The sequence below is a fragment of the Spermophilus citellus genome (assembly GCF_964194105.1).
Source record: "Spermophilus citellus genome assembly, chromosome: 1".
Lineage (NCBI taxonomy): Eukaryota > Metazoa > Chordata > Mammalia > Rodentia > Sciuridae > Spermophilus > Spermophilus citellus.
Window position 1 is genome coordinate 82,584,320 of NC_138182.1, and position 72,089 is coordinate 82,656,408.

At 33.4% G+C, this 72,089-nt stretch overlaps 1 protein-coding gene across 1 annotated transcript; it reads right to left on the minus strand.

Annotated features, from left to right (window-relative positions):
- Positions 1–1,314: 1,314 nt before the first annotated feature.
- NDFIP2 (Nedd4 family interacting protein 2) lies at positions 1,315–59,678 on the minus strand. The gene is made up of 8 exons (XM_081301818.1): positions 59,320–59,678; positions 28,821–28,986; positions 22,549–22,682; positions 17,000–17,093; positions 12,841–12,965; positions 8,928–8,994; positions 6,541–6,646; positions 1,315–4,579 (listed from the first exon to the last, which is right to left on the minus strand). The coding sequence occupies exons 1-7, from the start codon at positions 59,638–59,640 to the stop codon at positions 6,543–6,545; spliced, it is 1,011 nt and encodes a 336-aa protein (XP_081157944.1). The 5' UTR covers positions 59,641–59,678; the 3' UTR covers positions 1,315–4,579; positions 6,541–6,542.
- Between the last annotated feature and the right edge of the window lie 12,411 nt (positions 59,679–72,089).

Genomic DNA, 72,089 nt, shown 5'->3' on the forward strand with positions numbered 1-72,089 from the left:
GCCCGGGGGTCAGTGCGGGCTCATCCGGCAGGATTCCACAGAATTGCAGCCACTTTTCTCCCTGCTTGCTAATTAATCACTTCTCTGCGGCGCCCCGCCTTCTGTAGCCGCGGCGAAGGCCAGGCGAATCAGTCAGCCCAGATCCCCGGGGTCGCACAATTGGCTATTGGGATCCCTGGCACTCTATCGTTTTGATTTTTTCTGCTTGCCCCTCCCCCAGTGCTGGCTAGACAGGTTTCGTTTTGGCTGCTGATGGGAGGGGGAGTTGAAGGTCAGGTGTCTCTAGTTTTCCCCTAGTCTTTATGCGGGCTCACTCTGATACTCCCTCCCCCGGAAAGCCTAGGAGAGGTTTTATGCGGATTCCCCGATGTATGGGGGATGGGCTGAGTGACACAGACCTGTTTTATTGTTGCAGTCTGTCAGAGAGTGGCAGTGGATACTTCAGCTCTCCAAGACGGTGGCCGCTGATTGCCTTGGTGGAGTTTCCGTTGTGGGGGACGGGACTGTATCGCTTCCTTCCCAGTCTGAAATCCCGTACTCAGCCCGGGGGTCAGTGCGGGCTTGGCCGGCGGGGTTCCACCGAATGGCAGCCACTTTCCTCCCTGCTTGCTAATTAATCACTTCTCTGCGGCGTCCTGCCTTCTGTAGCCGCGGGGCAGGCCGCGGGGATCAGTCAGCCCCAAAAGTTTTCATTAAAATCTGGTGGGTCTTTTAGAAGCCAATAGTTCAACCTCTCAAAGCAAAACAAAATGAAATTCTAAGCTGAGAACATCAAAAAAGTAATGCAAACAAATGTGTGGAGTTCAAAATAAACATTTTTAATTTTTAAAAAGTGTGAAATAAGGTGGCTTTTTCTATTTTTCTTAATAACTTGAAATTTTTGCACATTGGATCATGTACCAAATAAAACAAGCCTATAAACAAAGGTCTCATCTATGATGACCGCTATCTTTTGCAATGTAGAACTGAACACAAATTGTCAAAAAGTTGATTTTTTGGGCTGGGATTGTGGCTCAGTGGCAGAGCGCTTGCCTCACACGTATGAGGTACTGAGTTTGATCCTCAGCACCATATAAAAATAAATAAACAAAGGTAAAAAAATTGATTTTTCTTTTTGCATTTACTAAAATTAAACTGCAATCTATCTCCTAACAAATGACTGTAAAGTTAAATGATGTTGCACCTTCTAATCTAATTCTATGCCACAGTCATTTTTATCTCAAATCTTAATGTTTTGTCATGTACGTTAGACCACAGTGGTGATAGTATATTTTAAATCTTAAATTGCTTTTAAAAGGATGCATCACAGGTTCACATTTCCACATCTATATAACTTTATTAACAAATAAAATACATGCCAGCATGTTTATATATGGGCAATGACATTCCTATAATAATGAATGGCACATTATCAACCAACAGTTGAACTTTTTCAAGAATGAGGTTTTAAAAAATAATATACTAATATTTCATATGACTACTTGAATTAAATAATAAATGATTAAAATAACATTTAACAGCAGTTAAAAAAAAAAACATAAAAGCCACTGTTCACTATTTACCATAAGTTGAAGTCATTCAAATACAATAACTTCTATTTAAAACAAAAAACTATGCTTTTTTACAGGCCAAAGAAATGGCTGGCTAGAAAGACTCTAACAACTGGTTCCTGCCCCTACCCCAGTTCCTTCTCTCAAAGGATAGTAAATTAAGGTAGTCACTTCCCAGTACAGTGAACAAATATATTTAGGATGATCATATAATTTTTTCTCCAAATTAGGACTCTTTTGAGAGAAGAGGAGGCACTATTTAAGCCAAGAAAATGGGAATAACCAGGATTGTTCTGAGCAAACTTAAAAAACATACTTAAGTACAGTATCAGATTCACTGTAAATACTTTTGTGCTTTTTGAAACAGTTGGAAAAAAATCTATTAGATAAATAAAAACCCTGAATTTTTCTCCAATTGGATATTCTGGACTCCACTTTTTCTGTTATGAGAAGTTTAAAAATATTGTGATTATCATTTTAGCAGGTTAAAATGTATGAAAATCAAAGGCATGTCTAAAATGACATATACTTTATAGGCTCAAAATAAAAGGCTGCAAATTAGTATTTTTCTCTAGTAACAGATATTTTCATTTTAACAGTGTAAATAGGATTTGTTTTAATTTTAAATTTCTAAAGTATCCTGAATACACTATATAGAAAAATGTATTTTGCCTTAAAATCGTTAATTGCATAACTACATAAAAATGGATTATCCTAGCCATTACTAGCTTAATCAAATGATAGAAATAATTTTAAACATTTTTGCATTAACTTCCAAGCCACATTTCATATGCATTCAAAAAATGTTTAGACACTCTAATAAGAGTACTGATTTTCAATCTTTAAGGCAGAGTGCAAAGGCGGTCATGTGTTCCCCAAACACAACAGTTATTCAAGCTCAAGCTCACAGGAAATGAAGGAAGGTATGCAGTATTTGAATAAATCTGGAAGGGAATATTAAGTTTTGGAAAAGAATATTTTGATGCCTCTGCTTGGATGATGAAATTAAAGGCTACCACTGAATTATGTCAATTAAAGAGGAAGATATAACATGCATACATGAACCTTAACAGATTTAGAAGGGGAAATCAAACAAAAAGTGAAGCTTTAATACTGGATTAATAGTGATACTTCAGAAAACAAATATAAATATCAGAAAAAATAAAATGAAATTTTAATAAATTGATGTTTGATAGCTGAGCTTCCTGATAATTGAAAACTACCATATGTCAAAGTTTAATTTCATTTAAAAATTATTAAAAGAACAAAGTATAGGTCTGTGGGAAATGAACAGAAGATATGAAGAAATCCAGTGGGAATCTGTATATGTTACTGGTACCTTCTAATTTTAATTTCCAAATTGGACAACTAAATTAAATATTTTGTTTACCTCATGCTATTGTTTTACTTTAAGAGGTATAACACAGGTACTTTAATCAACAAAAAAAGCCTATTGCAGCAGAATAAAATGAATGAGGGAAAACAAAATGTAGGAGGCTCAATTAGCAAACAAAACTGTATGTTTTATTTATCAAAGACAATGAAAAAAAATTAGAAAATACAGAGAAATACAAAAGAGATTAATAAAGCATTTTTTTTCCGGAAATGGAAAATGTCCCTGACCAATCAGGTGTGTCTTTTAGTAATAGCCAGTGTCTAATAAGTGATCAATTTTATATTTTACATAGCTATATTAAATGATTTTTATGTTTAAGGATAATATAATTCCCATCCTTTTTAATGTTGGCATTCAAAAGCAAAGATATAACTAACTTAAAAGAAAAATAGATGAGAAATAAAATGATTTGCAAGGTGCAAAATGTAGTAGCTTGTGAATGTAGAGCAGATTCCAGTTGCAGTAATAGTTACACACTCTCATCACACACACATACTCTATATTCCACAGATAATTTTCCATAATTTGAAAATAGGTATTTTGCATATCTCAATTCCGGTTATATTTTTTTTTACAAATTAAACCTGTAATCTTAAAGCAAGGAGCTATTAATAAAACAAGATTTTATTTACTAAGCTTAACAAATTAAACATCTGAAGAAAGATTATTACAGTGATATTGAAAGATATTTTTATTGGCTTTAAAAAAGACAAATGTAAATGAGAATATCTTATTTGAAAAATTAATTTTTAAAATTGGCTTAAAATTTATATATTTGCTACACTCTGTTCCTGCAAGAATCTCTAAGATGGGTAATCCTAATAAACAAGCTTCTCATTTGAAAATCCCTAAAACTATTTATGTACCTTAAACATTTTATTTTCTTATAAAGGACAGTTCGTAAATCTCACTTTTCTTAAGACTTGCCAGAAAACAAATTCTATCTTTAACACCCAAAATTTCTATATATGTTTAGTTTGCTTAATTTAAAATTAATGAAAACATATCTAGACATAATTTCTAAGAAAAAAATGTAAAAAGTAATTATGAATGATTATTTACAGAAAGAATTTTTCTAAATAATAATATGTTCAAATATGTTCAAAAATTTAACAAATCCTTTCTTAATCAGCTCTTCAGGATTTAATGAACGTTATATATAACAAAGTTTTTGATGTGAAGAATTACTAGATGAATCTAAGAGCCAAAAACTAAAGCATTTGACATGGTTAATGATTTCATTTTTATTATACTAATGGTCAAGTCAAAAGTCAATGGCATTTACATGCTGGAAGACTGTGTATCACTCAACTCTTTCAATTTCATCAAACACTGATTAACCAAATATGAGTAGACTTTACACTACAACTTTATGGTTTCTTTCAAGGATATGCAAATCTTTAAATGGGCACAAATGCAAGTGTGCAAAACAAATGAAATATAAATAATTAAAGAATGAACAGAAATGGCTTTTAAGCATAAACCACCCTGCCATTCAATTTTGAAGCTCCATCTTTTCTTCACTAATTTTTCTTCTATTATCAGTAGTCTTCTATCCTATTAAAGTTGTAGGTTTATAGATGATCTGAAAATTTCACATTGGTATTAGAAAGGAATGTTGGGCTGATGCAGTCTAGAGATAAAGAAAGAATTAGTCTTAAAATGTATTAAGTTATACTTTATCTAAATTACAGTACAATAAAAACTCATTTTACAGCAGCATTATATCAAATATATAATGTTCTTTGGATAAAGATAACATAGTCTATTTTAGAATATATTCTAAAGTATAATTCTTCTATAGGCATCATCAAGAAAATATATTTAAGACTAATTTCACTACTCACAAAACAGATTAGTAAACTTTGCCTTTTTATCTTAATACTGACAAATTCTCAATGCCTTGTTTACAAAAACATTTTACTAATTAAAAAGAAAATATAACACCTCTGTGGGCAGGTGATGCAGGAACTTTAATGGAACACTTAAAGTGATACTTTAATATGATCCAGAAATACATTATCGTCTTTGGCAGAAATAAGAAAAGTATACATGCTTATGCATGACCTATGTAAGTTATGCTATGTAAGTTGCTTAACTATGTAAGTTAAGCAACCAAATCACAAACCACATAAATTTTTAAATTAAAAAAAAAAAAACAGGAGCTGTGATTGTGGCTTAGTGGTAAAAGACTTGCCTAGTATGTGTGAGGCACTGGGTTCTATCCTCAGCAACACATAAATAAATAAACAAATAAACAAACAAACAAATAAAGTTAAAAAAATAAAAACAGGGCTGAGGCTGTAGCTCAGTGATAGATAGCATGATTGCCCAGCACGTGGGAGGCACTGGGTTCAATCCACAACACCACATAAAAATTTAAAAATAAAGGTATTGTGTCCATCTACAATTAAAAATATACATTTATTATAAAACTAAAATCCTCCCTTCATATCCACAGGGGATTGGTTCCAGGACCGGCCCCCCTTGGATACCAAACTTCTTAGCTGCTTAAGTACCTTACATAAAATGGCACAGTATTTGCATATAACCTACACACATCCTCCCATAAACTTTCAATCATCTCTAGATTACATATACTACCTAATACAATTGAAATGCTATGTAAATAGTTGTTGTACTACGTTGTTTGGGGGATAATGACAAGAGGAAAAAGTCTGCACATGTTCAGTATAGATGCAATTTTTCTTTTTCAATCCATGACTGGAAAAATAAACTGAAGCAGAACCCTCAAATATAGAATGTTTACTTGGTTACAGCAACCCTGAAACACTTTATCCTCATAGTCCTTTCAATCAGAAATTAAATGTTTCAGCAGATATTTTGTTTATGAGTTCAAATACTTTTTAAAAAAGTTTAAAGAATTTATAGATACGAATTATTTTGGCACTTGATTTCAAAATAGAGAATTAAGATAAAAGGTATATATATATGTACATATTCCTGGCTGTACAACAAATAAATGCTATGGCTACATATCAGTGTCCAGAAACACACTGGATAACTAGTAAGACAGCCTCTGCTTATTGTTTTATACTCCCATTTATTCGTGAAAGCCTTCATTTTAATACAAAATGATACGTGTTAAGAAAACAATAACACAACTACTTTCATCATTCCAGATTGTTAAAATGCCTGCATGACAAACTGATTTTTTATCTCAAATTTAGTCTTTTTTATTAACCAGACATTCATGTAGATTTCACTTTTGTTTTATGCAAAATGCCCAACACTTCAGTGTGTCAGATTTTGTTTTTCAGGTATGCAAGTTTTGTGCTGGTGGTTACTTCAAACACAATCTATGAACAATCTTTAAAAAGAAGTTTAAAGAAGTTTTTGTTTATTCATTATGTATTTAAAAATTAAAATTCATGAAATTCAATTTTGAAAATCAAAGGTACCTTAAAAAGTCTATAACTTATAAAGTTTCATTAAGCTGCTGACAGTATAAAATGTATTAGCTATGCTAACTTTGAGTAAAAAATTATAAGTACACGTTAAGCATTTAATATGCATCTAGTAAATGTGAATATAGAAAAGAAATAACAAGGTCACTATATTTATATTCCTTACCTCTATAATAGGAAGAAATATCTTGTTCTATGAGCTGCTGCCATACTTTCAGACATGTTTCTGACTTTTAGATAATTAACAAATCCTCTGAAGAAAAGAAGCAGGCCTGGGAAGATTGAAATAATTCATATATATTACGTTATTAAGCATAAAGGGGCCTCATAAATATAAAATAGACAATTATAAATAAGACTCTTTTGGTTCAGGGAAGTTAATCTTCAGGGTTCCATTTATTTTATATTATGTTTTACATTAATGATAACTCCACCATGAGGAAAGATAATGAAATTTTCTGCCATCTATATCCTTTCAGTTTGGTAAGTTTTAATGTATCAAAACTGAAGTAATGAAAATCCAGCTATGACAATCCAGAATTACATAAAAAAATACACCTAAGTGATTTCTCTAAACAGCAAAATTTCCTGTTGCACTTAAACTCATTCAATGAGAAATCTAATTTTATAGCAAATTTATCAATTAATATAACTACTGTGTAAACCAAGACATGTTGTTTTTATATGAAGCATTCAAAGGAGAACCTATGCATTTAGTTGCTAAATAACGGTAGGGAAAAAACAATACTATCAAGCAATATCAAGTGTCCATATCATCTGTAATATATACATTTGAAGATAAATTTATTATATGTATATATATATATATATATATATATATTTTTTTTTTTAAAGGGGGGGAGGGATGGAGGGAGAGAATTTTTTTTAATATTTATTTTTTAGTTTTCGACAGACACAATATCTTTGTTTTGTATGTGGTGCTGAGGATCAAACCTGGGCCGCACGCATGCCAGGCGGGGGCGCTACCGCTTGAGCCACATCCCCAGCCCCTGTATATTTTTAAATTATAAGTTCTTTAAGTAATAATTAAAAACTAATATATAACAAAAATTAATAAGAGTCAAGAAAGAAAGCTTGAGAGGCAGTCACTCTAGTAATTTCTTGGATTATTAGACATGAGATTTCTACCTCAGTTTTTCTCCTTTATAAAACAGTATTTTGATAAATACTAATTTATAGCAAAGATATTTTTAACAATTAAAAAAGCAATGCCTGTACAATGTCCAAAGCTTCAGATGAAAAGTGTTAGATAAGTATAAAAGCACTGCCAGTATTATTATAAGTCTTTAAAATATTTTAGCATATAATTTTTAGAGATATATTTTATAAATTTATAATCAGAAAATGGTAGGTGACAATAACAAATACAGAAAATATATGTGTATACAACTTTCCTCACCAGGAGAAAAAGTTTTCTGTAAATTTAAAACATAAAATCCAAAAATAAATTTGTACCCCAACTAAAAAACAGTAATCAACACATTAACAAAAAAGCTTATCTGTAATAAACTGGAGGAAAAAAGGAGAAGAAATACTCAATTTCCAAACTCCCTAAATAAATGCTAGATTATGGCTCTGATGTGAAACTGGAATTGTTCTGTGTATTCTATTGTGCCCCACAGTTATTCTCCTAAAATTTCCTTTAATATCTTAATAATGTCCATATAAACAATTATGGTTAAATAATAAAGAACAAAAAATTCAGGAAGTCAGAATATAGTAAACAGTGTAAAACTGACTTAACCCTCACACATGTCTAACTTCTCAACACAGTCATGACAATAAAATAATTCCACTGATTATCAGAGAAACTGACCACCAAAAGTCTGTTTCCAAAAAAAAATCCTACAGATTTGATAGCATGGCTAAATAAAAACTCAAAGAGAAGACTGCCACCTACTGAAATGCTATTATCATTCTAGCAAAATTATTTTTTTGGTAGAAACAAAGCTTATTCATACCAGTTTGAACTATGGATTAAAAGCATAATGTAATTTTAAGATTAACTTAGTTATCATACATGTAAAACTGAAATCCATAAAGCTGATCAATATTAATGAAAAGACATGCCTTATAAGAAGAAAACCCAACAGAAATACTGTGATTATTAGGCTGAAACTTTTCCGTATGCCTGGCTGATTCATGATTAATGCAGGGCACATTTCAAAAGCATAAACCATGTTTCCATGATCCAAAAATAAAAGAATGCATAAAACACCCAAACTATCCCACTCTCAAATTTCCTAATATCATTAAAATAAATTATGCATGTTTATTTTGCAAGATAAATACTGGTGACAATTTTTTTAAATCATGTTGGGATTTTCAAATTTTGTGTAAAATTCAGTTATTCAAACCACTCATTCTTCATATTGATAGCCTCCATATAAAATTAATTGAAAAGCTAAGTATTTGAATGAGAATTATACAGCAGAAAAGTTTGTTAAAAATTTATTTCCATCTTGTAATGTTAGAGAATATCAGAGTTAAACTAAAATTAGTTTAACTGAAGTGCATTAATAATAAACTTACCAAGCACAAGAAATATCCACCAAAGCCAATACTGTCCATTGAAATATCCAGTAAAATAATCAGAAAACTAGAGAGTGAACATAAATATATTAGTCATATTTGCATACTTGAATTACAAAACTGTAGATTACACTCAAATTCAGAATAATTCACCTGAAATAATTTACCTTAAAAACAGAAAGAAAAATAATGAAAAAATACTTATTGATAATTACATGAAAAAAATCTCTTATGCAAAAGCAAACAGACTTCTGTTACTAACTTTATTAACAAAAAACAGTTGAACTACTTACAAAAAAAAAAGTAAATGCTATATATCTGACTCAAGTATTTTCTCATTAAAGCATTCACATGTCAGTCCTTTTCTTACAATCTCTCAAAGCCACAACTACCATCCCAAACACACTACAGCAACCAGCTGCTTTAGATATTAACACCAAAAGCTACATTAGTTTAATCTTATCAGATGGGGATGTTCTGGTGGCCTCTAAAAAAGAGCTTTTGACCTTCTGTATGCCCCCTACTGTTAGTCACTGCCCAAAATACTAAGCACATAAAGACCCCCAACTCATTGGAGTCTTTTTATTTTCAAACTAAATAGGGTAGCATTCAGTTCTCAACAGTGAGCTGAGAACAGCTAAATGAACCTTGAAGGGACATTTCAACAGTTCCTATTGGTGGCCATGGCAGATAGTTTTATATGTGGGAATATGAACAGGCAGATGGAAGGTAGGGTTGATGGTACAGAACACAGGTATCTTTTCCTTGATTAGACTCTAGCTACCATATTTCAATACTTTTAAAAGGTTTAAAAATATAGATCTAATTTTCTTCAGAGTTACTTCTGATAATTCTTCCTTATTCCTTCCCTATCATTTTAGCATCAACAATGCCCTGAAAAATTATATTTTAAATGTGTTTCATATAACCTACCTTAAAACTATTAAAAATTAACTTGTTTTATTACATTATTTCTACAGGTTATTATTATTGAATTAAATGCACATTTGTGCTCAATTATTTTCTAGAGATTTGCATGAAATCTTAAAAATCCAATAGTTTTGGTAATAACCAAAATACGAATTATAAATAATGTCATGGGCTGAGTAGCAGAGCGTTTGCGTAGCACGTGTGAAGTCCTGGGTTCAATCCTCAGCACCATATATAAATAAAATAAAGGTATTATAAATAAATAAATAAATAAATAAAATGGCTATTTGGGAAGCAGATCAACTAAAGGTTATCTCTTTTTAAACGTTTTCTAATATTTTCTCTGGAATCACTTTCAACTAATAAATAAACTATACACTAATTCTTAGAGTCAGAAATTCCAAAGAGTAAAAATTTCAAGTACTATTAAAGATGCAAATCCCACATATTCCCAAACATTTAAAAAATATATAATAAAGAACTTGAAAACTGGAAGATTGCAGCTTATAAAATAGAACTACAGTATGCTTTTTAATTAAGTGTTAATGATTAGAAATAAAAGGTTCTCATAGAGACTTTAGAGGTTATAAAAAAAAATAAGGAACCAAAACAATACATTTTTAACTTTTTGTACATGGTACCCAAACAAGATGCAACCAGGAAATCAAGAAAAGAGTCATTCCTATCCAAAAATATCTAGCATAGAGTTATTTACTCCAAAATTAAGAATATAATTACCTTCACCTTGAAGTCAAGAGGAAGACTCATTATGTAAAAAGGATAGAGAAGCTTTAGACTCATTACTGAATTTAAAAATAAAATGTTTTAGAATACTGAGATGGTATCATAGAGCTGGGCCAAGTTGTTTTTTTTTTTTTTTTTTCTGTTAATAAATCAATCATGTTGACTGGCCAACCACAGGCTACAGAAATCAAATTTTAAAAACCAATTTATCAACATTAAGAATTTGTCTGATGCTATTATACTAAAACACCAGTATTTTGTTATGTCCCACTTTCAAAAGAACTTATTTTTAATAAAACCCATGCATGGTTAAATAAACAAAAAAAATCAAAAGCCTTAGGCAGAAGTAATAAAATTCTGGGCTAAATATATTCATACAAAATCTGAGATTCATGGCAGATCAGAAATGAAAAAGAAGGCAACAATATGATTTATCAAATACTTATCATCTAATAAAGGGAAATACCAAACTTTTTGGAGAAAACCTCTCTACACTAAACTCCAAAAGGAATTTATTGCTTGACGCATTTCAATAAGTTAAAGTACACTGTAACAAAGGCAGCACAGAATTAGGAAGACAGGCATTGAATTGAGAACAAAGTAAATTCTAATCCATGAATAAACTGTGTGACCTTGAGCAAATTATCACTCTTTTGTATTTAGTTTCATCGTCAACAAAATTGCTGGATCATCACCAGCATTAGAGATATAGATAGGGTTAAAGAATTTGGTGTTATCAAATTATACCTGGACCATGGTCAATGAATGGTAGCTATTATTATTTTATACAAAGGATTGTTTAAAATTCTTCTATCAGTTCTCAACACTAACAGCTTAATATTTATTAGCCTTAACTCAAGCAAACATACTTCAAAGGGAAACTAAAGAGTCCTGGTAGTTAAACTTGATTTGGTATACATCTTATGAATTAAGATATATAACTGGCATTATACTCACAAAACTGTGAGAAACTCCAAGCTTCGGTTTTAGGTTCCCCATCTTATCACATTAACCAGCTTTGACCCTTTTCTTAACATCTAACCCTTCTTCAACTCTCATTCTAGGAGAGAATTAGGCTATAATATGCTAAAGGAATAGGTTATAAATAATGGGTAACTTCTTCCTTATGCACATGATACTAGCAATTAATCAACTTGAGGCAAGTTGAGAAAAGGATAAGGCCTAGGAGAATAATCAAAAGTGGCTTTATTTATTCATCATTTTAATTTTCTGAAAAGCTACCCATATACTTTTAAGTTCTGTTATACAATTAGTAAATTAAAATATATAAATTATATAAGTCACATTTACTTAAATATTGGTTTCTACTCAAATAAGTTAAATTCTTCTAATGTTTTCAGAAGAATCATAGGTCTTAAATGTCAGCATCTCTTAAATACCTAAAGCACTTTGATCAGTCTCCTAGACCTTATCCTTTAAAATCTAGGGGAAAAAAAAAAATTTGTAAAAAGAAGCCCAAAAGGAAACTTCAAGAGGCAAAGGTAAAGAGCCAGGGGATGATTGTGTTAATGGTACTAATGCCTATTTAATTTTTACAGGGACTAGGAAAGTTGTTGTGATGGAGAAGAAAAAAAAAAAAAGGATGTTTCACTCTCTCTCTGAAAACCATCTTATAAAGGATGAGAAGCAGGCAGATGGTGATTTCAAGAAACAGCAGAAAAATAAGACTTAGAATGAATATAAGGAAAAAAGATGAGTTCCTATAGCCATTTCATAGGCCTTTACTTCTGAGCTCTGAATGTTACAGAAAAAAAAAAAGAGATAAGATATTTCAGTTTATTATAATTTGCTAAACAACACAAATTCATACCACAGTAGTAGTAGCCACCTCTTACTAAGCACACACATTTGTGCAGTAAATGAACAACCTACTCTATTTATCATACTTTATAAAAATTCTTTAAAGCAGATATTATTGACCTATTTCAAAGAAACTAATACTTAGAAGAACAATTAATTAACTTAATGTGAGAATACACGAGATGTGAACTTAAATTTTTCTGATTTCAAAGTTCTCCTATACTAACAATTAGCAGCCTCTCATATAAACTTATAAAATGTTCACACTAAAGAGATCACTAAAATAATTATATATAAAAGTAGAAACCTTTAATTTATTGAATTCATGTGCAAAAAGTGAGCACTTATGAACTATACAGAAAATTTCATATCTTTTTATTTTAGAAATAGTAGAGGTTTAGGCTATCAAGATACTCACCCTGACAATAAGGATCCACTTGATCAATGAAAGTCCAAATCCACAGATAGCACCATACCTTCCAGCTATGGTGTTGGTGATACAGAAGGATAAGCAAAATCCAAGCCAGTTGAAAATAAATGCCACTAAAAGCAACAGAAACAGTTTTTTAAAGATTATAATTTAAAAACAAATTAACATATATAATATTAACAATATGACATTTCTCTACCAACTGAACCATCTTTGTAGACTGTAATTTACCTTTTGCAAATGTATACATGAACAAATGAGTAAATTTGGTTTCCTGGTCAACAAGAATCAGGTCAATAAGAACCAATTCCTTAAAGCTTATTATCAGTGGGTAAAACTCCATTTTTAACCAGCTAAAAAACAGACCACAATGTAGTACTCATGTAGTTCCAACCCAAAAACTGAGTATAAGCAATCAGCCAACAAAACTGGCCTTTTTTCAAAGGTAAAACAATAAAACGTAGTACTTCACAAATATTTTATGGGCTTCTTATAGTTATAATTCTTAGGTGTTCCTTTTCTGGATTCATTTACAATATGTAACCTCATCTAAAAGCTAAATTAAACTATAGCATTACATTGACAGAACAAGTCACCAAAGTGCTGTTTTTCCAATGTGTGTGGTATCCATGTAACTCCTTTGAGAACTGTAACTTTTCACTTCTGTGTTATGTCCGTCCTCAAAAGAGTTTACAGAATAAAGATACTCAACATCATAATCATTAGAAAAATGCAAATTAATTAGATAATATTACATACATATTGGAGTGTCAAAAGTTAAAAATAAAAAATAATAGTCAATATTAATCGCTGGTGAAGATATAAAGCAACAGGAACTCTCTTTTACTGCAAGTTAGAATATAAAATGATATAGCTACTTTAGAAGACAATTTCATTTAAGTCAGAATTAACACTTCAAAACACTCTTAGTTCTTTTTAAAGTTACAAATAACTTAATTTTTCTTTAGTTATGTTTCCCTCAAATCTAAAACTGGAATGACTCAGGTGATTAATTACAGCACATCATGTTAATACTCACATACCGGAACCCACAAGAAAAATTATGTAAATACAGCCAAAGAGAATCTATTATATGTTAAAGTACAGAGTTCAAGGTCATTTCCACTGACCTGTCAATTATAATTTCTTGAGTTTAACTGACAATCAGCTGGATTTTATTTCATTCTTTAAAAAATTTTATTAAAAATAAGACCAGAGTGGGTGGGGATGTAGGTCAAGCGGTAGCGCGTTGGTCTGGCAAGTGCGGGGCGCTGGGTTCAATCCTCAGCACCACATAAAAATAAAATAAAGATGTTGTGTCCACCAAAAACTGAAAAATAAATACTAAAAAATTCTCTCTCTCTCTCTCTCTCTCAATTAAAAAAAAAAAATAAGACCAGAGATATTCAGTTTAGATATGTATATGAAGCACTTGTAATAATACTTAAAAGGATGAAGAAGCAAAAACATTATCATGGAATACATGCATTTTTCCTTTACATTTTCTGAACAAGAACATGAAATTACATTGCCAAGTTTAAGTGTAAAGTTTACTTTTTTATTTTTATATACATATATATTTATATTTAGTTGTCAACAGACCTTTATTTATATTAATTTGTATGTGGTATTGAGAATCGAACCCAGTTCCTCACACATGCTGATAAGCAAACATTCTACTTCTGAGCCACAACCCCAGCCCTTAAGTGTAAACCTTCTTTAGTTATATGAGATAAGAGATTGAAACACAGATGTCAAAAATAAATAAGGCAAGAATATATCTTACAAAAGGTTTAATTAAAATATTCTTACTGATTTTTAACTGACTTTATTTGTACAAATACAATCTGAAATGCTCAAATTACAAACCCATTAAAGAAAAACCTACTTCTAGATCTTTTTACCAACAGTAGCTATTAGTTTAAGCATGGAAAATACAACAAGTTGCAATTTGAAGAATGACCACTAGATGGTAGTAATTACACATAAATCTACGCTTTTATCAATGCAAGCTCTAGGCCTAGTCTACCAGGAAAAAAATTTATCAGGAAATGAAGATTAAAAAAAAAAAAAAAAAAAAAATCACTCTTATAACATTTGTGCAATATTTATAGAATAAGAAGTATTAAAAAATGTAAGCTGTAGGAAGGCTGAGGCAGAAGGATTACAAACTCAAATAGAGTCTTGGCAACTCATGTCTCAAAACTAAAAAAGGGCTGAGGTTGGGGGCTGGGGTTGTGGCTCAGTGGTAGAGCAGTTGACTAGCATTTGTGAAGCACTGGGGGGTTCAATTCTTGGAACCATATATAATAAATAAAATAAAGGTCCATCAACAATTAAAAAATACATATTTTTAAAAAAGGTGGGGTGGGGGGCTGAGGTTGTAGCTCTGTGGTAAAGTACTTGCCTACCAGGGCAGGGTTTAAACCAGGCCCCAGGTTTAATCCAAAATATCACAAAAAAATAAAACAAGCCATAGAAAAATGATTTAGTAAAAATTTAGTAAAAGTCAGATTATTTATATTAAATCTATATATGTGTATTTACATTAATTACTATTGCTGAACAAAAATAAAGTCACCCAACGTATTTGTTACCATATATTTACAGTATTTATATCAGTGCAATATTTTTAAATTTAAAAAAATAAAAAGAAGATGATATAGGGTTAAGAGAAATGCAGAAGTAGATAAATAAGAACCAAGCTCTGATTCAAAATAGATGGTTAAATAATAATATTTTTATTCCTGAGAAACAAGTATTCATATCACAAATAGTAAAATAAACTTAATGATTTTATAAGATTTCGAATTAATGTTTAAGCTACTATTTTGTAAACAAAATATACACAAAGTTTGTTATTAATATGAAAGTGTATGGGTGAATTAAAAGTCCAAAACTAAAGTTAAGTTAAAAACTAAAGTTCAGGGCTGGGGATATAGCTCAGTTGGTAGAGTGCTTATCTTGAATGTACAAAGCCCTGATTCAATCCCCAACACCACAAAAAATAGAAAAATTTAAATAAATAAATAACCTAAAGTTCACCAGATCAATAGTACAAAACATCAGATATTTGTAACTAAAGTCCATATTCTTTCCATTGTATCTAAGAATTGCAACTAGAATCAATTTGTGATTTAAATTTCACATATATATTAGCCAGTAAACTAAATATAATTTAGAAAATTTGAAGAAAAAGTTATAGCTGCCTGCCCTTCTCCCACCACCAATGTCTCTTCTTAGCAGATGAAATAAAGAAAGGGAAGCAAGAAATCATTTCAAAATGGAAAAGGTTAAAGTGAATTTCCAGACTCAAAAGTAACTGAACACATGAAGAATTTTTTTTTTTTAAGTTGAACATGGCTCTTTAAATAAGTAAACTATTTCTTGGTTTTACCACCAAATAAATCTTACGAGCTAAAATGAATTTAATCAGCATTCTCTCTAAGAAGGTATGAAAACTCGATCATTTAAATAGGTAGTTAAAATAAGCCTATCATTGTCTAACAAATTTGCTTAAATGAATATTGGGTTTCTACTATTCGTTTTAACTATTAAAGCAGTTTATTGAAGGTATTAAAATTAGTCAATTATTTTACCACATGCCATTCTCAGGAACTGAAATAACAAACATCCCTCATGGAGTTTTGTAAGATGTTAAAAAAAATACTATTCTTCTAATCTTCTAATTATGCGTCATTACCCCAAAGAAAACTTAATTTCATACCTTTGTGCCTCCAGTGATATTGTTCTGGCTACCCAGAATATCCCCCTTTCCAACCCTTATTTTGGCTTTAGACCACTCAAATGAAGTCTTCTGCCCCAAAATATATTTTACAGTTTCATTCTATACATTCCTACAGCACTGAATGAACATTTAGATGCATTTCTCTTATAAAATCTTCTTTAGTTTAAATTAGCTTATATATCTTTATGCAGTCAACATCTAGCATCATGAATGCAATGCGTAATTATCCAATAAATGTTTAATAAATTCTAGACTTATATTCACTCTAGTCCTCTCTAGAACTATTTGTATTTCAAATGAGGTAAATACATGCTAATAATAATTTATTTTCTTCACTGTTATACATACATACAGGTAACAAATATTTTTATAAAAAAAAAGTCTGGAAAGATCACTTACTGAAAAATGCCAGCATGAAAATGCCATCATTACCCACTCTAAGTTGGTCTGCATCACTGAAGTCATCTCTTGGTGGACACTCTTCCTCTGGATTCTGTGAAACACATAATATCAGAATAGCTCTAAAAAAATAATTTTATATTCTTAATGTAACAATAAACAATAAAAATTTCAATAGAATCTAAGGTTCTCAATCTGTTAACAAAGACAAAATGAGATAATGAGTAACACTGAGTTAGACTCAAAAAACATTAGCAAGTCTTATTTTTTCAGGGGCACTCAAAAAAAAGTGATTTTCAGATAAACACAAAAGAGATTAAGTTGAATAATATCAATTCATGAAAATGATATCACGAAGATAGATGCTACCCTGTCGTATTAGTGTCAAATGAGAAAACAGGCACTTTCAAATCAGTAGTGGAATTCAGTAAGTACAATTCCAATGGCTGGCAATTTGGCAATCTTTGTCAAAATTAAAGTATATACCTCTGGATCCAGCAATTCCAGTTTTTGAAATATATTGTACAAATACATATACACACACAATCCCACTTGTAAGAAATGAAATATAAAGATAGTTCTTTGCAACAATGTTAATAAGAGTAAAAGATTAGACACAATTTAAATGCCAATCAATAGTGAACTGTGGTCTGTAATTCCAGTGGCTCGGAAGGCTGAGACAGGAGGACCATGAGTTTAAAGCCAGCCTCAGCAACTTAGCTAGGCACTAAGCAACTCAGTGAGATCCTGCCTCTAAATAAATACAAAAAAAGGGCTGGAGATGTGGCTCAGTGTTTTGAGTGCTGAATTCAATCCCTAATACCAGGGGAAAAAAAAAAAAGTTAACTGTATCAGGAGATAATGCTCCATAGGTCTCTCATGTTTCTGCACATCTTCCAGGTAGAAATACTGGTTGCCTTTTTCTGGATGTTTATATAGTGAAGAGCTTTGGAAAAGAGAATGCTTCCCTTCATAGCAAACGTATGGACATTCTTATCAACTGTTAGTAAAGATGAGATCCTTAAACTCAGGGTTCCTTCTCCTATTAATACACTCCACCACATTAAGTTGGGAAGCAGTCCTCCTTGTACTGCCCTGTGAGAACCAGGGCTCATGGAAGTGACAGAAATAAATACTAATACTCTGTACTGCTATTACTGTGAATAATAAAGTCCTAAGCAGTCCTATGTCGTCTACCTGCTTCCAGGATACGGACAGACCAATCAGATTGCTTGCAAGTTGGGTAAAAACTCAACACTTGATAGATTGAGGAAATAAATTATTTTATATCTATCCAATGAAACAAAAAAAATGTGAAAATTTTAAAGCAATAAATAAATAAAAAAGAACAAAAAATGTCTTCAAGTCTTATATTCTAATGCAATCTCCAAAACATATTATATGAAGATAATTTGTATAATACCATTTGTATACAAAACTAATATACTAAGGTATGAATATATTTTCTTATAAATGCAAAGAACTTCTCTGAAAGCACTGATTGCTTCCAATATTCAACAAATATTACTGGAAGACCCAGCAATTACTATATAAGACTTTGCTTCCTGGTCCTTGTGATACATCAATACATACAAAACAAATATGTATGACATGGAGTCTATATTGCAGACAAGGGAGTCAGACAATAAACAAAACATAGTAGTAAGTTATGTATATAATTATTTAAAAACGCAAATGCTATGTCAGAAGAGAAGAAAAATGAAAGAAAGGGGAAAGAGCGAGGGGGTCTAAGGAAATTTGGGAATGTTATGGAGTTAAAAGTTAAAAGTTTTAAATATGGTGGTCAGCTAGGCCTCACTGAAGTAAGACTTAAGCAAAAACTTAAAGGAGTGGTAAGAGGGTAAACTATTCAGGTACCTCATAGAAAAGAGTTCTAGGCAGAATAATAAGCCAGAACTAAGGTCCTAAAATAAAATCACACATGACACGTTAGAATAAAAGCAGAGAGTTTTCCATGGCTGGACTAGAGTGAACACAAGAGAAAATAGGAAGAAAACATGTCAAAAAGGTACAGAAAGTCCACTGAAGGATCCTGGATATTACTGAGTAAGAGGTCTTACTCAATTTTGATCAAATGAATGTTACGTGATTTAAATATGTAATATCTCAGGCTATTTATATACAATCTGAGTTCAGTACTAACTTTTCAGGTTCAGTCAGAGAAGGTAGTGCCCTGCCTAAGAGCCTATAATTAGAAACGTCAAGGTAGAACTTGAATCCAGGCTACTGATGTTCTTTCCACCCATCTTGGTAGTTTTATGTATATACTACTTTCTTAAAAAGAAAAAAAACTTTCGAAGCCATGTTATATTGTTTATTATTTGAACACAAAGATTCCTTAAAATCTGTGATGATATATCCTGGCAAACTTTATATGGTAAATTTAAAGACTGGCAATGATTAAATGCATATTAAAATTTTGTAACTTTCAAATTAATTCAAGAAATAACATGAAAGTACAATATGAGCCTCCCCAAAAGGAAAAAAACACTATCAATGATGACAAAAATACGTTTCATATTATTTTAAAACATTAATCCAGAAATTTATCAAAGGATGTCACTTTTTAAAAGATAGAAGGCATACAAAGATATCTTTTATAATATTGACATTGGTGGAGGGAACCCACACATAAACATATAAAAAGGATATAATTGTTCACTGGAGAAAAATGGGCATTAATTACACTACTATATTGACTCCATGGGACATTCAACCATTAAATAACAGGAAAATATTTACATACAATTCTAAAACAGAAAGGACAGCATCTGTGAAATAATTTCAGCTACATTAAAATTTATTAATAAATCCAAAAATTTGTACAAGACACTAAAATATTTTTAAAATAAGACCTGTAACAGAATGGTTATGGCATTTTCATCTTCCTAATTTCCTACAGTGGCTAACACAAAGAAGGCATTCATAAACTTAAACAATTATATTTTATTAAACACTGAATATATGCTAGTAACAAATTAGGTACTAGGAATATGATATATATAATTCTACCTGTCCTGGAGTTGCTCACAATTTATCAAGTGCTAGCTAGTTCTTACATTAAAAGGTAAACTACCGAAACCATTTCAAATAAGTTACCAAAAAAAAAAAAGATGTTAACCACTATAAGGTTTTAGATGAGCCTACCTGATGAACAAGCCCTATTCAAAAAAGTTTATAAAATGATTTGAAATTCAATTACTTTCCTCAGAAATATTAAAAATGAGTAGAACTGACATAAACCCATTTAACCATTATATAATATGCATGCAGCTATACACATCAGAAATAGAAAAGAGTAGGGGGAAAAAATTTAAAAGTAGAAAACAAAGATTATGTTTCAAAGTATCTTGACTATCTACCTATATAGTCCCAATGAGAGTTAATTTAAGAAATAAATTCAGAGCTCATCCTTCTGAGACTCATTTACAACTAAATGTGCTCAAATGCTAATGAGACCAGGTTTGTTTTATAATTTTAAAAAATTTAATAAGTAAAAATTACATTTACGTAATATATAAACATATATATATTTATGCAACTTATGTTTTGAGATGTGAATCCATTGTGGAATGGCTAAATTGAGCTAACTGACATGCTTTTCCTTGTATATCATTTTTGGTGGTGAAAACACAAGATCTACTCTCTTGAGTGATTTTAAGGTATGGACATTTTAAAATTTGTGTGTGGAGATACATATAAACAATCATACATTCAAACTCTGCCAAAAGTGGGTGCTGGAGCACTGGATTAGGACACCCTGATAAATTTAAGAGATATTTTATGAGGAACCCAAGTTAATGTCTTTTGTACAACCGTACTTTGCTTTTTATGGAATTCTCTATAAGACCCATAAGCTAATGTAGCAATTGCATCAGAAGAAAGTAAAAACAGAACTTTTCTTTGTGGACATGTTCCAATTCAGGTTGGGAATCACAGTTTCTTTCTAAAACAAGGCACTGGAAATGATGACAGAATGGAATAGTAACACTTCAGAGTTTTCTCTCTAAAGGGGGTAAAATCACCTTTATGCTTTTCTCAAAGTCCAGATAATGCTTCCTACTTTAAAAGTAGGAAGTTAGGGTAGTAAAGTATCCAATGCCCATAATACAATTTAAGGATCTTTGGCTCTGCTAATAACTAAGGCAACATCTCCTAAAATACAGTTTAATATATTCTGAGAGTCATTCATGAGCACTTACAAACTTCCATGTTCTAAGCAAGCTAGAGTTCACTTTGACAGAAACTCCCTACTTTATAGCTCCCTTCCTTCTCTGTAATTCTCTCACAATATTAAAAATCCTTCTTGACAGTGTCATCAGTCAATAAGCTATATTTATGCTACTGTCTTAAGGGACTTAACTTTCCTCTCTGAGAGAGATAAGTTTTAAAAAATAAATTAGGGGTTTAATATCTTTACCTAACTTCGTAACTGTTAGCTATATGACATTTATGTGTGATAGAAGATGGGAGTGGAGGCAGGGATGGGAAGAGCTATGATTGATGGAAAAAGCTCATCCTGGAAAGATGCTCATCTATCAGACCATCTAACTGCTGGGCTCTGGCCTCAAGTACAGGAAAGGCTTCTTTCTGTCTTGACTCTTCACCTAATTCTACCTTTCCTGGATGAAGTTTTGCTTTGTTTTTGTAATTTTCCTGAACAAAATGGGATAAATCTAAGAATCTGAAATGACACTTCCAAAGCAAGAAAAAAAGGCAAAAAAAAAAAAAAAAAAAAAAAAGCCCTGCTTGCAGCAAACACTAAAATATAAATAATTTCCACCTTTTACCTGACTGGCTGAATAGCATACATGCATCTCATTGTCGTTCCATTAGTGAGACAGCTACTTCTTTTACCAGAACAAATAACATATGTATCTTACTGACCCCATTACTAAGGCATATACAAAGGAGAAAAGGAAGAGGAATCTTTCACCATCACTCCAAAATTCTAGAATATGTTAAAAGGAAAAATAAAATTTAGCTGAAAAGTATTTAAAGGCCTTATTTCTCTCTATACTATTATATAGCCTATCTTGAGTTCTTTCATGAAGTCATTAGCCTAGCTATGCTAGGATGAATCGTGACTAAAGTGACAGAATATGGAATCTAAACTTATGTAAGGAGAAAAATAAGTACATAGACAATGAAGAGGTCAGTAAACTTGAGGTCTAGGTGAAAGAGAAGAACAGTTAGGATGGTGGTACACAGAGCAAGTGAGTTAGAAGGGTGAAAAGTTAGCTCATGAGATGCCTGAAACCAAAATTTTATGAAGTGATAAATGTATTGGTAAAGACAAGTTCTAAAATGACCACAAGCTGAAGTGGCAGGGGAATATCAACAGAAATGAGGTCAAGAAATAGAGAAGGTGAATTTAACTTGGAAAATGTCAATTTAACCATAAATGATGCAAATAAGTAGTAGTAGGGAAAATACAGGAAACGACATAAGGAACTACTGATATTATTAAATGCATATAAAATAAATTAACAAAAATATTATCAAAAGAAATAATAAAATTTTCTTACTCTTTGAGATGTTTCTGCCGCTGCAGCTGCCATTGCAGCAGCTTTAGCCTTCTCAGCCTCATCATACGTGGGCAGTGAGGTAGCAACACTGTAGGGTGGTGGCACAGGATAAAACTCACTGTAAACTTCCGCATCTGAAGAAAAAGAATTTAAAAAGAAAAATCATTAACAAATTATTTAATATAATCATAGCCATGACCACAAAAACTTACAAAAGGACACAAGAGACTGCTACTGTAGTTCCACATATAGCACATCAACAACTATTATAATCATATTTTAGTCATTTATTATAAAGAGAAAGAACTGATAAATATAATCTAAAGGTTGTTACATTAATAAAGCACCTTAAGAATGAGATTTTGAAAAGCAGTTTCAGACAAGGAAGGTTAAGACTCAAAATACATGACATCCTCTATGTGCTTATTGGTATGTACAAAGAAATTACTTGCTCATTATCTCATAGCCAAAAAAGTTTTTAAAAATCAGAATAATAACAAACATTTACATAATACTAAGCATTTCATAACCACTTCTAAATACATTAACCTTAGCTACCCTGAGATTCAGAAAAACTTAAGTGACTTACATAGTACTAAACACCCAGTAAATGGGAGAACCCAGGGAGTTCCTGACTTCAAATACTTTGCTCTTATAACATATAAGGAGTAAATTTTTTACATATGTTTATTTCAGCAACTGCCCTAATCTCTTCAGCAAACAATATTTCTCTTTGCTAAAAGATTGATGAAATCTTGCTCTTTTCACTCTTATCCATTTTTCTTCCCATTTTTACCATATTCATCTGTTCTTTAGATATTTTTTTTATTAAGTATTTCTCCCTCCCCAATATTTAAGCTGTTTTGGAAATGAGCTCCAGAAACAGATATACATATATGTCATATATATGCATACATAATAGTATATATATTGGGGTGTGTGTGTGTGTGTGTGTGTGTGTGTGTGAGAGAGAGAGAGAGAGAGAGAGAGAGAGAGAGAGGGTAGGTATGTGTATGTATGTAGCAAGTACAGACTACATATTTTAAAAATAAAACTGCTGGATGTGGTGGTACATGACTCTAATCCCAGGGACTTGGAAGGCTGAGGCAGGAAGATTGATTACAAGTTTGAGGCTACTCTGGGCAATTAAGTCCCAAAATTAAAAAAAAATAAAATAAAAAGGGCTAGAGATGTAGCTCAATGGTAAAGAGCCCTTGGGTTCAATCCCTAATACTAAATTGAAATGAAACTAAATAGAATAGAATAAAAATAAAATTGCATCACTTATTTCTAACATAAGTAGGATAAGTCAAATTATACAGGTCAGTGAACTCTCTGAGACTTATGGTAGAATCATTGATATGGAGAGAAAAGGTTGAGTTCATATTCCACGAAGTTTGACAACCGTTTTACGATTTCCTCAATTATAACTACACTATTTCTATATTTTCTACATGAGTTTAAAATATTCTCTATCAGACTTCCTTCCATTTACAACATGAAAACAAAATTTTAGTTAGCAATACTTCTCCTCTTAGATTTTCATGTCTATAGGTTTTAAAACAATGTTTAATGCTATCAATAAGAGCTAAGAATCTAGAGTTGATTAATTTTTAATCTACCAACAGAAAGTGCTAACAGCAATATAATACTCAATGTTATCCACCAGAAGACACAAGAGGCATAAATTCTTAGAAAATACTAGTCATCATAATGTAAAAACACCATATGCAATCAAGTAAATAGATTTCTTTCAGTGCTAAGACTTAACTGAAGCAAATCTAAGTGAAAACAATAGTTATGAATTTTAACACAATAATTATTAAAGCTATAAATTTTAAAAACTAGAACAATGACACATTATTCAAGATGATGCAGTCTTTTATACCAAGAAGTATGTAAATTTTTGAAATTCTTTAACACTCAAGATAGAAAAACTCAAAACTACTCTTAAGATTTCATCTCACCCCAGTCAGAATGGCAGTTATCAAGAATACAAGCAATAATAAATGTTGGAGAGAATGTGGGGAAAAGGTACACTCATACATTGCTGAAGGGACTGCAAATTGGTGGCCCACTTTGGAAAGCAGTGTGGAGATTCCTCAGAAAACTTGGAATGAAACCACCACTTGAACCAGCTAACCCACTCCCAATCTATACCCAAAGAACTTAAAATCAGCATACAATATTGACATAGCCACACCAATGTTTATAGCAGCAGATTCACAGTAGCTAAACTGTGAAACCAACCTAGAAGCCCATTAACAGATGAATGGACAAAGAAACTATGTTATATACACACAATGGAATATTACTCAGCATTAAAAGAGAATATAATTATGGCATTTGCAGGTAAATGGATGGAGTTGGAGAATATCATGCTAATCGAAAGCCAATCCCCAAAAACTAAAGGCCAAATGTTTTCTCTTGATTAGTGGATGCTTATCTATGAAGGGGGGGATGGGAAGAACGGAGGAACTTGGATTGGGCAAAGAAGAAGGTGGGGAGAGGTTATGGAGGTAGGAAAGATGGTGGGATGAGATTGACATAGTTACCCCAAGGTACATGTGAGACTTGACAAATGGTGCAGAGAATTGAAATGTTGCACTCTATTTGTGTATGATAAATTGAAATGCATTCTGCCGTCATGTACAACATGACAAGTAAAACAAATAAAAATAATAATTTTTTAAAAAGATAGAAAAAAATCCCCACAACTAATAGATGGAAATTGAGGAGCACTAAATTACTATAGCATTAATGTTCACTTTTTAATTTTAATCATTTTTCTTCTACCCTGAAAGGCAGTGGTTCTCAGAGAATTAAAATCAAGAGAGCACCAGCTCCAAGTTCTCTCCTTAGAAGGTGAGTCATCTCAAGCAAATCATTTAAGCACTCTGAAGCTCTGCTTTCTCACCCATAAAACTAACCCAAGAAGGCTATTACTACTATTATGGGGGGAAACAGAAGAGTACTCAAGAGGAATATATTATGAAACATTATAAAAATGTCACATATTATTAGTGATGTCAGATCTATAAAAAATAAGCCATAAAACAACCTCAATCTCCAAAGAAAACTAGCACACCCTAGGCTTAACATATAATACATTATAAGAAGTTGGAGAAAAATAGCAACAGCTTTTACTGAAGAAACCCAAAATTCTAGATTTACTCATAGTTCTTGTGCTGGATTAAAGTTATGAGTGACTTTTTAGTAAGAGTTGTAAAAAATGAAGAAGACCAGTCTCCACAAAGGACACTGTAAGAATAACTGAACAGGGGCTGGGGTTGTGGCTCAGCGGTAGAGTGTTCGCCTACCATGTGTGAGGCCCTGGGTTCAATCCTCAGCACCACATATAAATAAATAAATAAATAAATAAAGGAATTGTGTCCAACTACAACTAAAAAATAAATATTTTTTTAAAAAAAAAAGAATAACTGAACATCTAGACACCAGGCTCAACTGGTTTTTAAAATTGAAATGTAACCTTTAAAAGTGATATGCCATATTATTAATACTACTCCAAGTCATAAAAAGATGGGAAGCTTCTCCATTCATTTTATACTACTTAAAAATTACAAAGTTACAGATCCCACTAATAAAACTGTTAAAAACTGAAAGGTTAATAAAATAGGTACTTGTCACTCTGTTTTTCTATATGCTTAACAAAACACTGTTTGCTAATCTTGTTCCCAGGATGTGCTGTCCCCAACTGTGAACTGTTTGCTAATCTTGTTCCCAGAATGAGCTGTCCCCAACTGCCAAACTACAAAATGTAACTTCTCTCCCTGCCCTCTCCAAGGAAAGTATATAAGCTCTGCTTAAGCTGTTCTCAGGGCTCTATCTCTCTTTGCTATAGAGAGCTCTGGGCCCTAGCATGCTGGTCTCCAAATAAACCCTCCCTTCTGCTGTTGCATAAGACAGTCTCTTGTGGTCTCTTCCTCCGACGTTTCGCCGGACCCTTACAAAACTATAAGTAAAATACTAACAAATCTAAATCTAGAAGTGATCAGTACATGACATGAGAGGTTATTCTAAGAACACAGGGATGAATTAGTTTTTTTAAAAAATCTACTAATAACATATTTCATTATAACCAAAATTAAAGAAGAAAAACCACATCATTTTATGATCAGATTTTTCAAAAATTGCTTTAAGGGGTATCTGGCCTACTGAAGCCATTTATTACAAGGGAAAAAGCCTGCAGAAAGAAAAGGTTTGGTAAAAGAAGTAAGAGGAAGTGTGTAACCATGCTAGTTTTAAATGGTTCTCATCAAGAAATAGAGACTAATTTCTCTACCTTGAAGAAAGACTAAACTCAAGGACTCACTTCTAACAAACCAAATATGGCAGAAGTGATAGTAACATTTAAGACAAGATCATAACAGGAGACAGTGTTTCTACCTAGTTTTCTCTCAGAACGCTTGTTCTTAGAACCCAGCCATTATTCAGTGAGAAAGTCTATGCAACAAGAGGCTAAATATGGATGTTCTGGCCAACAGCCTCAGCTGAGGTCTTAACTAAAGCCATCACACATGAAAAAGGAAGTCTTTGAGATGACGTCAATCCCTGTTACCATTAGATGAAAATCACATGAGCTCATGGGAAAGAATAACATAGTTGATCCCAGGACATCTCCAGAACCAAGAAAATTAGTAATGAATGATTGGTATTTTATTCCATAAAGTTGGGTGCCATTTGTTACACAGCAGTGTAGTAATGATAGTCACAATGAAGGGATCAAGATTTCCTTCTTAAAATTAGTATGTTCCATTATTCAGACATGGACATCATAAGGAAAACAACTAATTTTCTTTCTTCAAGATTATCATCAAAGTGATTTTTATTTTATTTTTGGGATGCTGGGAATCAAACCCAGGACTTCACAAGGTGCTATATATCCCTAGCCCCAAACTGAGTTTTCATTCTTGTCGATATTATTTTAATTTAATCAAGTACTGCAGATTTCTTTGAAAATATTAAAGAAAATTTAGCACATAAATTTTAATAAGTAACAAACCAGTTGCTAATTCCAAAGAAAAATAAAGTTGGTGGAAATCAATATGAAAACTGTGCATAAAAAGCTGGTAGTATAGGTCAGTGGTAGAGTGCTTGCCTCACAAGCACAAGGCCCCAGCATCACCAAAAAAATAAATAAATAAAGCATATGAAATGGAAATACTGGTCAAAACATTATAAACAAATAAAAGGAATATGCATTTATTAATTTAATTAGTAAGAACACCTTCATGGACAAGATTATTTTCAATAACCAAATTAAAAAAAAAAGTAAATGAATTTGATGGAAGAAATACTGGGTCCTAAAAAAAGGGGAGAGAAGTATTGGGTCTTTCTATACATTGCAAATGAAAAAATGGTAACCAGAGAAAGTTGGCATGACTTCCAGAGAAGTAAATGGCATTATGGAATAAGAAAGATGAAACATTCCAGTAAAGGGTGTTATCTATAAAATATTTACCAGTAACTGATTTTTAAAATACATGTTTCATAATGAATATATAAAGTATTAAGAGCAATAATTTAGATTTTATTCAGATGTTATCAGACTATTTACAGAAGTTACAATAGTATACAAAAATCATACAATCATAAAATCAGATAGTATACAAAATCATAGTAGTATACAAATCATCATAATGATTAGTTTAGCACTGCTGAAAATATGTAAATTATGGCCAGAGAATTAACTGATTTGTTCTCTAGAATGTCCTGAACAGAAAAGATAAACAGTAAGCAGGAATCACTGTCTTGTATTTAAGAATTATTACCGTACATATGGAATTAACACTATGTATACCTTTTACCTTTGATCAGATACACTACATTCCTACCTGCTCCTATCACTAAAACTTTTGTTTTATGATTATATATGCATGTACATACATGTGTCTATACATGTGCATATTTATATATGCATGTGTATATGAGGTGTGTATACATGTGTGTTTACGTTTGTATATTCATATACATATACACATGTGTATGTTTGAATACGTGCATGTTTAAAAGTCCACTTAATTACACAAAACCACACTAAAGGAAAGAACTATAATCCCAGCTACTCAGGAGGCTGAAACTTGAGGACCACAATTTCAATGTCAGCCTGAGCAACTTACTAAGACCTTGTCTCAAAATTAAAAAGTAAACAGGCTAGAGATATAGCTCAGTGGTAAAGAGTCCCTAGGTTCAGTTCCCAGTATAAGGAGGTTAAAAAAAAAATAGTGAAAACATTACTAGCTGTTTCATACCTGAAGTTGTAGGTACTTCCACAGTTATACTACTATAAGGGGGAGGAGAGGAGTCAGTTTCAAGTGCTGGTGCTGGAGGAGCAGTCTGCACAGTCTGTGGTGTTGGGTTTGAAGTGGATGGCTGCTCTACAGCAGATGATTCCGAATTATCCTCTTCATTATGAAGCTAAAAGAACAAGGGAAAAGGGAAATCAAACCAAATTAATGATGTTTATTATTTTTCTTAAATTTAATTTTTAAAGATAATTTATGGCAAATGATCACCTTTTAGCATTTTAAAAGATGAAAAATTTAAAGATCTAATCAGTCACCTAATCACTCACTTCTTAAGAAATTCAGAATTTTCATAGTTTCTTTACAATAAAAATGAGACACAAAATTGTTATGAGTTCACAAAGAAAAGTTTTAGGATTCAAGATAAATTTAAATTCATGTAATCCTATAGTAGATATTGTCTTCCATTTATCAATAACAATATATGTATTGAAAAGGAAACAAAAAATCCTAGTAGTGTAGTCACAATACCATCTTTACTATACTTGAATCTAGAATAACTGGAAATGGAAACTGAATTATGAAACAAATTAATGATGTATAAATATTCTAAAATGTGAAATATTAAAAACTGGTTTTCCTAAAAATAGAAAAAAAATACCATAAAGCAAAATGAGTCAGTGAGTACAGAATTCTAAAAACTGTTTTTCATCACAATTGAAAACTCTGTAAAAATAACATGTTGAGACGTTTAATCATTTAACTCATTTACTCTTCACAACCAATCTAGAGATGTTTAATCATTTAACTCATTTACTCTTCACAACAAATCTATAATACACATGTGTATGTTTGAATACGTGCATGTTTTGATACTATTACTATTCCCAATTGAAACAAAAACCTGGAAGTACAGAAACTTAAAGTAACTTGCCAAACAATACACTGTCAGAAATCAAAACCAAGCATGTGGCTTCAGACCTTTTATTTCATTTATAGTACCTCTGAAAAGATCATTCTTTAGTAGTTAATAATACCTAATACAGGTAAACTAATACGATGTGAGCAAAGGCTTCAATGCCATAAAAGGTAATTCATTAGGGAGGAACTATAATTGATCCTTAAATAATTCAGGAAAAGAAGCCTTATTAAAATAGACTAAAGTACTTTTTTACATAATACCTTTATTTTGTTTATTTAGTTTTCATATGTGGTGCTAGGGATTGAACACAGTACCTCATGTGTGCTAAGGCAAGCAGTCTACCACTGAGCCACAACCCCAACCCAAGACTAAGATACTTTTAAACTAGAACCTCAGTTTGAAAATAAAACACAAGTTTTCATTAGTATTTAATTTCCATATCTTAATTTGTTAAAACTTAAGAAATTTAATGTTAAAAACAATGCTCCAAAGAAATTTGACATAGAGCTAGTACACATAACAAATTTAAACGTTGTGATGTAGTAAAACATAGATTTGGGGTTTTAGATAGAACATCAAGCAAATTCTTGATCCACCTTTCAGTATCTTTGGTAAACTTGTCTTCTGTGTACCTCAACATTCAACTATAAGTTCTGAATACAGCCAAATCCTCATAGGGATATAAAATATTTAGAAAGCATCTGGCATAATAAGGGAAGACGTTAAATAAATACTAGTCTCTTCCTTCTTCCCTTTTACTTAGTATACTCTAGTATACCACAAAACAGAAATTGTGAGGTCCTTCACTATCAGTCCAATAAGTAGTAACTAACTTGCCTAAAAAGTTACACACACACACACACACACACACACACACACACGAAGGTCAATTTACTAAAATGCTTCTTCCATTTGTCATAGTAAGGATCACACTAGAAAACCATTTTTACAAGTTAATAAATACAACTTTCAATGGAACTATCATAAACACACCTAAAATTTCTTAAATTAACCAAGATAACTCTTCCACAAACATCACAGCACCAAGGTTTGGATAATAAATCAATTCTCTTAGTGGTAGAGCACTTGCCTAGCACGTGTGAGGCACTGGGTTTGATCCTCAACGCACATAAAAATAAATAAAATAAAGGTGTTGTGTCCACCTATAACTAAAAAAAGATATTTAAAATTAATTCATTAATTCTCAGAAACTGAATTATTGGTTCAAATAATCATAATGTGAATTTTTATGAGTTTTACATTTGCTCGTAGCACTTTCTCAGTGAATTACAAAAAAAAATGACTACACCTTCTAGGCTGAGGGCAGTGTGCCTTCACATTGCATACTATCCAGAACTCTTCAGCTAGTCATCTTTAACTGATTATTCTTCTAAGAGCAAATATGTCAGTTGAGCAAGGCAAAACAAATAAATGTAAAGATATTTACTTGGCAGTATCAATTAAATAACTAAGTACAGTCATGTCAAAAAGAGAAAACCACTTTCCACACTGCTATTAAAACTGCAAATGAAATACAATGAGCTTGACTAAAAGAAAAAAATCTTTTACCACAAAACAGCTCTCCTCTGAGGATTCCACACAAGATATACTTCTTTTTTTTTTTTTTTTTAAAGAGAGAGTGAGAGAGGAGAGAGAGTGAGAGAGAGAGAGAGAATTTTTAATATTTATTTTTTAGTTCTTGGCAGACACAACATCTTTGTTGGTATGTGGTGCTGAGGATCGAACCCGGGCCGCACGCACGCCAGGCGAGCGCGCTACCGCTTGAGCCACATCCCCAGCCCTAAAGATATACTTCTTATCACATCAAATATAGTACATAAATGTGCTCCCCACAATGACCAATTCATTTTTAAAATCTGCTTAAGAGTAATTAGAGGTTCCTCTACATATAACCTCTGAAATAAAGTTTTGGAACCTGTAAAACCTATCCTAATTTATTTAAAATAGCCTACCTAACACCAACTGTTTTATTTTATAAGATTATGATATGCAGTAAACATTTGCTTTGCGCATCAAGAGTAAAATCAATGACTTAGTCAACAAGCTCTACCCACTATAGCATATTAATTTCAATTTGCTTTAAATGCAGTATTGTAACTTTGACATCTTTGCAAGTAATAAAATTGCTTCTATAAATTAATCTACTATGGAGACATTTTAAATAAATCCATGTCTACCAAATTAGACAATGCCATTTAGGAATACTTTCCCTTAATTGTTCTGTCCAATGATGCTATTTTACATTCTTTAACAATTACCTAAACAGCAAAACAGGGATAGGGAGAAGGAGAGGACCAACATAAACCAGCTATCATTCCATCTCTTTCTACTACAGACCTCCTGAAAAAGATATGGGCAAAACAGTGTAGCACACGAAAACTAAAATTTGCCTTTTAATATAGTGACTAGGGTGGTGAAAAGTTTCATATTGAATGAACCATGGTTTGGTTTGGTTTAATTTTTGTCTGAAGGAAAAGAAATGACAGGCTGCCTTAAAACTACTGTAGCTAGTCTCCACAGAGACTAAAATAGTGGTTTTTAATGTCAAGAAAACTGTAAGCATTATGATGAACTCTAATGGGAAAGTCAGCCTTCAGTGTTTAAACTATTGCTTCTTCTAATTGATATGTTTCCTACAGCATAGCTTTTCATTCTATCTTAAGGTAATAAAACACTAATACAGTAACTGGAAGCTTTGCCTTTGTGAAGTAAAAGACCTCACTGAATGTTTTCTGAAAGAACCAAGATGAGAATGTGTAGATGTGTATGAAGTGCTGCCAGGTGAGGAGTGCCTTGCATCATAGCCATAAGATCGCCAGCATCGTACAGCTCCCCCTAGCCCTTCTCGTTTCTCTTCTTTCGTTTTAATTTGAGCACAGTTCATTACTATAGGAAGAAAACATTCTTCCCATTACTAGATGAGGATTTTGTTAAAGAAAAAAAAAACTATCTTAAAGTTGAAAAAAGGTACCTAAATAGCTGATATTTTTTGTATACTACAATATTATGACTACACTTATTATCAGAGGGCAGAACTGAAAATAAGAGTTAGTAGTTGCAGCTGGGTGCAGTAGTGCACCCCTGTAATCCCAGAAGTTTGGGAGGCTGAGGCAGGAGGATCACAAGGTCAAAAACAGCGTCAAAAGTGAGGCACTAAGTAACTCAGTTGAGACCCTGACTCTAAATAAAATACAAAATAGGGCTGGGGATGTGGCTCAGTGGTTGAGTGCCCCTGAGTTCAATCCCTGGTACCACCCCCATAAAAGGTTAGCAGTTGCAATGAGATAAATTTTGGCTTGATTAAAAATCATTTTTAGGGCTGGGGTTGTGGCTCAGTGGTAGAGTGCTTGCCTTGCACGTGTGAGGCACTGGGTTCGATTCTCAGTAACATATATATAAATGAATAAAAGAAAGGTCCAGCAACATCTAAAAAATTTTTTTAAAAAAACATTTTATTACTAGAGATACCCATAGCACTGGTCTTTTTGTAAGACAACAAATCTTTTCGAGATGAGGCTGTGGTATAATTAGGGTAACCTATTTTTCCCAGGACACTTTCACTTCATATCTGTTGTTCCAGAGACCCACCCAATTTACCCACCACTTTCATTCTCAAAAATGTTTAAATTTGATAGTCAATACATTTAATAAAATTCCAGTCTTTAATAAGATATTACAGAGTAGATGCCAAAGGTTCCTCCAAACTCTTAGTAATACTGTCACTAATAAAAAACTTATAGTAATTTCTATCATTCTAAATTTCCTTATTTAACATCTTATTTAAACAAGAAAAAGACTGGAGTTATAATAAAATCAAATGGCTCAGTGGTAGTTTCAAGTCAAGTTTCTCATCTAAATTAACTGAGGAGACAGTGAACTACCTATCTGTGCTCCTAGGTATTAGATAGCACAAGTGCTGGGCAGTCTCTACAGACAGCCCAGCTATTCTGAACCAACAGCTCACAAGAAAGATTCTACATACCCATGTTGCTCAGCAAATGGAGTTAGATTTTCCACCAATAAAAATGAATTATAGCAGTTTTTCTCATACACACACAGCATTAAGCACATAAGCAGAATTTTCTCAAATTTAGTTTTCCGAATATTTTTCCCACTAAACCTTTAATACCTCTAGACTCTTTTACAGATGGTGGGAGCTAGCATTTGACAAAACAAAAATATGAACAATTAGTAAACAAATGTATAGACAGCCAATGAATATCAATAAAAAACTGCAAGTTAATAAATCATGCCTAATTCTCAACTTTTTGTTTGAATATGCACTCAAGAATTGTGTTATTTTATATTTCATAATATAGGGAAATTTTCTGCTAGCAAAACTTTTCTTGTTGGTATAACAAAACATGTTAGTATTTCATGGTGCTCTACAAAAGAGGACTATGAGTTCCAGATGCTTGCTTCATCATTTGAACAAGTCTGATTAAAACCAACAGTCATTTTTAGCAAGACACAAGTAAGTTGTCTTTAAAAAATAAAGGTTTTGGTTTCATCTTAAAACTGCTGCTGTCTGTTGTTCATGTTAGGTCAAATTAAAAAAAAAAGCTGTAGAAGGGAATATACAGTGAAATTGCATTAAAAAGTAAAGATTTTATATAATATATATGAACAATCAAAATTTCTAGGATACACAAAAAATAGCTATAGGTGGTGAGATCTTTCGTCCCAAATGTAAATTAACAGAAACTTTTAATTTTTTAACAAAAGAAAAATGCAATAAAATGAGACCTCTATTTTCTGGCTTGGCATATCTCAGAAACAAAATGGAAAGATATATACTATGTGCATTCTCCAACATAAAATATGACATTAGTATCCTTACAACAGCTCCCTTAGATTTATATTTATGCAGGCTTTTTTTGGTTGAAAATGATATAGTCTGGAATTATAACCAAACAAAACATATATCTATATGTAAATTAGAAATGCTATCTTCTTGACCTGGGGATGTAGCTCAGTGACAAAACATTTGCATAGCATGCACATGGCCCTGGATTCAATCCCCATCACCACATTTAAAAAACCAAAACAAAACCCCACAAAGTACATTGAAATAAAATCGAGAGTATTTGTCTTAAGAAAATAGATGGTATTATTATATTGATGGGAGTGATTAAGTTGATTAATGAGTAGAAAATCAAAATTATGTTGCCAGATTAGCTCTTTTTCTGAGCTCCAAATGTGTACACATTAATGTATTTTTCACAAAAATATCAAAAAAGGGCTCTGGATTTTTGTTCAATTCTGTTACTTCTCTCGGTGCCTAGTTAATTCTACATATTGTATAGATCTCATAATCAAATTGTCATGAAAACTTTTATGAACAGGATTCTTTTGATATAGTTATAACCTTAATTCTATTCTTTGGAGCACTTAACACAATAGCATTTTATTTATGTAATCAATCATTTACATTCTGTTTTCCCAGTTAAAGTAATAGCTCTACAAAAGTAGACGTTATATCTGTGTTGTTAAACACTAAAAATAAAAGTAAGCCCTCCAAAAACACTCCAAAAACACAGCTTTGGTTAAAATTAAAAGAAAATGCAACATAGGTTACCTGTCACAAATAATCATAAAATGGAAAGTCATGAGAGAAAATAAACATTCTAATTCAAATCCTTTGACAATTCTCACAGCTAATTATTACTTTCCTAGGTAAGTAAAAAGGGAAGGGGCTGAAAAATACTTACATCTCAAGGACCTCCAAGGAACAAAGAAACCAACAGGTGGGGTAAACTTTATATAAATTTCTGCTTTCAAAAGAATTGCACCTCTGGTTAAATTCCTTTTCATATGCTAAAACTGAAACCTAACTATCGTAGATCCCAAGATTCCCTTCTTTAACATAATGTGCTCTATATGGTATACTCATTAGCTGTGTTCAATCCTTTAGTTAAATGACATATGCTTCTTAATATGTTATAAAATATCAACAAACTACAAAACTCTATTTAGCTTACTAAGATCTTATCTAAGAAAAAATGTATTTACAAATCTGAATATGATCTTAACACAGATTACAGCTTGCTGATCTCCTACTCTGTAAAGAATGGGGAAAGAAAGGAAATGGGGGGAAAGGCACACTCCCAATGACCCATTCTCCTTCAGATACACCCTGCCTGCCTGTAATTACCCCCTGTTGGCCCACTCAAACTAGGATGGACTAGTTGGGTTACACCCCTCACAACCCAATCATTTCACTTCAGAACATTTCTGCATTAACTGGGACACCTGTTTTCCTCCCTCCCCCTCTTCTCTCTCCCCCTTCCTCCCGACACCTCCTCCCTCTCCCCACCCCCCCCCATCATTTCCTTTCTTTCATCTTTCTCACCATCTACCACATTTGCTGACTTATTTTTGGTGCATGCAAATCAGAAACCCTTGGAGAATCTGTCAAAATGTTCTTATTTAATTTGATTAAGGAGAGGGGAAAGGAATAAGAATTTTTATTACAAATTGCAGTTATCAACACTCTTCCAGGAATTTAAATGAAAGGGATTTCAGGGATATAATCACCTATCTACCCTAATTGCTTAAAACTGCAACCTACTTAAGTATTTCTCAAAAAGCTGTTTGCATTGATGAAACAGAATACTGTAGTGTAGAGAGACACAAACCCAAAACAGATTTTGAAAAAAAAAAAGCTATTCTTTAAAATAAACTTTAAATATCTTATATTTAAACATATGTTGGCATAAAATTTTTAAAAATGTGGCTGCACATCTTCCATGATGAAATATATATTTATGCCATGAATTGTGGTCTTTCCATGCTAAATTGGTGTGAGGTAGATTGTTGGATTACTAGACTTTGAGGAAATATGTGGAGGGGGCCAACAGGGAGCAGTGCCCTAAGACAATCTTAAATTCCTGGAAACTTGGATGAGACCCCATTCCAGGACCTTACTATTTACATCAATGAGGGTATTACTTCACACCAACTAACTCCCACCTGCCAGCATGGGCCTTCAACTGGGAAGGGAACATAGGTCAAAGACAGGCTTTTAGGATGATGCAATTAGAGTATACCCAAAACTGTGTTAACAGGATAAGTAGTAAAACTGGAAAAGTGATGAGGTACCTCCCTTCCTCAATACAGCCAAGGGAATACCAAGGCACTTTTCAGTATTTTCTGTACTAATTTCCAAATTAGAACTAATTTCCAAATCAAGCTTGCCTTTCACTGAATTATGTTTAATTAGAAATGACATAGGTAATTCTTATGTTTAATATATCCTTCCTTAATTGGCTTGAGGACAAAATTTTGGTTCGGAAGGAGAAACTGCAGAAGAAATTTTAAATGATCATGTTTGAATCTTTAATCCTGAGTTTTTAAAATATTCCAATGCTGATTTTTACAAGCCAACATACTGGTATTCTGTTAATACAGAGATTAATAACATAATGATAACTGCAATTTATAATAAAGTCTTATCTGTTCCTCTTCCCTTAATCAAATTAAATAAGAACATTTTGACAGATTTTCCAGGGGTTTCTGATTTGCACGAATCAAAAATACATTGGCAAATGTGGTAGATGGTAAAGTTTAAAAACTAAAATGGCCCGGGGCTGGAGTTGTGGCTCAGAGGTGGAGCACTCTGCCTAGCATGCATGGGGCACTGGGTTCCATCCTCAGAACCACATAAAAATAAAATAAAGGTATGGTGTCCACCTACAACTAAAAAATAAATTTAAAAAGAAAAAAAACCTAAAATGCCGTGAAGAGTATGCTTCATAATTAAGGACTGGGATCTCTAACATTAAAGCATAGTAAAAAATATTAAAATAGCTATCCGTGAATTTAAAATAAGCACCCTTTCAGCAATCAGAATCTGAATCTTCAACAATAAGAAAGAAAGAAAAAAAGAAAGAAAGAAAGAAAGAAAGAAAAACTCTCTAGGAACAAAACAACAAAAAACAAGAGCTAGGAAGTTTTGTAATCATTTTCTTTCAGGAAACACCCTGTTGCAAGTATGTGCTACTTTATGAAGCCCTGGGGGCTGAAGGACCCTGGTTGAGGATATTTCTGTCTTTCCAATCAGATTATTAGCTTTTGAAAACTTAGGAAGTATGTTTTGTTCATTTTGGTAACCCCTAAAATAGGGTGTAGAGCTTAAGGCATGGTTTCTCATTAAATGCACAGCTTTCTAAGCTTATTGGAGTTTTTCTCTTACCAAAGGAGAGATGACTCAAGTAACAAACACCGTGTGCACTGAACATATCAAGATCAAGTATCATGCGTCATACATATGATTCCATAGTACTTACATATAGTAGAAACTTGAAATATTTAATCATTTTATTGTTGTAAGGCAGTCACTATAATTTAATAATTGAGTATCCCAAATTTACTAAATTAAAACTGTTTTCCAAAAACCATAGATCACTGAATAAGTATCCCACAAAACAAATATAAACTCCAACACCATCATCCAAGTCTAGAATAACTAGAGATGACCATGCTTCCACAAATAGACAGTCAACAGTAAACTGTCCCCCCAAAAAAAAAATTACAAGTAGGTTAAGGTCCCTGAATTAGAGATAAACTAAGCTGCCTGACAACTCTTCACACACTGATGGAAGCATCAGTGACTTATATGGTACAATAAAATTATAAATGTTCACACGTGGGACTTTTTATTCATACAAGAAAAAAAAAGGCACAATAGTAAAAAAATATATATATATAAGGGCAAGAACTTGAAATAGGTCACAGAAGGGGCAATTTTTTAGTGCAAATTAGTAAAAATAAGCCTAGCAAAACAAATTTCATTGGGAAAACATATGCAATAACATCATGCAAGTTTGGGGGTTTTATTTGGTTTTTTTGTTTTTACCACTGAGCTCTTACATGATGTAAAATTTCACTAAACTTAATAAGACATGGATATGAAAATCAGCAAAAAACTGGAATTTTTTTAAAAACTGCATGTTTAAATTTTAAATTTTAGAGATCAAATATCTGCCATGAAAGATGAAGTGTTACTAAAAATGTTCCTAGTAATTAAAGAAGTAAAACATATGCTGGAAAGGATGGACTTGATCTATTGTTAGTAAGAATATAATAAACTAATTCAATCTCCTTGAAGAGCAATTTGGCAACTTCAGGTACTGCAGACCAAATAATTCTACTTCTAGCTGTTGGCATTAGAAAACTCTCACATACGACATAAAAAATGCTCAAGGTAATGAAAAATTTTACTCTATAACTTATATAACAATTCAACAATTGAAACTGTTGAATTTTATCTGTATTAATCATCAAATCTTAACAACATGCTAAGTGAATAAAGCCAATTCAAAAATTAAAAAATAGCAAAATACATTGTAATACATGTAACAAATATATTGTTATAAAAATCTAAAACTAAAGTATAGATTGCATAGAAATACAAATATAATCAGTAAAAATAAAGCAGAAAAACATTCACAAGGATAAATATCAACTTCAGCATGTTAAGAAGAGAAAACATGAAAAGGAAGACTTTGAGGAAAGTTCAAGATCTAAAGCAAACATAGCAAAAAGATAAAATCTATTATCTCCATGGTGAATATAGAACTGTTTTATATTATTTTCCACACTTTATTTTGAAATGTTTCAGAGTTGTGTTTAAATTTAAAAAAGAAAAAAAAGAGCCAAGTTTTCTTCCATAACTAGTCAAAAGAGAGATTTTCAAACATGACCCATATACGCAGTGGCGCACACCTGTAATTCCAGTGGTTAAAAAAAAAAAAAACTTTTCCTAGAGTTCAGGAATTCTTTAAGGTTTCTGCCTTTGGTAGTAAATTCAAACAAAATCATACTTCTTATTTTTAAAAATAGCATAAATAGCATTATCTCATTCTTATAAAATTATTTCTACTTATACATAAGCATGAATGAAATGCTGTTCGTCAGATGTTATCATACATTATTTCTGGTTAATGAGATTTAGGTGCCTAGACTGCTTGTCTCTCTGTACTTACACTGCCAACATTTTAAAAACTAAATAATATATCACATCTATAAAAATAAAAAGGTTATTATTAAAACATTCACACACTTCAGCCTAATAATTCCAATTGTAACACCATACTCATGAAACTAACCAGAAATTTAAAGCTGTTCATCATAATGTTATAATAGATAACTAGAAAAAAAACCCTACACATTCAAAATAAACACTGCTAATATAATGGAATATATACAGCATTTAAAATACTGCTTTTAAAGAATACTTAACAACATAAGGAAATGCTCATGATATGATGTAAAGGAAGTTAAAAAGTTTTGAGGGGTATGAACCATACACTATTCCAATATTAAATAAGAAAAAAATTTTAACAGTTTCAAAATGACTGTTCATAGACAAAATATGTAACATGGTTGCTGGCAAGTTTTTTTTTTTTACTTTTTTTTTTACTATTTTTTTACTATTCTTTATTTTATAGATTACTGTGTTAATGTTAAACCTTTTAAAAATTACACTATACTACTACATAAAAGAATGTTTTGTTTTAGAAAATGTATAAAGAAATTTTTAAATACAAAGAGATCTAATGTCTACCATTTATTTTCAAGTATTTCAGGGAAAAATGTGTATACACATATAAATAAAAAGAATATCAAAAAGCAAATGTAGTAAAATGCTATCACTTGGGGAAATTGGGTGAATGGTACACAGCAATTCAAGTGTTTTTACCACTCATTTTTTTATTTCTAAAATTATTTTTAAATAAAGTTTTCCTAAATGGTAAAAAAAAAATTTAATGTTGCATGAAAACAAATACAGTAAGTTAAAACTGTACAAGTGAGGCCCTACTAATTTCCAATGTCTCTAGAAACCCTATATGATCATTAACTCCTCTACACACTCAGACATTTCATAAAATAATCTCTCCACATTTAATAGAAATCCAACATTCCCTAGATGGTTCTACATCCCTGGAAGCCCTTTCAAATAGGAATGTGAATCTTCCCATACCCACACCTTCCCTTACATGAGAACAAGATAATCAAGAAATTTTCCTTGGATACTGTCAATAATAGTTCAAAAGCCTGTCTTCAAGTTCACAGTGTCCATGCAGTTTGCCAGACCCTTTTCACCCTGTTCTTGACAAGTAATATTTACAACAGCCCAAATCACCCTTAGGAAAAAAAGACCTAAAGCCAGCTCCCACTTCAATGTGATTCCCTTGACTTTACATCCTACTTTAGTAACAGAAAGCTAAACCATCTTAATGTTTCACCTATAAAATAAGAAGTGATGGTATCTGGAGTTGACCTCAGTTCTCTACTCCCCTGGCAGATTCCCTGGCCTGGTCATCATTCAGAAGTGCTTCCTCTCCAAAACAATAAATTGGTACATCTTAGTTTCTGATCACAATCTCCTAGCCTTAAATCTAGTTTTCTCATTCCTACTAAGTCTATTATTTGTGACCCTCATTCACTAGCATCTGATTTTACCTTCTGCTATAGTTTGGATATGAGATGTCCCCTCAAAGCTCCTGTGTTAACATAGGAGGTGAAATGATTAGATTATAAGAGCTGGAACTTCATCAGTCCATCCTAATCTGAATGGACAACTGGGTAGCAACCATAGACAGATGTACCGCTGCAGTAAGTCAGGTCACTAAGTGTGCCTGTGGGGATTATATTTTGTCACCCTGGCTCCTGCCCCTCTCTATGTTCCCTGACTACCAAAAACTGAGAGGTTTCCTACACCATACTCTTCCCCATGATTTTCTACCTCAACTCAGGTCCAGAGCATGGAGTTCATGACTATGTACTGAAAGCTATGAAACCTAAGCCCAAACAAAGTATTTTATTCCACTAAGTTGTTCTCTCGTTGGGTATTTTGGTCACAGCAATGAAAAGCTGACCAACACAACATCTATCCTGTTGTAACCTGGATAATAAAATGAAAAACTTACATGACACTCACCAGTACCACTCCCTAGTCCTCGTACCTCAGTTGCAGTTACCCCACCAAGACCCAATCATCTGGAATAAGCCTGCCTGTGGAGGGTGAAAAACAAATGAGACAACCGATTTGGTGCCACAAGGAACTTAGTTTCCAAGCCCAGCAGTGTTCTCACTATTAATCCTCACCAACAGAAGTATTTCAACACCACCATTCTCCTTTACCCATTTCCTATCATGGAACCTGCAGTAAAAATCTTTGCTTCCGACTTTAGAGATGAAAATATGCTTTCAAGCAAAAATTCCTTCAACTTCTCTCCTACAGCTCTAAACTTAGCCTTATGGCACCCCTCCTAACTTATATTCTTCACTCCCAAATGCCAGACAAATATACAGAGAAGATCCTGCTTCTCAAAGAAATTTTTCTTTAAAGGATATCTCTTTCTCCTTTCAACACTGACTTATTTCTCTCTACCCACACATATATTTTATTCACACCATACTTTTAAAAAACCTGCCCCTAGCTAAAAATACTTTTCTCATGCTTTTTAAACTATTTCTATCTCTTGCTTCTTTCGGTGACAAACATCCTGAAAGGGGGAAAAAAGGTATCTATCCAATCTCATTCTCTACACTTCCAATTCTCATTTCCTCCCCCAATCCATTACCATCTGGCTTTAAACATCTCTTGCTAAGAATGATGAACTTTTAATTGTTCAATTCAAAAGCCCATTTTCAGACCTCCGCCTAGCTAAAATCTTCAATATAATCAAAACACTTGACTATATTTTTAATGAGTTTGTTTGTTTGTTTAGCTTCCAGAGAACTATTCCCTTCTGGTTTTCCTCCTACCTTGACCAGTCATCTGTTCCTTTTGTAGGGGTCCTTGTTCTCCTCTGACAACTTTTTAAGATTCTTAGCTGAACCTTAACAATAGATAACAAGTTTGATACAAAGAGACTAGAGTGAAGCTAGATCATGTGTAACTGGTTTAGTTTAATTACTTTCACAGGGGTTTAAAGCACAAAACCACTGTTACTGTTATCAATATTCATTTGTCATTTTAAAAATGAATGCATTATCTTATTTGAATTTGTGTTCTTTTAGAAGATCAGATAGTGCTAAAACAATAAATTAGAAAACAATATGTTTTGGTGTCAGATTTAAATTTAAGATACAGGTCTACCACCTACTAGATGGAAAACCTTGACTGTGTTATTAACCTCTTTGAGACTCATTTTCTTCCCATGATTCATGCATTCTCATTCAATCAATTAGTCATCAATCAGCCACACAACCAACACTTACTAAATGTCTAACATGTTCCAGGTATAACATTGGGTACAGGAAACAGGTACAAATCCCATCTCATCAATCCCCAAAACTTGTAGCTTCTAATAACTAGGAGGGCTGAGGCAAGGCCATAATATTGCTCTGTATAATACTAGGACTACATCAAGGAGAATGGAGAAAAATAAAAGCTAGCATATTCTATCACAGGTAAAGCAGAGCGCTAGCACCAGACCAACACCAACTTCCTTCATATAACATTTAATTTTTTTCCTCCTACAAACCCAGAGACACTAAAACCAAAATCCTCAAGCAAAATTAAATACAGTAACATCAATTGCTAAAACATGCTGTTGTTGATGATTCATTCAGGAAGCAGTAAGTGCCAGGCCACCACTACAGACAACAGTTAAAGGGTTGATCCATCAAAATATTATATGCCAAAGCAAATATTCTAAACAGTTGGTTGATAAATCTAAACATATAAACTGAATAACTTCAGAATATCAGAAGACAAACACACATGCATACATACACACTATTACTTGCTTAGTTTCTCCTGCTGTTAATCATATTCCCCTATACTTATTCATCATATCATTATTATTTGAGATCTAGGTTCACAAAAAGAGTCTAAAGTACAGAGATATACAATATAACCCCTGCCCCACACATGCAAAGTCTCTCCCATTAGACACTCCCCACCAATGTAGTACATATTACAACTGAGGAACCTATAATGACATACCACTACATCTAAAGTCCATAGTGTACATCAGGTTTCACTCTTGGCTTCTGACATATATATAATTACATCTATGTATTCTGTACAACTATACAATCTGAGAGTATCATACACTTGGCAAGCACTTATCTTTTTACTCTCCATAGTTTTGCTTTTCCAGAATGCCATATAATTGAAATTATAAAGTATATAGATTTGTGAGTCTGGCTTCTGTCACCTAGCAATATATATATTTCCTCTATGTCTTTTAAGGTCTAGATAGCTCATTTCCATCATCTGGATGTATCATAGTTTATTTATCCATTCACCTACTGAAGGATATCTTGGTTGTTTCACAATTTTGACAATTACTGTAAGCATACATGTGCATGTTTTTGTGAGACCATAATTCCCAACTCCTTTATGTTAATACCAAGGAGTGTGACCGCTAGATTGTATGTTAAGAATGGGGTTATAGCTCAGTAATAGAGCACTTGTGTAGCACATGTGAGGCACTGGGTTCAATCCTTAGCACCACATGCAAAAAAAAAAAAAAAAGAATAAAATAAAAGCATTATGTCCATCTACAACCAAAAACAAGAAGAAGAATATATTGAACTTTGTAAGAAACCACCAAACTATCTTCCAAAACAGCTGTATCATTTTGTGTTCCAGTCAACAATAAATGAAAGTTCCTGTTGATCCACATCCTAACCAGCACTTCTTGTTGTCAAGTGTTCTGAATTTGGGCCATCCTATTAGGTGTATAGTGGTAACTCACTGTTGTTATAACTTGCATTTCAAAATGGTGTAGAGCATCTGTTTATATGCTTGTTTGCCACCTGTATGTCTTCTTTGGTAAAGTGTCTGAGGTTCTTTTTTTTTTTTTTTTTTTTTTTTTTTTGTGACAAGCTCTTGCTATGTTGGCCAGCCTTACTGTTATCACTGATCTATAAAATGGAGACTATTTTCTTATAGTGTTGTGAGGATTACAAAATAGTCTTACAAATCACAAACACATCAATGCCTGATACACTGAATGTTCAGTAAACACTAGCTTAAACACTAAAACAAAGGCACCCTACATATTTACCTATTTAACAACTGTCCTCTGAAGTGGATATCCTCCTTTTTGCAGATAATGAAACAAACATAATAGAACTGAATTGTCACACATAATTAGAGGCAGAATCAAGATTCAAACTCAGTTCTGTTGTCTCTAAATCAGGCTCTACTTGAAAAATGACTACAATAAAAATTCTCAGGTAGCAATCTATCTTACCTCTCCCAAAAAGTTGACTTTTATGATTATTTATAATGATAATTTGAATACATACACACACAAACACACATACACATCCAATTCCATTCATACACTTCTCTTTAATGCTGCTAATACAAGCCACCTTTTTTTTTAAAGAGCTATTTTGACAGAATCATCAGTTCAAACTTTTATTATTTATTGTGGTATATAACACTCAAATCCTCTCTTTTAGCTAAATTCTGAAATATACATTATTAACTATAACCACCTTAGTATGCAATAGAATACCAGAATTCACTCCTCCTTTCTAACTGTAACTTGGTACCTATTAACCAGCCTCTTTCAACCCTTCTCTCCAAGCCACTATTATATACCTCACCTAAACTATTGCCATAGCTTCTGAACAAAATGGCAGACACTGACATTTGGGAAACTCCCAGAAAAAAAGGCCGGTTGTAAATACAGTTTATAGGATATAAATAGGCACAGAAAGAATCCCAAATTTAAAGAAAACCTCTGGAAGAAGGGGAAAGGAAAACACAAAGTAAGAAAAGAAAGAAAACCTCTAACACATAAGGAAAACAAAACAAAAAATACTAGGAAGAAAATTAAATACAGAGAATAGAGAATAGGGAAAAAAAATCTACAGTTGACTTTAGTTCCAGCATGGCAGTGGCCACCAAAGCCAAACCCCCCACTGGAGGTTTACTACTTTTTGCAACTTAAAGCTCAGGACAAAATATAAAAATAAACAACTACCCAGGCATCCCAGACATTAAGGAAAACATTCTGGGATATAGAGGGATAGTAAAACTCTATACTAGATAGTCTCCACCCCTATCTCCCCTCCCCTCCCTCTTTCCCTCCTTGCCTCTCCTAGGAACTATTAACCCTCAAACCACGACATATGTAAGAGTCATATCGATTAATAAAGACCTAAGGAATTGAGCTAAGATTTGAACCACTATACATAGAGTGTGAGAAAATATTTACAATCTGATTTTGTGTTCACTGCCTGCTAAAACAAAAATATTAACATTCTCCAGAGTACAACACAAAAAAAATCAGAAGATCCAGGATTAAATCCAAAATTACTACCAATAATGGAAAATATAAGTCATCCTCCAAGGAAAATGAAATCAGTAAATGCCAACCCCAAGATGACTCAACCTAAGTCACCAAACATGAAGCAACTACTATAATTATGTCTAGGAAGTAAAGCAAAATTACCTTGGAATGAATGAAAAGACAAGAAATTTCACTGGGTAAATGGAAAACATTTTTTTTTAAAGTCAAATAAAAACTTTAGAATGAAAAATAAAACATAAAAAAATTTCACTAGGTAGAATCAATAGCACAAAGAATAAGAAAGAGACAGTGAATTAAAGCTGATAGAATTTACCTCCTGTAAGAGAAAAGAAAATGAGTAAAAAAAAAAAAAAAAAAAAAAGCTACAGGAACGTTAAACCTTTAAAATGTTAAAAAAACAAAAAGAAAGGAAAGAAAGAAAGGTGATGCTTAAAGGAAATGAGAGATTTGAACAAGAAAAAAATAATAGACATAATTTCTCAAATTTATAAAAGTAGTAAATTTACAAATTCAATTTTGATTAGACCAAAACAGAATAATTCAAAGAAAACTACAAGTACACACATCATAATAAAACTACTAGAAAAATCAAGATAAAGATAATTTACTAGAAGTAGCCTGAGAAAAATAATATATCATATATAAAGAAATAATAATTCAAATAATTACAGAATTCTCATCAGGAACCATGACAGGAAGAAGACATGGAAGAATACCTTTAAGAGCTAAAAGAGTTGAGTCAAGAATTCTATACCCAAAAGTATATTTTTATTTATTTACTTCAGGAATAGAGGCAAAATAAAGATATTTTCAGATAAAGGAAAGCTATAAGATGAATTATCAGATGATCTGGACTTTATGAAATGTTAAAAGGAAGTTTTTTAGGCTGAAAAAAATCTATCATAAAAAAATTCATTCATTCAAGTATGAATAGAAACATAGGAAATGAAAATTATACATTCTTATGTGCATATAGTATATCACCAAGATGGATGTATTAAGCATTAAAAGGACTCAAACTTAAAAGGAAAAAAATCTTAGAAGTTCATTCTCATTCACAGAATAAAAGTAGAGGGGAAAATCTAGGGGAAAAGGGCAAATTAAACACATTTATAAATAATGTGATTCATCTTCATAATAATTCTATGAGACAGGTACCTGTGGTATCCTTAATTTATAGATGAGAAAACTGTAGCATTTGGCAACTGGCCCAAAGTCACAATGCTTTTAAGTGAGGAATCAAGAGTTAAGCACAAGAGGTAGGACTATAGAGAAAATGATCTGGTAGAGAAAGTAAACATTTAAGAAAGCCAAGTAAAATTAATAAATCAGCAAGTAGTTAAATATACATATTAAAAATACAAAGTTGAATAAATAAAGTAGCTAACAGAGTTAAAGGTCATTTATTTAGAGGAGAAAGATATAAAGGACAAATGGTGCAAAAGAAGATTGCTGTTTCTCATTATTTGTCTTTGCTACTTGAACTTTTTAAATGGTGTATATGTTCTATTTGGCATATTTACATATGAGGGTTAAAGAAAACTTGCCTACAAGCAGAAGTAATCTTCCAGTATTGGGTTGTTAGTTCTGTACAACAGTTGAGTTCACTTGGTTGCTAGGTGACTAACAGCCTCTTAATGCTATTCCACCCATCCTCCCCACGTCTGGCATTACTATAAATAAAAGAAAGTTAACTGTAATGAAAGTTTTATTTCTCAGGATCTTTGATGTATTTTAACTCTGTTGATATGTTTACAAGTAATAAAATTTGTCCTCCATGCTTTGTTGAACAGAATCTCCCTTAGATAGTCTTCTATAAAATGAGAAGACTGAAGAAAATGATAACTAAAGATTTTTCTACTTCCCCAGTATTTAGAAACATTTCTTTTCCTTTTCATGGGTGTCCAAATAATCTAACTATGGTTACTATCTTGCAAATGCAAACTACTAGTTAGAAGAGGAATTAGGCAAAAACACCAGAATTCATCTAAAAATTGTAATAGCAATATTCTAAGAGCAAATTACATACCTAAGTATAGACATCAAGAATATCAATACTATATAGATTACACAATACATTATTACTTTTCCAGGACAGAATCTTTAACACTATACACCTCTTTATAAATATAATAATATATCCATATCTCCATACATACATTTGCAATCATTCAGAAAATGCATTCATTTATTTCTTCAATAAGTGTTTATTCTGCACCTATAATAAAGAAGTCAGAAACAATGCAATATACTATTATAAACACAACAGATCTATGTCCTACTTCCTACTAAGTTTACAAGCCAGTGGGGAAATATATACCATGAAGGAAGGGCTATAACAAGTACAAGTGCAGCATGATAAAAGCACACACAAACCTAGAAGTGAAAAGTGGGAAATAGCAATGCGAACACAGAGGGTTAGATAGGTTTCCTGGAGAAAATAACATCAAAACATAAATATTGGAGCTGGGGTTGTGGCTCAATGGTAGAGCGCCTGTCTGGCACATGTAATACACTGGGTTCGATCCTCAGCGCCACATAAAAATAAATAAATAAATGTCCAACTACAACTAAAAAGTATTTTTAAAACACCATAAATGTTAATAAAGAATAGACATCAGTTCCCAGAGGAGGGAGATAGGAGAGAGAAAAGGGGAATATTACATTCAAAAACCACAAGACAAAGTGGGCAAGGTTAGAGGCGGTGGTTACAGACAGCAGAGAACACGAGTATTATAGTTCAAAACATGGCTGAAGTGTGTGATGAAATAAAAAAATAAGTAGAAATAAGGTAATAAGCAAGGGCTTATGTTGCTATTCAAACATTACAAACTGAAACTGAAAAGAGTCTCAAGTATAATTTTGAGACTCCTCCCCTTTTTAGGGAAATCACACAAAAAGTCATCTGATATAAATGAAAGCTCTCTGGGTGAAGAGAACAAATGTTGTACTAAAACTATCACTACTGAATTTCTTCATTCTAATATCTTACAGCCTACATTTCTTAAGACCCTCCAAAATCAGTAAAGAGGTTAGCCCCATCATATTAAGAGACTCTTAACAACAACAACAACAACAAAAAAAAAAAAAAACTCCAGTTGTATTTCATTACTCTCAAAGCCTCTATCCAAACAACACAATTTTTTCATATAATGTTCTGGGTAATTCTGGAGAAACATCATAGACAAACTTTTAAAACACAGCACATTCCTGAACTTTTAAAGCATTAAACTGTTCATGTTCAAACAAATCTTAAAAGTAAGTCAGTCAAAACCTTGAAATAATCTGATAGTAAATCTTGAAACTAGTGCAGCATTTCCCAACTTGCATTTGGCATGTCTTTAACAAGAATTTTACCCACACCTTAATTCCAGCTAAGTGATCAAACTTTTCAAAGAATCCATAACAACATAGCCTGAAAACACAGACCTAATGATGATTTACAATAATATGGTAGGTAGACTGGCCTTAATTACAATGATCTTGTCAATAAATTCAAATTTAATAAATGTCAGCAGAAAGTATTCCATAGGCCTGAAAAGCCTAACATATTTACTATCTGGCCCTTATTAATAAAAGTTTACTTACTCCTGACTTATGTCATCATCACCACCATCACAACCACCATCCCAACAGTAAGACTACTTTCAGGGCCTTCCTTATGATCATGTGATGACTGCAGTTACACAGTCCCCCACTTCCTCGAGAGGGCTCTGTGATTGGGGTATTATGTTTTGTGATCATTTGTCCTGAAATCTCTAATAATTTTATCTTTGAATCTGAGGGGTTTTTGTTGTTGGGTACTTTTGTTTTGTGTTGTTGTTGTTGTTGTTGTTTGGGTTTTTTTGGTTTGGTTGGTTTTTTGTTTTTTGTTTTTTTTTTTTTTTTTTTTTTTGGTACTGGGAATGAACCCAAAGGTGCTTTACTACTGAGCTACATCCCTAGCCTTTTTTATTTTGAGAAAGGATCTAACTGGCCTCACTTAGTGCTGAGGCTAGCCTTGAACCTGCAATCCATCCTCCTGAGGTATAGCCCAGGGCACTTGGATGAATATGAGTTTTACAAGTGAACTCCAGTAGGGGTCTGATGCTGAACAGGGACTTAGAACCTCAGCTCATAGTCAGTTTATCTCTCTAGGAAGGGCTCATAGTCAGCTGGCTCAGTTTGACCTCCCCATCTTCACCCTACAACCAGGGGCAAAGCAAGGCAGTGCTTCTCCACTGCAAGGTGGCATTACTTTGGCAGATTCAGCCAACAACTCATAGGAGTCTCTAGCCTATCACCGATTTGGGTGATGGTTATGACCTAGCAGGGAGACTGTGATACACTGGAGACTGTCTTTCTGCTATGAGTTGGGACAGCAGACTACTAGAAGGAGAGACTGACTTCCCCAACCCAGAGTCCCATATTTTCTCTTTTGGCATTGGGTCTTGTAAATTATGTAGCTGGACTCACTTGCTTTCATGAAGCAAAAATTATAAACTGGAGTTACAAATGAGAGTTCCATTATTCTATCAAATTCAGCACACAAGTTATTTCTGTTTTGTCCTATTCCACTGTAAGCCATTTCATTCACCTTGCTACAGCCACATAGCTTTCTTCCTATTTCCTAAACCAACAAACTAATTTCCACAGGTAATGATTATACCTGCAATACTTGTCAACTAAAACAGGATCTTTGAATCTGAGGTAGAGCAACCAAGTCTCAGTTGACTGTCACAAGTGCATGGAGGTAATAGACTATCCTGATATCTACCTACTAAGGTGTCAAACTGACTAATTCAAAGATAGCATCCATCAATTTCTTCCCTGCATGTAAATGCAACCTTCTCCCCAACAGATATGAAAGCTTATTCCCTCTCCCTGTGAATCTGGGCTGCCCTTAAAATGCTTTGACCAATTGGATGAAGGAGAAATGACATTCTGAATCTATAGTTCCAGGCCTTAGGAAGGATGGCAGCTTCTTCTTACTTCTATGCAGTCAGAAGCCAAAGTCACATTGAGAAGGTGTGTAAAGAGGACACACAGACAAAGCAGAAAGAGAACTGAGATGTGATAGTCAACAGTCTCAGTATCAACTGCCAGTCAAGTTAGTGGATCTTGGAAGATCCAAAGCAGCCAAGCCTCAAAATAGATATAGCCCCAACTAACATCATATGGAGCAAAAGAACTGCTCTACTGATCACAGTCAGCCCATGAAATTTATTTATTTTTATTTGTGTGTGTGTGATACTAGAGAGTGAACCCATGGCCTCACACACACCAGGCAAGCTCTCTACCACTGAACTATACTTGTAGCCTCAACACTTGGTATCCTGAAAGATAACAAAATGCTTGTGATGGAGTATTTTGTCACAAAGCAATATAAAATTAAAACAACAAAGTCTAAACACCAGCTTCATCACAGCTGAGCCTATTATTTAACTTCTTTGCATCCCATTTTATTCATTTACAAAATGAGGATTATAGCACTATCTACTTCACAGAGCTGTACTGAGAATTAAATGTGTTGATATGTATAAAGTACTTAGCACAGTTCTCAACACAGTTTTGATATAATGCAAGTAGTTACTATTCTATTATTGCTATTTCATTATTGATAAAATTTATTACTTATTCCACTAACGTGCTTTATTTTCTTCAAACTGCCTACATCTATCTGAAACTATACTTACTTGTTAACTACCTGAAATGACGGTTACTTATTTATCTGCCTCCCTTCAACAAAGAAAGAGCCATGAGACAAGAATTTAACTGTCCTATTCACCAATTCCTAACATAAAAATTGGCAGGTAGAAATATTTTCTAAGATATTATGTATTGACTAAATGAATAAATGAGTTATAGGAAATGTTTCATAGTTAACCAATTATGATGTCTAAAAACTGCTTCCATCTTAAGCATAAATTTGATGAGTCTCCAAACATAAAATAAGCCTACACACTATCTATATTATGTAGCCTTTTCATGATGCAACTCCAATGCATTGACTCATTACTATACATTACACCATTACTAGAACATGAACTGCTACAAAGGCTAGCATTTAATTCAGCATCATTCAGGTTGTTGATTTTGTTTGTTTGTTTTTGTACTGGGGATTAAACCCAGTGGTGCTCTACCACTGAGCTACAACCCTAGCTTCTTAATTTTCTTATTTCTGAGACAGGGTCTCACTAAATTGACTAAACTGACCTCAAACATGTAATTCTCCTGACTCAGTCTTCTGAGTAGCTAGAATTACAGGTGTGAGCCAACACACCTGACTGCGCTGAAGCAATTTGCTCATATGTATAATTTTTTTAATGAGCTACATTCACTCAAATCAATGACACACACAGTTATTATTATGACATGTTCAGAAATAGCAAGAGAAACTTTAGTCTGGATCCATTTAAAAACGATTCACCCTGGTAACAAAAATGAACATAATAGTGGTCTTCAAGCTATATATGACAACTTCATAAACAATATGTTTGAGTGTTGCTGTACAACTCAGTATACAAAACAAATGAGTGTGAATTTCTTCAATTACAATTTTTAAAAGTTTAAAACTTATTTGAAAAATGAAATAGAAATCAGAAATTCACAGAGCCCTAAAGCATCTTTGAAGAAAAGCACTAGTCTAGAAGGTAGAAAGTTATAAAAACACCTAATTCAGTATAGCAAGATCTCTAATACTGTGATTCCCAATTTTTCCTTGGCTTTAAATGCAGATGACAGATGCAAGAAACTCTCCCTGTCTCCTTCTCCTAATTATAGATTCAAAGGAGTTTTTACATTTAAGAGTAAGATTTTATAAGACAAACAAACTAGACCAGGACTGATTAAAGTCAGGGAAGTAGGAGAGAATATACTATGGTTGAATAACTAATAATAAGTAGGTCCTTCTAGACTACAGTAATCAGTGCATACAATTTAAGAGAAGAGATTCCTGAGATATGACATTATACACATATGGAAGACCCATTCCAGGAACCTGTAGCTAAGAATAGGAATTTTAAACTTCAAAAATAAAATAAGGCTGGTGGAATGGATGAAATTTTAGAAAGACTGACAACACCAAAATTTTACAACTTTCATTCACTGATGGTGGGAGTGTAAAATGGGAAGACTATTTTAGGAAAATATCTGGTAGTTTCTTATATAAGTATAAATACACCTATCCTATTATTTCATAATTCAATCCAACAGAAATAAAAACATGTCTTCAAAAAAATGTGTACAAAAACATTCACAACAGCTTTAATTCTAATAGCATAAACTGAAAACAACCCAAATGTCTACCAATAGAGGACTAAATAAACTGCAGTATAGTCATACAATTTATATTATGAAAAACTATTCAGGAATAAAATGGGATGAGCTACTAAAATAAATAATAAAATGGATCAACCTCAAAAAAAATTATGCTGAATGTAAGAAGCTTTGTAGACTATATGCTATATGATTCTAGAACTGAAAAAATAATTTGAAGTAAAAAAAAATCAGAATAATTACTTAGGGAACAGAGATTGATCTGTTGGGAATGATCATAAAGGAACTTTGAAATAATCTTCTGCATCAGATCAATAAGCTGTACATGTAAAGAGCAAGAGTACAGATTGAATATTTGTATCTCCCCAAAATTCATATGTTGAAGCCCTGAACCTCAAAGTGATATTTGAAGGTGGGGCCTTTTGGAGATAAGAAGGTTTAGATGAGGTTATAAGGAAAGGGTCCCCATGATGGAATTGTCTTCAAAAGAAAAGTGAGACCAGAACTTTTGGCCATCTCCATGCTAAAAAGAGAGCCCACACCAAAGAACTGAATCCTCCAGCACCTTGATATTAAATTTCTGAGCCTCCAAAACTTTAAGAAATGAATTCTTGTTGTTTAAGCCACTCATCTAATCCTTTTCATGGCAGCCCAAGACAAGACAGGCAGAATAGAAAATATTTCAGACTTTATAGGCTCCGACTCAAATTCTCAACTCTGCCATTGTAAATTAATTGGTTGTGTTCCAATAAAACTTTATTTATAAAAACAGGATTTGGACTGTAGTTAGCTGACCTCTGCTCTATATTTTCAAAGTAGTACACAGTTACATGGATCAAAGTTCACTCAACAGGGATGTTACATTTGTGTATTTTGGTGTATGTTGATTTTAATCCAAAGAAAAAGAACTATAAATAAATAGTGAACTCTAGGCTTTTGACAAGTATATGATTTTTCAGAAGTACACTGACATATGCAACTTACTTTTTAAAGAATCAAAAAATAAGTTCGATTGACAAATATACAAAAACACAATAAAATGAACTGCTAACTACAGGCTCTAAAATTTATATATATGATATATAAAATTTAACGGCACAATTCTTTCAACGCCTAAGAATAAAGTTCACAGTAACAACATAACAGAGAACTCAAGCAAGATAGAACTAAAAAGTATTAGATTATGCAACTAGGTAACCTTGATTATGTAAAGGGGGTGTAGTAAAACTATAAGTCAGAGAAAGCATATTGCTAAGTTCAAAGGAACTAAATGAAGATTAAAGAAATCAGAGTGGGTCAAGAAGAGAGGATGGCTGGACATGCCTATAATCCCAATGGGTCTGGAGGCTAAGGCAGGATGGCGAGTTCAAAGTCAGCCTCAGCAAAAAGCAAGGCAGTAAGCAACTCAGTGAGACCCTGTCTCTAAATAAAATACCAAATCAGGATGGGGATGTGGCTTAATTATTGAGTGCCCCTGAGTTAAATCCCCAGTACCCCCTTCCCCACAAAAAAGAAGAGAGGATAAAAACTAGAGAGCAACAGAAAGTAAAAGATTATAATACTCCTTTAAGTTGGAAAATGAAAGCAAGCTACTTCACCTGAAAAATCACCTTATTTTATCTTTTCCAGAACATGTACGTGGGCTTGAATGTCCCCACACATTCTTGCTTAGTATGCCATCTGCAAAGCTTTCCATTTCCTGATACTGAATGTTTTTTGTAATAAGCTACATAGGCAAAAAAGATCAAGACAACCACAGCATGTAACTGTCCAAAGGAGAGGTAAACTAGCCTGTTTGTTGTCTGCTACAATATTTGTAAGCTGGCTTTAAAGGGGAATGCACCCTTGGCTCTGCATTCCTCAATTATGAAGCAAATCCCCTACTTATGTCCATCTGAACACCCATTATAGGTTCTTGGAACTTGAGAACAAGAGAAATCTATTCAAATATGCTGATGTTCAGGATGCCATGAGTAATGTTATTTTTCTTTGATTTGGGATTTTCCTGTTTTCTGCCAACCACCACAAAACCTTAACAGACTAAAATATTAGCTTGTAAACAGGGCATTTATTTATCATGTACCAGTCTATGTTTTATATATATTTCGGTACTTCTTACACTATCCTCATGAGATGGCACTTATATGAGGACCCTGAAGCTTCAAGATGCAAAGTAATGGCCAGGCATAGTGGCACAAGCTTGTAATCCTAGCAGCTTGGGAGGCTGAGGTAGAGGATCACAAGTTCAAAGACAGTCTTAGCAATTTAAAGAGGCTTTAATAATTCAGGGAGAACCTGTTTCTAAATAAAATATAAACAGGCTAAGGATGTGGCACAGTGGTTAAGCACCCCTGGGTTCAATCCCTGATACCAAAAAAAGAAAAGATGCAAAGTAACTAAGGCAATATCTCAAAAATTGCAAATAGCACAACTTAAATATAAGCCTAGATGACATTAAAACCTGTTTTTTGTTTTTATGGTACTGGTGATCAAACCCAGGACCTCAGTGAAAACTAGACAAGCACTTTACCACTGAGCTATAAAATAACTAGCTCCAAATCCTGTTTTTGGCCATTAATTATAAAGCTTCCTTTCTAGTTGATTTATCAAAGGCAAATTTAATTCTCCAGATCCAAGAGCAAAGTATTCAAATCTTCATAATGTGAATACTTCAAATCATGTTTCATTGAAAACTAACATTTTAGAATGGAAATATTAACATAATCTTAAAATGTTTTAAAAATAACTGTGATCATAGATGAGGAAGAGCAAAAGTAAACAAATCCAAACCAGTGTCTTTACTATAGAATTTCTCATAGTTTTAAAATGCTAGTATATGTTATAAATCTTCCAAGAATACCTATTATCATCATTCTGGAACACAGTCTGGGAAACTACTGCTAACAATGAAAACTGCCAATTTAACTTCTACACAGAATACCTTTTAAATCTTAGTAGTCACCTCAGTGGAGGCATATGATCCTTTAAAACACAGAAGATCAAAGTTAGAATGTGGTCTAACAGCTGCAAGACAAGTTAATTATTTAATAATTTGGGACACTGTTGTTTTCTGACCAAGCAAAACTAAATTTCCCATAAGTCAAAGAAACTATTTACTTGCCTGATTTTTTTTTTTTTCAAATTAGAAGGGTAACAATCAAGACTTTTTGCAGTTCTACATTGTTTTACTTAACTGCTTAACTCTTTTACTTAATTGCTTTACTTAACTAAATTCAGATCCTTTTAACAATGGAAGGGAAGAAGCAACCATAGAAAAAGCAGTTTCCAGAGAAAGGTTATCTATTCATCAAGAAAGTCATTCTGATGTTCTGGGCAGCACTGTCAGTTTTCCAATATAGAGAGCTGAATTTTAAACCTTTAAATAAATAATAAAATAACACGGCATACCATTCCATTCCTATGGATACCTGCCTGTCTCCTGACTTAGTCATCTCTTAACATTTAACAACCAAAGTTGTTTATTGCTCCAGTTTATTAACCATTCCAGAGTTCATTCACACACACACACACACACACACACACTCACAAGCTAAAGCAGTCACAAAACAGCTGTGGTCATCCTAAAAGTCAGAGTCAGACACAGAAATCTAGCTTCTAAGTCTACATAAAACTTAAATTTAGCTGTTTCTGTAACATATACCAAGATAGAGTTATTAATGAGACCATTCACAAAACCAAGAGTTATTCTGAATAGATGAAATTGCTATGTAATTACAAAATAACAGAAATTAAAATGCAAATTTAAATTGTGCTAACATTCTCTACTGCTTTGCGTTACAGGAGAAACAAACTGATATCCCACCTAAAGGCAGTAGAATCTTTAGAATAACTGAGTTTTGCCCTCTGTTATCAAGGAATGCCTCCACCCATTCAAAGTCTATATAGGTCAAAGCTTCGGACTGAAAAAATAAGGGGCAATAAAATATGATATTGTAAGCAGGGCATGGTGGCTCAATTTCTAATTCCAGTGACTAGAGAGGACAAGTCAGGAGGATTCTAAGTTCAAATGTGGCCTGAGCAACTCAGAGTCTGTCTCAAAATAAAAAAAGAAAAAGGGCAAGGGATGTAGCTTGATAGTAAAGTGTCCCTGGATTCAAATCCCAATGTCAGAAGGAAAAAAAAAAAAAAAAAAAAGATGTTATCCACTTATTTTTGAAAGTAGTAGAATAAAAGAAAGTATCTGAAAACTGAAAGAGCATGGGCTGGGGTTACAACTCAGTGCTAGATCACTTGCCTAGCACATATGAGGCACTAGGTTCAATCCTCAGCACCACATAAAAATAAATAAATGTATTGTGTCCATCTGCAACTAAAAAAGAAAATTTTTTTTTTAAACCTGAAAGCAGATTTCAACATTTTGGTAGCAGGAATTTTGAAAAATAGTCTCAACTGGTAATACCTACTGAAAGCAAATGTAACAATAAATTATTTAAAGTGCAGCTACATCAATTAAAATTGTTTTGATTAGTGACTTATGTATGAGAACACTGTTGATCCCAATAAGCAAATTCACCCAAAAAGAAAGAATTTAAATCACTTCATACCATTAAGAAAAACAAACAGAACAGAAAGATAAGAAAAATGAAAAAAGTACCACTGCTAATATTATTCAACATTTATCTATTGCATTTTATTTTTGCCAATGTTTACAAAAATAAGTAATTTACTTTAGAAAAAGTAAAACCACCAAAAGTGTATACACTGACAAATTAAAAGACACCCTCTATTCTAGCACCAGTATTTCCCAAATCATTTTGGAAATACTGATAAATTTCCAGAAATTTCTTAACTTGATTTATTTGGAGGTTTTACAGGAGGTAGACAAGTTGACAACTGAAATACTGTGAGTTCTTCCGTAGAAAAATGAAAAATTACATACCTTGAGATGTCATCTTTCAGTACTCTTCATGTGTCAAGATGCATTTATTAATAGAAATTCTTAATTCACAATAATATGCAAATTATTAAAAAAATATGAATGAAATAATGGAATTAACTAATCTACATTTGTAAAATTTTATAATCTATAAACTGCATCATTACCAATAGGTATTAACATTTTTCTCCTTTTCCTCAGTAAACAGGTTTAAACTAAATTATCATCTCAAAGTTTATAGACTAACATGCTACCAAGCTGCAACAGAACTGTCATTTATTATTGAGTACACTTTTAAATAAGATTTACAATAAGAATTTCCAATGACATCATCAGAATTAATATACAAAGGAAAAACACAGGAAAACTGACAAAAAGTAACAAACAACACATTTCACACATTTAAAGTAACAGAGATTTATATAGTTGAAACCGGAAAACCTGTGTTTAGTGAAAATTAATTTTTCAAACAAGATCAGAATTTTTTCAAATAAAAGATTTCTGCTCCTTGTACCCCTCCTCCAAAAAAAAATGCATGTGGGAATGAAGGGGGGGGGATGAATATAATCACTTTTAATAACTAACTTAATGGGAAAGGACAAAATGACAAGGTTAACGAGAGCAGGCAAGGCCAGCACTAAAGCTATTCTCTACAGTTCCACAATTCCTAACCCGCAATTTTACCAAATCTGCAGCCAACCTAGTACATAGTACTTACACCTCCCCCACCCACCCCATTTATGACGGCGACCACCTTCCTGGCAGGTATGTGAACTTAGCTGCTTCCAGATGAAAATCGCCTGGGCAGTCTCGGGAGAGACTGAGACAGGGAATAAGGAGAAATAAATGAGTTCTACGGTGTCGGTGGGAAGATTGTCTTACAGGGTGGAATATGTTGCGGATGAGGGGACCAAGAGGAGACATGGAACAAGAGGGAAGGGTCTTGATTAGAGTCACAAGCAGAAATCCAACTGAAGAGGTGTGAGGGGAAAAGCCCAAGCCAGAGGTCCAAAATAATAATAATTAACTAGAACGTCCTCCCGAAAAATAACCTGAGGAAAGGGATTCAGGGGCCACAGTGGGCGTCAGTCCCGAGGTCCCAGGAGGCCGGGAACTCACCACCTGGTAGCGGCCAGTCCCCAGCTGGTGATGATCCATCCTGCCCGGCTCGGGATCCGGCTTCCGAGCGGACAAGTCCCCTCCGCGCTCAGCTCCCTCGGCCTCCCCCGTAGTCGACGTCGTTGCCGCAGCGCCGCTTCCGCCTGGGTTTCTGCCGCCGCGGTCGCCCGGCGGGGACGCTTCACTTCCTGTAGCTCCCGCAGTAGCCGCGGAGATCTCCGCGTCGCGCGCGGTTCGCTGGAGAAGCTCCGGGGCGTCGCGTGCATTACTGAGCATGCTCGGGACGGTCGCGCATGCTCGCTGGCTCCTCCGGTGTTCCATCCGCGCTGTGGCTCAGAGGGTACGGCTGGGTGGGAGGAGATGGGAAAATAGGGGAAGTTCAGGGAAGCAGTGTAGGTTGTCAGTCTGTCGGGAGTGGGAGGTGACAAAAGGAACTGGGAAAGAAAAAAAAAAAAAAAACCCGACGTCCTTGATTGGATTTTTCTGTGTACACGGGTTTTGCGCAGGAATGAGCAAGTACACTGCAGAGAGGCGGATATCGGGAGGAGAGAGGACGCATTCTTACAACACCTGAGGGCCGCTTCCTGTTGTTATTCATCCAGCCTTAGGACACTGCAAGGCAATCCATCTCCAGGGCATTCCTAAAACGGTCGTTCAGCTTCATTATCGAGTCAGACTTGGTGGCGACGCCTGTAATCCTAGCAACTCCAGAGGCTGCGATAGGAGAATTGCAATTTCAAGGCCAACCTCAGCAACTTAGCAAGACTTACCCTGTCTCAAAATTTTAAAAAATTAAAAAGACTGGCAAAGTAGCTCAATATTAAAGCATTCCTGGGTTCAATCCTTAGTACAAAAAAAAAAAGTAAAGTTTTTTTAAAAGATTATTTTTAGAGCAACTTAGGTTCACAATAAAATTTAAAGAAAAGTATAGTGATATCTTATATACCTCTTGTGCCCACACGTGCAAAGCCTGCCGCACTAGGGCAATATGTTATTAACACTGAACATTTGTTACAATTGATGAACCCATATTGACACACCATTATCACCCAAAGTCCATAGTTTGCATAAAGGTTTTCATTTTGGGTGGTGTACTTTCTAGGGGTTTGAATAAATGTGTAATAGCCACTATAGTATCATAGAAAATACTTTCACTGCCTTAAAATTCTGTGTGGAATACTTGTTTAAATCCTTTCTTTTTCTTTTTCGTTCTTGGTAGTAAGGAATACACAGACATATTCATATATCTCTCAAGGAAACAGGCCTTTAGCGTTTTGGGGTTATGAGTGAGAAGGAGAAAAGAAAATAATGAAATAAGGCAGGAAATTTTGTGGTTATTATCAATAATTCCTAGGAATTTAACTGTAAGGAATTACTCTGGACTGTTGTAATACTCTGTTAGTGTCTGATTAAGCACAGATGGTATATGCATCTCTCACCCAGAACACAAAGCATGTTTCTCTAGCAAGTAGAAGAGTCTAATGGAGCAGCAAAAAGTACTTTTTAATCCAAAGGCCTGCTTTTTGTACCCTGTAAACTAAATAACATGTGATCCCACATGATCAGGCCCAGCTATCTTTTAAGATAATTGAACCCTTTCATCCTAAGTGATATTATAGAAGAGCCTATTAAGGAGAGGATAGAGAAGTGTCTGGAACAGCACTCACTTTACTTTCCTCATGAATAAGAGGAGATTCCTGGAAGGTCAATGGATGAGCCTAACCAACTTGTTTAAATATCATGATACAATAAAGAGGGAAATTCACTGAAATATCATCAGCTAAAAAGTTTAAGCCTTCCTGATAGCTTTTTTCCCCCAAAGAATTCATCAGCTCTACCTGGTTTTGCTATGTTGACACATCTGGTAGTCAAGAGCATTACTAAGATAACAGTAATGAAAGGCAATGATATCATTCTTAAATTTCTTTAAACTTGCTTTGTAATGATCTACTGTAATATATTTTAGAATCTAAGACAACAAGTATGACATCTTATTGATATCATTGACATAAGTACTCACACTCACATTATCAACCCAATTGGAATTGTCTATCAGTGATCAAAACAGCCAATGGTAGCAAAATAAAATTAGATTCCTACTCATTTATGTTTGATCAGGCTGATGTAGTAAGTGCTGAAATGATGTAGAATTAAATTTTATATGTGCTTGTGTTCTCATTGACCTTTTTTTAAAAAAATCTTTATTTTATTTATTTATTTTTATGTGGTGCTGAGAATCAAACCCAGGACCTCGCACATACTAGGTGAGTACTCTACCACTGAGTCACAATCCCAGCCCCTCATTGACCATTTTAATGTCCATTTCTCAAACAGACTTTTTCTCAGAGACTACTTCTTACTCCCTAAACAATACTGAGAACATAATGTTGAAAACCAAAGACCTGATCAATGGCAGGCATCCTAAATCCTGTTAGAGTAACAAATTCTTTCAGTAGAGTAACAAAATCTTTCAGTTCTACCCTCCTCCAAAGTTTTTTGAACATTTTGTTACTCTAGTAGAGAAGGTAACAGAATTCAACAGGAAAGCACATTTTGAATGAGAAAGAGGAGACAGTAGTAGAACAACAATGTATAAGTTTTGAGCTCTTCTTAATCCAGGAACTATGCATGAATTATTTTATCCTCACAATAAACCCATGAGTTAGACATTATTGTAACCCCTGTTTAGATGAGGAAACTAAGGCACAGAGATATTAGGTATATTTCCAACACCAAATTACCAGTAAGTGATGAAGGATACCAGAGCCTCCACTATCTTAAGCACTATGCCATAATACAATCTTGCAAAAAGAGGACTTATCTTTCTCCTTTCTGGCTACTACTACTGAAAAACTTGTTCAGAAGACATAAAATGACAGTGAAGCAGCACCACAAATAGCCATGTCTTTATCTGTATGAAATAATGTTTCTCATCATCCCAAAAAAGAGCCATTTTGAGCTTTATTTCGACTAAGCCTGTGTGATCTCTAATGGACCATCACAAGCAGAGGCACTGACTTGTCACCCTGGAAGCAATTTCTTTGGAATGAAACATGAGTAACAATATTCTTTTCCACTTCAGAGGTCTTGAGTAATATCCAATAATATTTTCAAAATTTGATCTTCTGCTGATAATTCCAGTTACCTAAGAAATTGATGAGGTACACTGTAACAGGCTACTCAGTAGAATTGTTGACTTAGTGCTCTTGACTAACCCCTCTTTTTCTGGTCTAATCAATATTCACCTCTAAACACAACCACCCAACATATTACTAGTGAATGCTGAAATACTGGGACAGATACATTTACCCAGATTCCCTTTCAAAAAAACTCACTCTGCCCAGGAATGCAGATATTCAACATCTTCCAGCTGTTAGCTTTGCCAGGGTTTCCTTTAGCTTTCAATCTTAGGTGGAGCTGCTTTCATGATGACATTCAGCCATTGAATGAGTAAGGCGGTGGCACAAGTTTAAACTGTTTTTACTTTACTCCAGATCTCTTTAAGGAGCATACTTTGCCTGTCAAGGTAGCAGAAATTTTGTCAAATCATGGGCAATCCTTTTTCTTTTCACATCTGTTTCTCTCCAATGAATCTCTTGCACTTTTATTTTTTTATCAACATCTGCTTCCTAGAGAGCCCAACCTAGACAAGTACCAATAAGTAAAGTAATAGAAGATTATTAATATCAAAATTATGTTAAATATCTATAACTATCATTTCATGCGGTGATGTTTCATATCCATAATGACCCTCAGAACCCCACAATGTTAGCATTTGCTCATGTAGACATAATGTATCTATCACATTAACACTAAGAAACTTCAATGTTTTGCAGAGTGATGCTGTCGGATCACAGCGACCTCTTTGTCTGGGACAGATGTCCCATAGGGAACACTCCCACCTTCCAAGAATCATTTTCTCTAGAGTTAATCTCCTTTCTTGTCAATCATTATCCTCTCCCTTTACTTCTAACAAGATATATTGAGATCTGTACATGTGCACCAGAATTCTGTGTTGAGATTTTCATCAAAGAGCAATAGAAATGTCAGTGCCTATAGAGGGCATCTACATAGGCCTAAGTCACAAGTAGCCAAGTGCTCCATATTTTCCTTGTTCAGTGACTTTCTTTTTTTTTTTTTTTTTTTTTTGTCACTTCCTCTACAATATAGAACACATAACATAGAACTATTCCTTAAATTAGCTTCTGATGGTTAGTGTGACCAAAGACTTGTACTTGGAATATGTAAGTTTTTTGTATATTTATCTAGAGAATGAAAAAGTGTAAAATTGAATTCTCTATCTGAAAATGTCTATCTCTTCTCAATTAGAATTTATTAGACATTATTTTCTGAACTTTAAATTCCAAAACATACCTTAGAATATACAAGAAACTATTGCTTTTTACTTTAATAAATGAATAAGCACATTTATTACTCTAAAGTTTTATCTCTGTTACCGTATCTTTAAAGCAATCCTGTAGGATTGAACCTCAACTTAGCTTCACATGTTCCTTATTTAACCAGTTTTGAGAGTTCTGTTATCTGTTCAGCTCTATAATTTTAGAGAGGAAATCCCATGTGAACAATTTGACAATCAGATATCTACTTCCTTGCCCTCTCTTTATTCTCTTTCAGTACAATCTAATTTATAACCAATGTTTTTCATCAGCCATAATTTAACTAGAAAAACAGATTTTTCAGAAGATATATATTAACAAATTTATTGCAAATAATTGGCTTATACAATAGCAGGAACTGGCTAGGCAAGTATGAAACCATTAGCTCATGCCACTGGAACTCCAGGGCAGAAGCTGAATCTACTGGCACAGGCAGAATTTCTTCTTAGAGAAGTCTCAGTTCTGCCCTTAAATACATTTAATTGATAGAATCAGGCCCATTCAGATTATAGAGGATAATCTTCTTTACTTAAAGTCAACTGATTTTGAACTTCAATCACAGCAATGCCTAGAACAGTGCTTAACGAATAATTGAGGTGACAGCTTAGCCAGATTGACACAGAGAACTGACATCACATGTTTGTTTAAACACTATAAACTGAAATGGTCTCTATACAACAAAGATAAAGGATAGAGAGAAAGGAGAATGAACAGAAAAAAGACAGGAAGTACCAGAAACTTAGCTTAAAGATTCAAATAGGTTTCCAATATTTAAGTATTTCCTATCAGTTTTAATATATACATATGTAAATCTTTAGCATTACTTTTTTCCTTTGGTTTGTCCTGGGCAACAAATTAAATAAATCAACAATTACTTTGCCTTAGATATTTCATGTTTGAAATTGTGTAAGTTATATTATTAAAATGAACTTTACAAAATTAAATGAAGTGAACTTTGTTTTACCTTGAGTGTGTAAGGCTGTTCTTTGACAATACCAAAGCAGAGATTTATATGCCGTTATTTGCCTCTGCAAGCTAGTCTCTGTCCTCATAAAGAGCAGAACTGACCCTAAATGTGCTGCCTATTATGACAGGTTTCCCTTGACTGATTAATGAGTGATCTTGATGTAAAGTGACAAACACTGTTTGTGAGGGTGTGGAGTGGGTGTAAATTACTAGCAGACAAAAATATCTCCTCTATTAAGATGTTCTTCACATATTAATGAGCATTTGCTTTTTTCCCTCCACAACAGAAACTAGGCCTCATTTTTTAAACACAGTCTGATGTCAGTTCACTGCTTCACCATTAACAACATAATAGATCATCAACTATAAGGTCACCATAAAATAGGCTGTCTGGTTTTAGCATCGAGGATAAAGAAAACTCAATATCTATAGGATACAATGACGGTGGTAATAATACTGAAGACTTATCACATGCTATTGTTCCGAAACTATGAAGAAATTCATGCCCATTTCCTGGCCTTAGGTAGGGAAAAATATAATGGCAGAGTAAGTGAACTTACTTTTTTATTGATTTATATATATATGACAGCAGAATGCATTATAATTCATATTACATGTAAGAGCACAATTTTTCATATCTCTGGTTGTATATAAAGTATCACACCAAATCATGTCTTCAGACACGTACCTGGGATAATAATGTCCATCACATTACACCATTCTTTCTAACCCCCTGCTTCCTCCCTTCCTCTCCCACCCCTCTGCCCTATCTAGAGTTGCCTATTCCTCCAATGCTTCCCCTCCCTATGCCACTATGAATCAGTCTCCTTATATCAGAGAAAACATTCGGCATTTGTGTCTTGGGGATTGGCTAACTTCGTTTAGCATTATCTTCTCCAACTCTATCCATTTACCTGCAAATGCCATGATTTTATTGCTGAGTAATATTCCATTATGTGTGTGTGTGTGTGTATGCCACATTTCTTTTTTATCCGTTCATCTGCTAAAAGGTATCTAGGTTGGTTCCACAGTTTAGCTATTGTGAATTGTGCTACTATAAACAGCCATGTGGCTGTGTCCCTGTAGTATGCTGTTTTTAAGTCCTTTGGCTATAGAGTGAGGAGAAAGATAGCTGGGTCAAATGTGTGTTCCATTCCCAGTTTTCCAAAAAATTTCCATACTGCTTTCCATATTGGCTGCACCAATTTATAATCCCACTAGCAATGTATGAGTGAACATACTTTTTAAGAAGAAAAGGAAGCTCCTTTTTTATCTACCATTTTTATCCCAGAATAAATAAAATGATTATACTGCATCTATCTTCATTTGTCAATAAATCATATGTAAAGTTTACAAGAAATATCTATAAATTCTGCTAGTTAAGAATGATCACTGAAAAATCTCACATGATTTTCCCAAATAAAGACATCACATTGGGGCTGGAGTTATAACTCAGCAGCAGAGCACTTGCCTTGCACATGTGAGGCACTGGGTTCGATCCTCAGCACCACGTGAAAATAAATAAAGATATTGTGTCCATATCAAAAAGAGATCTTAAAAAAAAAGACATCACCTCAAGGTAGAGCTTCCTTTCTGCAGACCTGATTCTTAGAAACAAAAGCATAATTGTTACAAAAACACTCATCTACACACAAATATACTACAGAATATAAAATCAAACTTTTTGCTTATTTATTGGAATTGGGGCAATAATGGGGCTGACCGAAACTTCCTTGAACCTAATTGTCTAGAAAATAGAGAAATGTGTGTTTTTATAGAGCCATAAAACTTTAGCATTTGGGGCCAGGTGCAGTGGCACACACTGTAATCCCAGAAACTTGGAAAACTGAAATAAGAGGATTGAAAATTCAAGGCCATTCTAAACAATTTAGCAAGACCCTGTCTCAAAATAAAAAATAAAAAGGACTGGGGATTATAGATAAGTGGTAAAGCACCCTGGGTTCAATCCCCAGACCTCCCCCACCCCTGAAAAAAAAATCTTTAGCATTTGTGTGTTTACCATAAAACTTTAAGACCACTTTTGCCAACAGCTTCATTTTGAAGACAGAAACTAAGGTTCCAAGAGATAAATACTGCCCTCAAATTATTTCTCTCTTTTTTTAAAGTTGTTTTTTAATGTTTATTTTTTAGTTTTAAGTGGACACAATATATTTTATTTTTATGTGGTGCTGAGGATCGAACCCAGTGCCCCATGCATGCCAGGCAAGTGTGCTACCACTTGAGCCACATCCGGAGCCCCTGCCCTCTAGTTATTTCTGTGAAACAATTATCACTCCATTTCCAGTTTCACTCAATTAAGGTAATTTATAACACAATCCAAAATACTCTATTGACTTTTCTCACCTCACCCAATTAGAATTGTCCCTTGAAAGCAGTACTAATAAAAGTAAAAAGTATAGAATTCCAACACATCTTGTACTCGACATATTAAAAACTCTTGTGGAAGAACTAGGACAGGCAAATGTATTGCCACCAAAAAGGATAAGAGTCTTAGTTACTAATTCTTTCAAGATTTGCTGCCTTGGAGCAAGTAAAACATCTACATTTTAAAGTATAATAAAATGTATGCCTCACAAATGTAATCTTTGGAATTACAGTAGATATCTAATGTTAGTTGAATGCATTCAAGCTTAAAATCCAAACAATCCCAACCCATACATACATACCTGTTTATATAGGATTGGAATGTAAAAGAACCTAAACCTATAAAGTAAGTTGGGAGTCTGTCTCTCTTAGTCCAGCCTCCACACTTTTGCAGTATTTGGAATTGACCCAGAGACTCAAGAATGTCAGGCAAGTGCTCTGCCACTGAACTACATCCCAATACCTTTTTGATTTTACTTTGAGACAGGGTCTCATTAAGTTTCCCAGACTGGTCTTGAACTTAGGATCCTCCAACTCAGTCTCCCAGATATCTGATATTAGAAATGTGCATCAGTCTCTACTTTTTAACCCTGAGATTTTATTATAATTCTTAAAATGGAGTTGATGCCCTTTCCAATACAGTAGCCCATAGCCACACACAACCATTTAAATATAAATTAAATAATATTGAAACATTTATTTTCTTAATCACTCTGGCCGCATTTCAAGTGCTCAGTTGCCACAAGTGTCTAGTGGCTACAATGTTGGACATTGCAGATAAAATACTCTTGCACCATCACAGAAAGTTCCACTGGACATGATTGCTAGAGCAAACATTCTCTTATTATTCACATTTAATTACCCTCCTTTCTTCACTTCCTGAATTATCCAAATAATTTTTGTAATAGCCTTGATCCCAACTCTGCCATATCTTAGCAATGTGGCCCCTGGGTAAGTCACTTAACCTGCTAAGCTGGTTGCACATGTTTAATACCATAATAATTATTTCTTGCCTGTCTCACTGGTTGTTGTAAAGCTCAAATGAAAATGTAACCATACAAATATAAAGAAGCCCTTTTTATTTCTGGAAGCCCTTTTTATTTCTGGAAGCCCTTTTTATTTCTTTAATTTTATATTGACTGCCAGGAAAAAAAGATGTTTAAAACCTTTCACACTTAAAATGTAGAATAAATATTGTAATTTAAGGAATATGGAGACTAGCTCCTACCCTGAAACTAGTTCTCCCAACTTGATCACATCGTATTTTTTTTTCTGGGCTAATTGGACTTATTATATTCTACAAACTAATAAGTAACAGACTCAAGAGTGTGTAACCACAGAAAATATGTCAGTATTTGTTTACCCAGGAGAAGAACTATTACATAGTATATTTGTTAATCATTATAATTATGGTAATAATAGCTAACATTTATTGAAAGTTGCTAGAAATTTTGCTAAGTGCTTAATATGTATTGTCTCAATGTATTTTCACAACAAACATATGGAGTAAGCATTATCATTACCATTTCACATATTAGAAATTTTAGTCTTTAGAAATTTACCAAAAATCACAAAGCAAGTGAGAGAAAAAAGATCTGTCACATTTTTTTCTTCACTTTAACAACTTTTTATTTCAATATACTTACATACAGGAAAGTAGATGATTCAAAAGTATACAACTTAATGATGTTTCACAAACTACAACCAGCATCCACATTAAGAAATAAAATTTTTCCAAAACCCCAAAAGATCCTCCATGACCTACTTCCTGATTTATCCCATATAAAGGATAACCATTATCCTGACATATAACATCATAAATTACTTTCAACTATTTTATAACTCTGTTTACTGGAATAATAAGATGTGCATTTATAAGTTTGTTCTTTTGCTTAATTTTACTTTGGTAATATGTATTCATATTGCTGAGTATAGTTGTAGTTTATTCATTTTTGTCACACTATTTTTAGTATTCCACACACAAGTATATATTTTTTACCAATTTTACTGAATAATATGTCTGGTTGGCACTTGGATTGTTTCTAGTTTGGGCTTTGTATTCATTTTCTGGGACTGCTATAACAAAGCATCACAAACTGAGTGATGTAAGAAACAGAAATTTATTATCTCCCCGTTTTGGAGACCATGAGTTCAAAATCAGGGTGTCAGCAGGGTTGGTTCCTTCAGATAACCATACAGATATGAATAAAGATAAACTTGCTTTCTTACAGTTCATGATGGTTTGCTTACTATATTTGTTGCTCATTGGTTTGCGGAAGTATCACCCCATTTCTGCCCTCCATCTTCATATATTTTTCCCTGTCTGTGCATTTCTGTATCCCGGGTTTTCTATAAGGTCACTAGTCACAGTGGATTAGGGTCCCATTCTACTCCAGTATGACCTCATCTTTTCTTTCCTTTTTGGTACCAGGGATTTAACCTGAGGGTGCTTAACCACTGAGAAATATCTCCAGCCATTTTTATTATTTTTTTTTTATTTTGGGACAGAGTCTTACTAAGTTGTTTAGAGTCTTTCTGAATTGCTTAGGGCCTTGCTAAATTGCAGTCCTCCTGCCTCAGCCTCCAGAGTCGCTGGAATTACAGGTGTAAGGGTCCTCATCTTAACTAAGAACATCTGAAACAATCCTGTTTCCTAATAAAGTCAAATTCTCAGGCCAGAATTTTAACATGTGAATTTTGTGGAGACTTAATTAAACCTATAAGAGAGGTACAATGCTGCTAAATATATTCTTGTATATGTTTAGGTAAATGAATGTGTTCATTTCTGATGATTATATTCTTACAAATGGATATGCTAGATTATAATATATATATATATAAATATATATGTATGTATGTATGTATACACACACACACACACACACACACACACAGTCACTTTGGTAGATACTGACAAATGGTTTTCTAAAATTATAATACAAATTTTCTCTCCCCTCATCAATGTATGATAATTCCAGTTGAGCCAACATTTGATTTTCTTCTTTTACCCTTCTCTTTTACCCATTCTGAAGAGACTGTAGTTGCATCTCATGGTTTTAATTTGGATTTTCTTCATGATTAGTAAAGTTGAACTCTCTACTTCTTGAATATCTACAGATATCTTTGCTGCTGGGTTCATTTGCCTATTTTCTATAAAATAGCCTGCTTTTATTCCTGGATTGCAACAACTCACTTTTTGGGGAAATGTGTCCTTTGTTAGATACAGCAACAGATATAGAGACAGATAGAGATAGATGCAGACATAAACAGATACAGATAGAGATAGATGCAGACATCAACAGATAGAGAGAGAAATATTGACATCTCTTTGACTGTTCTTGACAGTAGGAACCTGGCATCAGCAGATAGAGGAATGTGTTTGATTTGCCTCTTCTTCTGCCTTCTTATATGTTAAAAAAAAATGCCCAAGATAGGCGAGGGGGGGTCATCCTATAAAATAAGAGAATAATTCAGTTCAGAAACATGCATCAACGGATGATCTATTTAAAGATTTTTGTTTTGTTTTGTTCTTATCTGACCTTTAGTTTGGGGGGTAAAACTGTTTATATTTGTCTATGTGAGCATCAGATTCATATTCTTTCTCTACCTCTCCCTCCCTCTTCCCACCCCCCCCTTTTCTTTCTTCCATTCCATATTCCCTTCAGAAGGCCTTCTCTATTTTGCCTGCTCTTTTACAGTTTTTTTAAAATCTGGGCTTGCTTTCCCTTCCTTCCATCTTTCACTACAGAAAAGTAGTTGTGTAGCAAAAGATACTCTTTAAGTACCTAACATGAGACCAACATAGAGCAGTCTTTGTTATTAATTTGTTGACTATCATTGAAGTTCCCACTCCATCACTAGGTAGAAATAACAATACAATGCTATTTCATTCCTTAAGAAATTTTAATATGAACAAGGAAACATTCCAGGAGGTGACAAAAGTGTCACGTTTTACAAATGAAGTTTAGGAAACCTCTAAGCATTCTCCATAAATTCTTCCCTGATTTTCTCTAAATGTAAGTAGATTTAACCAGTGACATGTCCTGTCATTAATATTCTCCTTTCCATTTATTTTTTCAGTACTGGAGATGGATCTCAGGGGCACTGTACCACTAATCTACATCCCCAGCCATTTTTATATTTTATTTTGAGGCAGGGTCTTGCTAAGTTTCCCAGGCTGCCTGGAGCTTTCAACCCTCCTGCCCCAACCTCTTGCATAGTTGGGATTACAGGAGGGTGCCAACTTACCAGGCTCCATTTTCACTTATTACTACAGATAAAGTCGCTTATTATCCTCAACCAAGTATTGGTTCTGTAATAAACTAGAATGCTTCTAAAGTTTTCATGTGTGACTTTTTTATTGTAATAAAATATACATAGCATAAAATTTACCATTTTACCCATTTTTTGTGTACAGTTCAGTGACATTGAGTATATTCACATTGTTTTGCCACCACTACCATCATTCATCTCCAGAAATTTTTCTACATTGCACACTAAAAATTGGTACCCATTAAACACTAACTCTACATTCCCCTCTCCTCCCAGCCCCTGGCAACCACCTTTTTACTTTCTGTCTCTATGATTTGGGCTGTTAAAGGTATTTCATGTAAGTGGAATCAGATAATATTTGTTCTTCTGTGATTTGACTATTTCACTCAGTATTAATTTCTCAAGATTCATCCATGTTGTAATATGTGTCATGATTATTTGGGGAGCTAAATAATATTCTATTGTATTATACTAAATAAATTTCCTTTATACAAAAAAAGTAAATTTAATTATCCATGAATAGACATTGGATTGTTTCCACCTTGATTATTTTATTTAATCTTCACAACTGCTGTCCCTAAAAAACTGAGTCTTAAAGCCAACTTGGTCACTTACATAGCAGCTGACCCTGGCCAAGATGAATATTCCCTTTGTGTCTTAATTTCCTCGTTAAAAATGGAAATGAAAATACTCTCTTCCCTGGATTGAATTGAGGATCTATTAAGATAACAAGATGTCTAACAGAGAGCT

Bases quoted from the DNA above. Each gene is read 5' to 3' on its own strand.
- NDFIP2 (XM_081301818.1), bottom strand. From the start codon at position 59,640: ATGGAACACCGGAGGAGCCAGCGAGCATGCGCGACCGTCCCGAGCATG. The intron at 28,987-59,319 runs GTGAGTTCCCGG...TTGTTCTTTTAG, and splicing joins GGACTGGCCGCTACCAGGTG to CTTCATAATGAAGAGGATAA. The intron at 22,683-28,820 runs GTATGAAACAGC...CTTTTTCTTCAG, and splicing joins GGAAGTACCTACAACTTCAG to ATGCGGAAGTTTACAGTGAG.